General features: G+C 50.9%; 2 protein-coding genes across 3 annotated transcripts in view; one reads left to right on the top strand and one right to left on the bottom strand.

The window, feature by feature from the left end:
* MIXL1 (Mix paired-like homeobox) overlaps nt 1–402 on the bottom strand; it is a 2,173-nt gene extending 1,771 nt beyond the window's left edge. The window contains exon 1 of one of the 2 annotated variants that reach the window (XM_039235866.1): nt 104–402. In XM_039235866.1, coding sequence (XP_039091797.1) covers nt 104–402 — 299 coding nt within the window. The remainder of the gene's footprint in view (nt 1–103) is intronic. The other variant, XM_039235867.1, reaches the window with a different exon arrangement.
* Nucleotides 403–25,082: 24,680 nt separating this feature from the next.
* Nucleotides 25,083–57,894, top strand: ACBD3 (acyl-CoA binding domain containing 3). The gene is made up of 8 exons (XM_039235806.1): nt 25,083–25,419; nt 41,171–41,312; nt 41,971–42,111; nt 44,324–44,482; nt 46,135–46,309; nt 49,334–49,520; nt 52,053–52,337; nt 55,754–57,894. Exons 1-8 carry the CDS (start codon nt 25,134–25,136, stop codon nt 55,963–55,965), a joined length of 1,587 nt encoding a protein of 528 aa, XP_039091737.1. The 5' UTR covers nt 25,083–25,133; the 3' UTR covers nt 55,966–57,894.
* The last annotated feature ends 11,587 nt before the right edge of the window (nt 57,895–69,481 follow it).

Below are 69,481 nucleotides of genomic sequence, written 5' to 3'. Positions count from 1 at the left end.
TTCCGTCCGCTTCGAGCGGCCCCCAGTGTACTTGACGCCTCCGAGAGGACGCTCCGCCCCACGACCGCCCCGGCCGGCCGCCCCCCACCCGCCAGCCCCGCTCACCTGGATCCTGGACTCGGGGAGCAGCGTGAGGGCGGCCAGGCGCTCGCGCAGGTGGATGTCGGGGTACATGGTCCGGCGGAACACGAGCTCCAGCGTCTGCAACTGCTCGGCGCTGAACGACGTGCGCTTGCGGCGCTGCGACGGGGCGGGCGGCGCGGGCGGCGCGGGGCCCCCGCCCGGGAAGCCCGCGCAGGGGCCAGCGCGCGGGGGTGGCGGGGCGGCGGCGGGGCCGGGCGGGGCCGCGGGGAACGCCGAGCCCACCCCGAAGCCGAGCTGCTGCGACCCCGCCGCGGCCATCGCTGCGCCAGCCTGTGCGCCGCCGGGCGGCGCGGGCCGCGGTTATAGGGCGGGGGCCGAGGGAGGGGCGGCGGCGGCCTCAAAGGGCCCGGCTCGCGAAGGCCCGTGTCCCCCCGGGGGGTCGGCCCGCCACCCCCACCCCCGGCCCTGCCAGACGCCGTGGGAACTGCCGCTTCCGCCGCTGCGCGCTGGGGGAGGGGAGGCGCGAACTTGGGCCGGGACTCCCCCCTACGCCCAGCGACCCCCGCCCGCACCCCTGAGACCCCTCGCCCGCCGACCCCCCCTCTACCCCGGAGACCCCCGCCCGCCTTCCGGCCCGCCGGCCCTACCCCAGCCCACCCGCCAGCTCCCCCCAAACCCGGCGACCCCCTCTCCCCTAACCGCCGGATCCCCCAACCCCGGCGCCCCGCCCGCCCTCTGGCATGCCCCCCCAAACCTGCGACCCCACCCCGCCGCACCCCCCGCTCCCCACCCCGCCGCACCCCCCGCTCCCCACCCCGCCGCACCCCCCGCTCCCCACCCCGCTTCCCTGCCGCAATCCACATTCCCTAGGCGGGCCTCCCGCTCGGCGGCGGGCCCTGAGGTCGGCCTCCCTCCCACCCTGCGATGCGGGAGCAGCGACCCTTGCCCGCCGTCTGGCTCGCGGCCTGGGATGTATTTATTTACCTCCCCCCACCCCCGCGACGTGCGAGACCCAGTGCCAGGTGGGCCGCACAGTCCAGCCCTGCGCTTGGCGCGCCGTCCCCCCCACCCCCCGCCCGACGCGCCCTGCATGAGAAGGGGGCGCCGATTAGGGGGCCGCGCGCTTACCCTCTGGGCGGCCAGGGAGCCAGGGGCGCTGGTGGACGCGTGACCCCTCCTTTCCGGAGGTGCCCGCGGTGTCCTCGCGGGAGGCAGGAGGCGGGGGCTGTGTGGGGCTGCCTCCGCCGGGTGGGCCCCGTTTGAAGTTCCCGCTTTGCGGGGATTCGCGCTGCGGTGGGGGGGTTGTGTGCTGCCTTGCCTCTGGGGCTGCGAGGCCCCGGGGCGCAGGACCCCGCAGGGCCCCCGAGTTGGCTCCGCGCAACGGGCCGGGCCGGTGCCAGGCCCTCCGCCAACTCCATTCCCTGCGTGGGAAGGGAAAGGCGTGGGCCCCGAAGACGGCCCCGCGCGGCCCGGGCTGCCTGCCGCTGCCACCCGAGCCCTGATCGCACCAGGACGGCTTTGTGTTGCGAGGGACCTTCAGGGCCCTGTCACACCACCCAGAAGACCCTGGGCGGGCTTTCTAGCTGTCCTGGTGGAAAGACGGAAGGCTGGGGACAGGAGCCCTGTGCAGGGGCCAGGTCTCAAACCCCTGCGCTCTCCCCGGCAGCCTGCTCCTGCACCTGCCCGCCGCACCCCTACTCTCCCTGCCTCCTTCCCCCTCCCTTCCTCACCCTTCCTTTCTTTTGAGTCTTCAGGCCAGGGCAAGTGGGTCGCCAGGTCACACCCTCCATCTTAACTGTGCTCGGTCATTCTTTCATTCAGGAAGCCTCCCGTGGGAGGCTGTGCTGTACTGAGTCCCTACGCCTGGTTTACAGATCAGGAACTTCCACAATCCAGAGAGACCCCCAGGACTCCAGGGCCAGTGTGGAGGCCGGCAGTTAGATGAGACTCAGTGCTCCCTGGTCAGCTCCCCTGCACCTTCCACGGGAGGCCACACTCCTGTCCCCTCCAGTCCCTGGGGTCACCTTTCAGGCCCCTTGGGCTCATTAGGTCCCCAGTCTCAGGCAGGGGTGACGGGGCCAGAACCCTGCAGCCCCAAGCTCCGTGGCTGTGGTTACAGGGACCCCGAGGCCAGCCTCCGAGGAAGGCTGAGGTTTGCTGGCCCTGTGGCCGCCAGGTGAGGTTTAACATTGGAGGGAGGGGGCAGAAACTCTGCCCAGGGTCAGGAGTCATGGGGATCCCGGGCTGTGTGGACACCCCCGCTGTCCTGTGTCGCAGCCTGGTCCTCTGTGACTCCCTCTCCCTGTGCGGCGGGAAGACAGATGCACCCAGGGGCGAGAGGTGCCTGCCTGCGGGCAGAACTGACCCCGATTTCAGGTACCAGCCCACACATGCTTTTTGAACCTGCAGTAAGAAATGCCCACATTCGGGCCGCCTGGGGGGCTGCGTCAGCTGAGCATCCGACTTTGGCTTAGGTCACGATCTCACAGTTGGTGGGTTCGAGCCCCCCTGTCTGTCTGGGGGCCTGGAGCCTGCTCCGGATTCTTTCTGCCCCTCCCCCATTTGTGCACCTGCGCACCCACGCACGCTCTCTCTCCCCCCTCCATCTCTCTCTCTCAAGAATAAATAAATAATGAAAAAAAAAAAGATATGCAGATATGCCAGCATTCAGCATTCAGTTTGTGGCCTGCACACCGACTAAACAATCATTTTCCTCCATGGCTTTTCTTGAGAGCTTGTGGTAGGATAATCCTCTGTGTTGAAATAAGATTGCAGCCTCTCCCCTTCTCTCCTCTTTTTGCTCTAAATGAGGTTCCGATTGTGTGTGCTGGTGTACACCTGAGAAATATCCTCTGCGGGGATGCGGTGGAGACCCAGGGCTGCGAGTGGGAACGGGCGGGGGGGGCGGTTTGGAGGCGGAGGCCACATGTTACAGCTGCTGGTATTGCTCTGATATTATTTTTGAATCGAGCATATATTGTTGTTGTAAGTATATTTTTAAAACCTAGTTTTGTGTTAAGGTGTGTTTTTTTTTTTCAAATGTCTTATTTCTGAGAGAGCACAAGCGGGGGAGGGGCAGAGAGAGTGAGGGACAGAGGATCCAAAGAGGGTCTGTGCCAGCGGCAGCGAGCCTGATGTGGGGCTTGACTCACGAATCGCGAGATCAAGACCTGAGCTGAAGTCAGACACTCAACCCACTGAGCCACCCAGGTGCCCCCAAACCAAGTTTTCAATAACCAACTACAATGTGGTTTTCTGGGTTGGATTTTTTTTTTTTTTTAAAGTAAAGTCTACACCTGGGACACCTGAGTGGCTTAGTTAAGCATCTGACTTCGGCTCAGGTCATGCTCTTGTGGTGTATGGGTTTGAGCCCACATCGAGCTCTGTGCTGACAGCTAAGAACCTGGAGCCTGCTTCGGATTCTGTCTCTGTCTCTGCCCTTCCCCCGCCCATGCTCTGTCTCTGTCTCTGTCTCTCTATCTCAATGATAAATAAACATTAGCCCACACCCAGCGGGGCTGGAGCTCACAACCTGAGATCAAGAGTCTCAGGCTCCGCCGACTGAGCCAGCCGGACACCCTGGGTTGGATCCTTAGAAAGGAGAAATGAACATTAGTGGGAAAACTGGAAAAATCTGAATGGTTGTATAACACCGTTCTAACACAGAAGCAGAGGATGCATGTGATGTCTCTGGAGAGAGATACTCCTTCCCCGTGGCCACAGATTTCCCAGTTCTGCGATCTGCACTGACCAGCGTTCAGAAGCTAGAAGTTCTACAGCTCTCCTCATCTGACGTGGATCCATTCGCTCAAAATTACAGGTACTTTCCGCTCCCTGTTTGCGTGCCAGACACCTGGAAAATCCTGAGGTGGCCCCAAGTTCAGGATCCCTTACTCAGCTGCTCTGTCGCAGGCATACGCTGGTGTTTAATTGCTCCCCAAATGGAAAACGGCAAGAGCCCCACCCTTGGCAATATCTTAGAAAATCATTCTGGCAAGTTACTTTCTGAAGGCTCCATCAGGCGCTTTCCGCTACCGAAGGCGTCCACCTGCCAGTTCCAGAATGTCAGCCCTGAGGTTCACGGTTACCCCAAGGCCCGGGTCACCGAGATCGGGGGTCAGATTCCCCCTCATCTGCACCTGGGCTCGCTCGCTCACTCCCTGGCTTGCTCAGGGCTCGGGCCCTTATTTGCATTTGGTGTGTGGGTCACATCAGTTGAAACAGGTAGAAAGGGACAGCGAGGTGAAACAGAAGACAGTTTGCAGAGACACATCCGGTAAATAGAAGCGAAGATCGAAGAGAAAAGCAATGAGCTTAAAAAAAAAAAAAAAAAAAGTATCGGGGCGCCTGGGTGGCTTAGTCAGTTAAGCGTCCGACTTTCGCTTGGGTCATGATCTCGCGGTTCGTGGGTTCGAGCCCCGCGTCGGGCTCTGTGCTGACTGCCCGCTCAGAGCCTGGAGCCTGTTTCAGTCTGTGACTCCCTCTCTCTCTGACCCTCCCCTGCTCGCGCTGTCTCTCTCTCTCTCCCTCCTAGAAATAAATAAAACAAAACAAAACAAAAGTCTCGTTATTTGCAGCAGCCCCGGTGACAGATGGGAGCCACCCTGGGGGACCATCCTGCTCTGTGCCCTCAACCTTTCCCACCAGGGCTCCTGTCCCAGCCCCTCCTAGGAGCTGGTGTTTACTGAATGGAGAGCCAGGGAAAGAAGGGTCAATAGCTTCTGATTCCACCCTGAGCCCCTTTGATCCTGGCCTTGCTTTGATTTCCTCTCCTCTGGCTGCCCTGCCCGCCCTCTTGAGTTCCTGAAGTGTATTCTAGAAGCAGGGTTTACAAGAGATTGAGAGACCCCCTCCCCCCCCCCCAAAAAAAGGTATTAATGCTCCAGGAAAGCGATAAAAGGTTAAGGAGCCTCTTTTGTTGTTTGGTGAGCACCAAACACATTCCAGTCGCAAACACAAATGCGCTTTTGAACCGAAGTTGCGGGTTTTTTTTGTTGTTTTTTTTAAAGGATGATGCCTTTTCTTTCGATTGTTTCTACCCGAATCCTCTGGGCAGTGTCTTTCTCCACCCAGACTCACATAATCCAGTGAAGTTAAAAAGAACATCTCTGGGGGCGCCTGGGTGGCTTAGTCGGTTGAGCGTCTGACTTTCGCTTAGGTCATGATCTCGCGGTTCGTGGGTTCGAGCCCCGCGTCGGGCTCTGTGCTGACTGCCGGCTCAGAGCCTGGAGCCTGTTTCTGTCTGTGACTCCCTCTCTCTCTGACCCTCCCCTGCTCACGCGGTCTCTCTCTCTCTCTCCTAGAAATAAATAAAGTATTAAAAAAAAAAAAAAAGAAAGAAAAGACCATCTCTACTCCGGAGAGAGAAAACCAGAGATTTTCCAGGTTTGTGTCCACACACTCGATACAAAGAACAGAAGCGTCCGCAGGAGATTTGGCCCCCACACCTGACATTTGTCTCCGTCTCCCTCTGCAGAGTAAAAAAAGACTGTGAACAGTCTTCATTTTTTTTTTCATCGTTTATTTATTTTTTTAGGAGGGGAGAGAGACAGAGCCGGGGCAGGGGAGGAGCGGAGAGAGAGAGACACACACACACAGAATCTACCCCCCCGAATAATTTATGAAGTCATTGGCAGATTCCCAGACGGCCAGCTCTGGCCTTGGCACCCTGGCCAGCGAGTTGTGGGCGTGTGTTCCCCAAATCCTTGCTTTTACTGGATATTTTTGCATCTGATAGATGAGAGCATCGCACAAGGCCAAGTTGGTCCGATCAGACATGGGCCCCTGTGGGTGGGGGAGACACGCCGCCCGCAGACGGGGGCCCCTCCACTTCTGCTGGGACCAGGAGTTGTGGTTTCAAATGACCCGTTCCGCTCGCAGGAACGTGAACTTCACACACTCTGTCCACGGGAGAGGCAGCGACACCGGCCCCTTCTTTCGGAGAGTGAGCAACCCCACACTGGGCACCGTGCTCCCGGAGGGAGTCCTCACCCCTGGGCCCCCGGTTAGCAGCCTGGGGCGGCCGAGTTAATCCTGCACTGATAAAGCCCAGCCAGGGCAACCGACCCAGTGCCAACGGACCCTGGGGAGCGGGCGGTAGAGACGCAGCCCCGCCCCCTCATAATGCCCCAAATATGCTTTCGCTTTGGGCGTTCACTTGAACGAAGACCCCGCAGAGGGAGACCCTGCTTTTAACGTGGTTGATTACGCCGGGATTGTTTAAACTCCTTCTCACGCAGACTGTGGTCCCTGCACACCGTCTCCCGTGCTCTGTTGGGAAACGGCACGTTCCCGAGTCTGGAATATGTAGTTGTATCTGCAGGGGACAAATCTATTACATGCTACTGAGGTATCTCTCAGGAGATAAGTGGAAGAGGCCCCCACCAGTCAATCAGGACAAATGGAGTGAGCGCCGATAAGATAATAAAAGCAATAGGTGGCAACTCCTCCAACATATTAAAATCTATTATGTTATGGGGCGCCTGGGTGGCTCCGTCAGTTACGCGTCTGACTTCGGCTCAGGTCATGATCTCACGGTTCATGGGTTCGAGCCCTGCGTCGGGCTCTGTGCTGACAGCTCAGAGCCTGTAGCCTGTCTTCGGATTCTGTGTCTCCCTCTCTCTCTGACCCTCCCCTGCTCACGCTGTCTCTCTTTCTCTCTCAAAAATAAATAAAAGACATTAAAAAAATTTTTTTTAATCTATTATTTTGTGATGGTCATAAAAACAAAACTGATCACGTTTGGCTGGTTCTAGGAACAAACCCTTTATCCTAAGAGCTGGTAAACAGGGGCGCCTGGGGGGCTCGGTCGGTTAAGTGGCCGACTTCAACCCAGGTCATGATCTCATGGTTCATGAGTTCAAGTCCTACGTCTGGCTCTGTGCAACAGCTCAGAGCCTGGAGCTGCTTGGAATTCTGTGTCTCCCTCTCTCTCTCTGCCCCTCCCTCACTCATGCTCTGTCTCCTTCTCTCTCAAAAATAAATAAAACATTAAAAAAATTAAAAACAACAAAAAACCTGGTAAACAAAGTATTTATTCTGCCTTTTCTGTATGACCATAGCTTAAGGCGCACAAACTATTACTATTAATAAAGAAAAGGTTGTCTAACCAGAGAAGGAATGACAGAGGTAGAATGGCCTCATTCTGCAACCTTTAATGAAGGCGTGAGCCTGACATCTTCGCGGCTGCTAACTCTCCTTCCCTGTAGACATACACACCACCACCTCTGAGTGAGTCACTGTCCCTGAAATAGAGACCCAGAATGTAAGCCAGCTATCGGAGCTCACCAGCAGGTCAACAGAAGAACAGGGAACAGTAACAGGTCACAAACCGCAGCGAGGACACAGTCAACAAAGCCCAGACTGTGGGAGATTCAGGACAATCGTCAGGCTTGTTATCAAATACATTGGAGAGAGAGAAAGAGAGAGAGGGAGAGAGAGAACCATCTATAGACCAAAAGGGACCAAAGAGCCCTGTGAACTCATGCAGTGTTTGGGTCCTAATGTGAACAAACCCTGTGTGAAAAGTCACTTCTGGGGCGCCTGGCCGGCTCAGTCGAAAGAGCATGTGACTCTGGGTCTCTGTGGGGTTTGAGCCCCACATTGGGCACAGACGGCTTTAGAAAAATGTTCCTTTCCGAGACAAGTTTAGACATTTAAACATTAGCTATAAGAACATATTAGGAAATTGGGGTTAACTTTTTTTTTTTGTTATACTGATTTTGCGTCATTTTTATTGTCTTTTAGAGATAGGTAGAGATATTGGCAGATTGGGGCACCTGGACGGCTCAGTCGGTTAAGCGTCCGACTTCGGCTCAGGTCATGATCTCACGGTTCATGGGTTCGAGCCCCGCGTTGAGCTCTGTGCTGACAGCCAGCTCAGAGCCTGGAGCCTGCTTCAGATTCTGTATCTCCCTCTCTCTCTCTGACCCTCCCCTGCTCACACTGTTTCTCTCTCTCTCTCTCAGAAATAAAACATTAAAAAAAAAAGAAATACTGACAGATGAAATTAACAAAACATTTGGGATTTCCTCCAAAATAATCTAGTTTGGGGGTGCCTGAGTGGCTCCATTGGTTAAGCAGCTGACTTCAGCTCAGGTCATAATCTTGCAGTTCATGGGTTCGAGCCTGGAGCCTGCCTTGGATTCTGTGTCTCTCTCTCTCTCTCTCTGCCCCTCCACTGCTCATGCTCTCTCTCTCTCTCTCTCTCCAAAATTAAATAAACATTTTTAAAAATTAACAAAACAAAATAATCTAGTTTGGGGGGGAGGGGGAAGAGTGGGGAGATACAGAAGCAAGATTGGCTAGGAATTGGTTAACAGCTGAGGCTGGGGCGTGATCACTGACTAGACCATTCTCTCTAACTTTGTGTATGTTCAAGATTTTTCCAGAATGAAAGTTAAAAGAGAAAAAAAAGCAATAGTCGGTGTCCTTGAAAGACGGGAGATGCCGACCAGCCAGACAGGAGCCCCGCCCTGGGGTGTTGGCTCTGCTGGCTTTGGGAACCGAGGAAGAGGGAGCGGCCCCCTCGCTGGGTTTGGGGCGGGGGCTGGAGGAGGCAGCGTGCTCCCGGGCTCTGGGGCACTCGCTGGACAAGGGGCAGAGGCAGGGTGTGGGTGGGTGGCTGGAGTCGAAGCCTTGGGGACACGGCACAAATGCAGGAATCTTCCAGGACTACAGAGGCCGAGGCAGTGGCCAGGCTGGGCACAGCGAAGGGTGGGTGCTGACGGGCACCTCACCCCCTAGCATCCTGGGTGCCCACCCCATCTGTGCCTTTGGCCCTGGGCGTCTGGACCCACAAGCGGTGAGGGGCGTCTCCCAGCCATGGGGGGCTGAGGAGCCCACCCCTGGGACTTTCTGGAAGAGGTGAGGCCACTCTTGGTTGGCAGGGACAGGGGAACTGTTGTGGTCTGTGCACGTCACCTCCCAGTCCTGATGGGTGTTTACCAGGACCTCGCTGCCCGGCCTGGAGATCCTTCCCCAGACTCGGTGGGCTGAAGGCCGGGGGGGGGGGGGGGGGGGGGGGGGGGGGGGGGGGGGGGGGGGGGGGCGGGGAGGGGGGGGAGGGAGACAGGCCCGGAGCCTGAGGGCGTCCTGCACCCCTGCGCCTGCCTGAGCCCTCCCTCCCCGCCTGCCTCTCACCCGCACTCGCTCCTGCCCCCGGGTCCTGGTCCTGCCCCAGGGCAACTGGATTCCTTCTCGGAGTCTCAGGCTCCTTCCAAATCCTGCTCGCAGGCCGGTCAAGCCTTCCTTCCTGGGACCCAGTCTCCCTGGGGCCTGCCCTCTGCCGCCCGGCCCACCCTTTGCTGGCGTGAGTCCCACTTCCCGAGGAAATCAAATACAACCACAGAAAAAAGGAGAGACCCGTAAATAAATCTACCTGGGGCAGCCACTCTCAGCCCTTTCGTGTAAGACCTCTTCCATGTGTGTGTGTGTGTGTGTGTGTGTGTGTACACGCGTTTGCATGCGGGCACAACATACATACATGTAAGTATACAGGAAAACTATACACCCATGGTTTTTACGCAGAAAAGTCTTATTTACCTAGCTGGAAAATAATTCTTTTTAATGTCTATTTATTTTTGAGAGAGACAGAGCACGAGCAGGGCAAGGGCAGAGAGAGGGAAACACAGCATCTAAAGCAGGTTCCACAGAGCCGGACGCAGGGTTTGAACTCACGAACCGAGAGATCATGCTGTGAGCTGAAGTTGATGCCTAACAACTGAGCCCCCACGGGCCCCGTACAGCAGTTAAAGTCCTGTAAGGGTGCATGGGTTCTAGGCTTCAGAGGGCCGGACACGCCCCGGGTGGCCCAGGGCACCCCCCAGAGGCTCCCATTCTGGGCAAACCCTGCTGGACTGGAACCAGCCTACGTTGAAAGCACCCGAGGGGGGCGGGGCGGGAGGCGAGAGGAGGTTGAGTAGAGGGCTTGCCTGGATCAGAGTTCACTTCTCTCCCTTGGGGTCCAGGAGCTCACTTGGGGTCCAGGAGGCATCTCGGATCTGAGGCCTGGGGGTGGAGTCCAGGATAGGACGGCGGGGTGGGGGGGGGACAGGTCTCAGACTTGAAAAGGCCTCTGTTCCGGCCCCAGTGCTGTTTCTCAAAGCCGGGCTTGTGCAGGACCAGCACTGGGCCGAGCCCTGTGTCGTTGGGGAGCCCGGAGCCGGGAAGGGCAGCCTCCTCCGCACACGGCCTCGTCCGAGTGGCACCCCTCCTCCCACGCAGCTGCCCCAGCTCCAGGCCTGGGGGGCACGGCTTGGGGCTCTGTCCCCACGGAGTGTGGGTGTGACCACCCAGAAGGAGACCGGCTCGGGGGCTTCTGTGAGGCCCTCCCGGCCCTCCTGGCTGTGTGCCCACCGCACCTGACCCGGATCATGGGCACCTGCCCCCCTCCACACACACACACTCAGTAGCTGGGTCTGGATGGTTCCCCGCCCAGTTATTGGAACTCGCAGAGGCTGAGGGCTCGTTTCATCATGAATAAAGTTGGAGGTCCCCAGTGTCCCCGGTGGGCTCGGGCAGCTCCTGCCGTCTCGGGGTCAAGGAACTCCGACCCAGGAAGGGCGCAGATTCTCAGACTTGTCTTTACTCAGTCCCTTATCACTTGTCAGATGTGGGGCAGCCCCCCCCGCCACCTCTCCGAGCTTTGCTTTTCTCATCCGCAGTGTGTCTCGTCTCCGGGAGCAGAGGGGCTTGCTTCCCCAAGAGAGGGCTCCCTCAGCCGGAAGTGCGGGCCAAGTGCAAGAGAGGGCTGTCCAAGCCGGAAGTGCGGGCCAAGTGCGGGCCAAGTGCGGGCCAAGCGCGGGCCGCGACTGACCTGGCGGTAATGAACACGCTCCAGAACACGGCGTGGGGCTCCCGATGATCCCGACTTCCAGACTGTGGTAAGGAGGGGCCCTGTGCTCTCTCCGGCTCTGCCCAGGCCACCCCCCCCCCCCCACCGTCTGTCACCTCTCACGCGCTGCCTTGCAGTGTTTCCTCAGGTGTGTTCATCTGGGCGCCCATCTGGCCTGTGAGCTCCCGGCGGGCAGGGCCCCAGGTCTGCGAAGGTGGGGGGGGGGAGCTGGAGGGCCTTGAGCCCCCAAGGGTGCAGGGGTAAGTAAGGAACGGGAGACACAGGACGGGGGCGGGGGGGGGGGCAGGGTTCATGCAAGAGCAACTGTGGGGTTCACCGTCTCTTTCTGGAAGGCTGAAAGACTCCGTAGGATTTCTATCAGCCCCTGTCAGCCCCTGCACATCTATCTCGAGAGGAGCTGATGAGGGGGGAGGGGGGCGGGGGCGGGGGGGGGGGACTCAGCAGGGGTGACTGACAGCTGCCCCCGGAGCTTCAGTGTTGCCAGCAGGGAAATGGGTGAGGTGGTACCGCCTCCCGCCTTCTTCCTGGAGGTTCTCTGATGCTGGAAGCTTCTGGGGACACTTTAAAAGGCTCAGATGAAAGGCACTGGTGGGATGGAAGGTTCTTGGGGCCATTTGAAGATTCTCCGCGGGTGCAGGAAGTGGTCAGCTGACGGGTACTTGTGAAGCCCCGAGGCCCATGCCGGTGGTGAATTAGCAAACCAATCAGCCACACCTAGGGCGAGAGGGGCCCTTATCTGGGATGAAAATCTGTCATTTCCCTGCAGAGGGAGGCCTGGGGTCAGTTCCGAGGCCACTGGCGGAGGCCAGAGAGGCAGGGCCTTGGACAGGCCTTCCCCTCCCCCTCCTGGGGGCCTCAGGTGCCCTCCTGGGGTGGAGGAGGGGCTGCACCTCACCCTCACCTAGGATGACAGGATGACGCTAAAATCCTGACTGCAGGCTGCCCCCGCCCCCGCCCAGGACGCCACCACCGCCCAGGACAGGCTTGGAGGGGTCTCTCTGGCTCCCACCAGGGTCCTGGACCTGCCCCAGGACCTTGCCAGGCCTACGAGGATTCTTTGCTTGGCCATCCTGTAGTCTGGCCCCTGCACCTTCGCCCAGGCCCATCTGGACACTTCTGTATGAAACCCAGTTTTAGAAAGGACCCTGCTGGGTCAGTCTGGCAGGAAGAGCCCCCCCCCATATCTGATCCAGTATCTCCACTGCCCCCAGGTGACCTCTGACCCCCTTGCCGGGCCTCAGCAGGGACCCTGTCCCCATGTAATTGAATGTAATTTTAGTAATGACCTTTTAGAATCTTCCCTGCACTGCCCCCCCCTTGTTGCCTGTCACCCCCACTTGCCTGTGCCGTGTTCCCAGATGAAACCAATCTCTGCCCCCCCCCCCCCCCGCAAAGTTCTGTTGTATCACGGTTGTCCTGAATGAAGTCTGCCTTTCCACTCTTCACAAGGGTCCTGCTTCATTTTTTCTTTAACACAGAGAGTCCGGCCCCTTGCGGCGCGCCTTGCAGGGGCCTCCTGACCCAGAGCGACCCTCAGGCCGTCTGTCCCTGCAGCTGTGCCAGCCTCGAGCCCTTGGAGGACCAAAGAGAGAAAGTCGTGGCCACCACGGGCCAAACGTTCTGACTGAGAGGAAAGAGAAGAGAAACAGATCAAGTGATTGGTAACATGAAAATTGAGCCCGGAGGTACTCACATCCATGTGAGGGGAGCTCCAAACAAGTGGGAAGGGGGGGCGGTGGGCGGAGCTGCCGCTCGTGAACGCAGGGACAGGGGCCTCCCGGAGAAGGCCACACTGGAATAACAACCCCCATGTGATGGCTGTGGGCACCTGGGCAGGGACAGCCCTCCGGAGGCCCCGGGGACAGCAGGCCCCGAGTGGGAGGTGAGAGGTGGCTGGAAGACAGGTCAGGAGAGGTGACAGTGGGTGGGTCACCCTGGGAGGTGATCTGTAACAGGAGCCACTGATGGCGCTCCCCTTGTGCTCAGCTCTGTCCTCACTGTGGTCCCTTCTGGAACATTCTCTACCTGAATCCCCAAAGCAGCCAGGGTGGTGAATCCTTTCATAGTCACCATGTACTGCACTGCTTTTGTGTAGGTGATATTCACACAGCATAAAATCAACCACTTCAGAGGGTCCGATACAGTGACGCTTTGTAGATGTGCAGCCGTGTGCTGTCACCTGGACACACAGTGTCCTTGGCCCCGAGGGCGACCCCGGTGCCCACTCCCCAGTCGCCGCTCTTTCCCCTCCACCAGCCTCTCACAACCGTCCATTGTCTCGCTCTACCCCAATTGTGGATATTTCCTGTCATAGGTGACCTTGTGGGACTGGCCCCCTTCACTCCGTGTAATGCTTTCAAGGCTCACTCCCTTTTATGGCTGGATAATATCCAATTTTGTGGACATCACCACTTATTTTATGGATAAAGAAATTGGGGCTTTGGGGATGAGACTGAATCACTAACTCAAGCCTGGCTCACCCACGCTGCCTCCTGGCCGAGGCTGGACTTGAACCCAGATCTCCCGACGCTGCCGCCTCACCTCCTCACAAAGACAAGGCTCCACCTCTCCCCTTTCTCAACCCTTGCACGTTTCTATCCACCCGGCATGACCACACTTGGTCTCCTGTCATTTCTGGTCTGTGTTCGCAGATGGTCAGCTTCCTGAGGACATTTCTGCCCTTACTCAGAACAGGTGCGCACGCAGGAAATACGTGCTGGCTGGTCACTTGACCACCCCCCCTCCCCTGGCTATAAACCAGCACCAGGACAATTATTGGGCGAATTACGGTACATTCATAAGATAGAATATTATGGGGCGCCTGGGTGGCTCAGTCAGTTAAACGTCCAATTTTGGCTCAGGTCATGATCTCACAGTTCGTGGGTTTGAGCCCCGCGTCGGGCTCTGTGCTGACAGCTCAGAGCCTGGAGCCTGTTTCAGATTCTGTGTCTCCCTCTCTCTCTGACCCTCCCCTGCTCATACTGTCTCTATCTCTCTCTCAAAAATAAATAAAACATTTAAAAAAAAAGAAAGAAAAACCAAAAAACCCCAAAACCAAAACAAAAAAAGTTCCTTTAGAACAGAGATTTTATTTGATCATCACCTTGACGTCTGCCCTGGTTGGGATCCTGCTGTCTGCCACCTGGAAGGGAGACCCCTGGTCCCTGTTGGGGAGGGGGGGTTGCTCACCACATTTCCCGGGTGTCAGGACTTCCTGCTGTTTGAAGATATGCAGCGACAGGCATCTCTGTTTTTCTCAGCCTCGGGGACAACCATCCAGGTGTCTCTTGGGCGAGGCCAGGCCACTAGGAAGCCCCCACCAGGCTCCCATCACTTCCTGTTGCTGGATGGTCGTGGAGACAAGGAGCCCATCCTCCGAGCACAGGACCTGAATCTGACATGTAAACATGGGGGGGGGGGGCATTTCCACGGTTTGAACGCACAGGAAGATTTCCGGGCCAGCATCTACATCTAAACTATTTTTTTTAGAGTTGTTCACAACTTCACGTTCTTCTCACCGACTGCACCTCTGCGATCCGTCTGCACGCGGAGCAGATGCCGACGATCAGACATACACATACACAGTTTTGTTACCAGTAGCTTTGCCTGCCTTTCTGTTTTCGATAACATTCAACACCTTGCAAAAAATGATTGTGTAGCTACGTCTTTTCTCTATGGATTTTTTTTTTTTGTAGATAGTAAAAGGGATACCAAAAATGATCCATTTTATGAAAACACGTTGGGTCTCGTAAGGTTGAGATTGAGGGCACTCGGACCTCAAGGTCCATCAGAGGAGGACCACGTCTTTCTTGCATACCCCATTGGCTTCCGCACCTGAAAAACTTGCAAGTATTCAATAAATACTTGTTGAATGAATAATTTAACTCTGAAAATACTTTGGGGAATTGACATCAGCCTCTTGTGCTGTCCCGTGCATGCAGTAAGTGACCAATGAATGTCTCTCAGATGAATGTGTGAAAATGGCTGAATTTGGGGCAGAAGAGGAAGGCTGTGCAGCTGACGTGTAAGACAACCTTGTTACTGAACCTGCGCTTCAGAGATCTTGGGGGGAGGGGGTTGAGGGGCTGAGCTCTACAGAGCTGGGAATTTAATTCAGGAAAAGTTCTCTGAAGGGAAACAGATCAGAAAGAAATGCTTTGAACCTATTCACCAGATGTCTCATTCATGGATTAAGTGTTTACTAAGTGTCTACTTTGTGCTGGGCGCCTGCGGGGGTGGGGGGGGGTCATGGTACCGAAGCAGCTGTCACCTCAGAAATTCCTACAATATGCTTTGAAAAAAGGATTAATTTTTGAGATATTTTAAAGGATTATTATTTTTTTAGTGTTTACTTTGAGAGAGAGAGCATGAGTGGGGAAGGAGCAGAGAGAGATGGAGACACAGAATCCGAAGCAGGCTGCAGGCTCTGAGCTGTCAGCACAGAGCCCGACATGGGGCTTGAACCCATGAGCTGTGAGATCATGACCTGAGCCGAAGTTGGAAGCTTAACCGGCTGAGCCCCCCAGGCACCCCAGCTATGTGAATATTTTAACCCAGAAAAACTGTATTATAAACATGACTCTCCACCTTGCCTCTGTAAGTACTATATTTTAGAGCTTTTTTCATATACGGTATCTTTATTTTTTTTAAGATTTTATTTTTAAGTACTCTCTACACACAACGTGGGGCTCAAACTTCCAACTATTACAATATTGTTATAAAAAGCATTCCTGAGCCTGTATCTTGGCATCCCCTTGAGACACTCTCTGTACCCGTGGCCAAGAGACCAGAATCAAATGTTGTCCTCACAGGGCACCTGGGGGGCTCAGTTCGTTGAGCATCCGACTTCGGCTCAGGTCATGAACTCACGGTTTGTGGGTTCGAGCCCCGTGTCGGGCTCTGTGCTGACAGCCAGCTCAGAGCCTGGAGCCTGTTTCAGATTCTGTATCTCCCTCTCTCTCTGACCGTCCCTTGCTCACGCTGTCTCTCTCTCTCTCTCTCTCTCTCTCAGAAATAAATAAAACATTAAAAAAAAGATCTACTAAAAAAAAAAAAAGTCATCCTCACCTGGCTAGCCCCAGGCCAAGCCATTGGAATGGGGGACCGTGGCGGGGGCTTTGTCTCAAGTAGCAGTCTCTGCTGGGCCAGGCCAGGAGAGCGCATGGTCAGGAAACAATGCCCACGTACGAAGAGAACCTGTGTCCACAGCGGCGATCTGGGAGGCAGAATTCTGCCTGATGGCTTTTCTTTAGGACTCTGAGAGGATTCTATAAAAACAGTGATCATAAGGGGCGCCTGGGGGGCTCTGTCGGTTAAGCATCTGGCTCTTGATTTCAGCTCAGGTCATGATCTCATGGTTCGTGAGTTCAAGCCCCGCATGGGGTCCTGTGATGACAGCTCAGAGCCAGCTTGAGATTCTCTCTCTCTGTCTGAAAGTAAATAAATAAACATTTTTTAAAAAGTGATAATACGGGCTTAGTTGGTTAAGCGTCCGACTTTCGCTTGGGTCATGATCTCGCGGTTCGTGGGTTCAAGCCCCGCATCGGGCTCTGTGCTGACTGCCAGCTCAGAGCCTGGAGCCTGTTTCAGTCTGTGACTCCCTCTCTCTCTGACCCTCCCCTGCTCACGCTGTCTCTCTCTCTCTCTCCTAGAAATAAATAAAACATTAAAAAAAAAAAACTTTAAAAAAAAGTGATAATAAAAGAGCAGACATTTATAGAGAATGTATTGTGACAGTTGCTACTCTAAGTGTGGTTATGTGTGTCACATATTCTGGGGAAGTACTATTATTATTATTTTGCAGCTGTGGCCACTGAGGCACAGAGTGGTTATTTAACGTGCTCAAAATCACACAGCTACGATGGTGGGTGAATGGGCTCCAGAACTCCATAGACCGGCTCTAGAGCCTAGTGTGCCTAGTACTATACTCTCTCACCTTTCCGTCAAATAATGTTCTATGATTCTAGATCTCCCTGGCCCTCTGTTTCCTCTTCTGTAAAATGGGTTCATAATACCTACTTCCTGAGGTTTAGAAAAATAAATGAGATAAAGCACGTGAATTGCCTGGGGTATGGTGTGTGTGAAATAAATTAACTGAACATCGTGAATATGGGGGGGGGGTGGTTTACCCGGGGGAGGGTCCCAGAAGTGGGTTGTCTATGGACAGCGAAGGCCTTGCAAGGACACATCCCCACGATCTGCTCTGCGGAGGGGGAGGGATGGCTTGTGGTGCCTTGGGCTCCATGGCTGCGACGTCCGGAGCCCTGGGAAGCTGTGTTAGTAGTGCCGGCAGCACAGGCCGAGTGCAGGGGCCCCACAGCTGCCAAGGCCCCGGGGGACAGGCCCGGCAGGGCTGGGGTGCTGTTAGCCCTTCAGGGTGAGGAGTCGGACAGACCTGACCGCACCCGGAAGGTCGTCCACAAGCTCCGTGACTTAGTTTCCTCATCATATTGATTGATTGATGTAAAATGTTAATTTATGTAAGTAATCCGTACACCCAGCATGGGGCTCAAACTCATGACCCTGAGATCACAAGTCACATGGTCTACGAGTCGAGCCAGCCAGGCATCCCCTAGTTTCCTCATTTTAAAATAGGGACAATGATACTTATTCCAAACAGCCTTTTTTTTTTTTAAGTTTATTTAATTATTTAAAAAAATTTTTTAACATTTTATTTATTTCTGAGAGAGAGAGAGAGCGTGAGCAGGGGAGGGTCAGAGAGAGAAGGAGACACAGAATCTGAAACAGGCTCCAGGCTCTGAGCTGTCAGCACAGAGCCCGATGCGGGGCTGGAACCCATGAACTGTGAGATCATGACCTGAGCCGAAGTCAGATGCTTAACCGACTGAGCCACCCAGGCGCCCCTAGTTTATTTAATTATTTTGAGAGAGAGAGAGAGAGAGAGGGAGAGCGGGTGAAAGGCAGAGAGAGCCCAACTTGGGGCTTGAGGTCATGACCTGAGCTGAAATCAAGAGCCACACTCAATGGACTGAACCACACAGGCGCCCCTCAAATAGTTTTTGTGAGGCTTAAATAAGACACTGTGTATGAAGGCCCTGGCCCAGTTCTTTGCACCTACATGTTCATTAGCTAGTCTTGGCCTCTTTCAGTGATCAGTTCAAATTTTAGAAAGTTCTTTCTCTTAGTGAGTTGATATCAGTCTCCTATAATTTCCTTGCATTGCTTTGACGTGTGCATGCTCTTTCAGTCATTCAGCAAACCTAGACTGGGCATCTTCTGTGTGCCAGGGCCAGGGCCAGGTCTGTGAGCACATCCAGAGTTCATGGGGCTTGAAGTTTATTCAATTATAGGAGGAAGGGGAGTTTGTTTTTTTGTTTTTTTTAAGTTTATTTATTTATTTTTGAGAGGGAGAAAGAGAGCAGGGGAAGGGCAGAGAGAGGGAGAGAGAGAATCCCAAGCAGTCTCCATGCTGTCAGCACAGAGCCGGACACATGGCTCGAACTCACGAACTGAGAGACCATGACCTGAGCTGAAACCAAGTCAGATGCTTAACCGAATGAGCCCCCCAGGTGCCCCTGTAGGGGAGTCCTTTAAGACAAAGAATAGACCATTAGGTACAGAAAAGAGTGTTTATTTAGAAAGAGAAATGAAGGGGTGCCTGGGTGGCTCAGTCAGTTGGGCGTCCAACTTCAGCTCAGGTCATGATCTCACGGTTTGTGGATTCGAGCCCCACCTCGGGCTCTGTGCTGACAGCTCAGAGCCTGGAGCCTGTTTCTGATTCTGTGTCTCCCCCTCTCTCTCTGACCCTCCCCTGCTCACGCTGTCTCTCTCTCTCTCAGAAATAAATAAAACATTAAAAAATTTAAAAAAAAAAAGAAAGAGAAATGAAACCCCGATGAATCGCAAATGTTAAAAAAATGTTTAAAAAATGTTAAAATAATGAGTAGTAGGACAAAATTCAAATGACACGGTAATAATAGGATTATTCGTATTACCTGACTTCTTGACACATCTCTAGGCTTATTTTTCTTCCTACATTTTTTGGGGCTGCATATCCCTTGTTCTCCATGCGATAACACTCTTCTACTGAGAGACTGGAAAGATGATTCAGGCTTTCCTCCAGGACGGCTGATGGACTTTTGGGTTCTACATCCTTCGTTCAGAGAAGTGTCCTCTGCACAGTGTCTTGCCCCCTCCCTCCCCCGCCCCCGCGCGCGGAGCCGCTGCCTTTATTCTGAGCAGAGCCACAGAGGCCGTTCCCCACACCGATCCCCCCAAACCCCTGGCCCACCTAGGAGGCGGCCACAGGGCCGACAGGCTGGGGCCGCAGGGGTGAGTGCGCAGAGGAGAGGAGCCCAGGGAGTCTACCTTCGGCAGCGCTACCACATTCGGCCAGCAGGTGGGGCTGAGGGGCCCTGAAGCTTAGGCGTTAGTCTCTGAGCATATTTTTTAAAAAAATGTTTATTTTTTAAAAAAAAAATTTTAAGCTTTATTTATTTCTGACAGAGAGACAGCACGAACAGGGGAGGGTCAGAGAGAGAGGGAGACACAGAATCCGAAACAGGCTCCAGGCTCTGAGCTGTCAGCACAGAGCCCGATGAGGGGCTCGAACCCATGAACCGAGAGATCATGACCTGAGCCGAAGTCGGTCGCTTAACCGACTGAGCCACCAGGTGCCCCTAATGTTTATTTATTATTGAGACAGAGAGAAACAGAACATGAGTGGGGCAGGGGCAGAGAGAGAGGGAGACACAGAATCTGAAGCAGGCTCCAGGCTCTGAGCTGTCAGCACAGAGTCCGACGCAGGGCTCGAACCCACGAACCGAGAGATCATGACCTGAGGCAAAGTCAGATGTTCAACTGACTCAGCCATCCAGGCACCCCTAAAAACACATACTTTTATAAACCTTTGATTAGACCGATTTAAAAATCGGTAAACTTTTGAACCTAAGCAAATATACATAACTTCATAATAGACATTGCCCTTAAGAGTGTTTTGGCTGTGAAAGCCAGAAAGGAATGGTAATGGCAGGGACACAAATCAGATCTCACCTGTCCAGGTATTTAAAACAGGGTCACAGGGGCGCCCGGGTGGCTCAGTTGGTTAAGCGTCCGACTTTGGCTCAGGTCAGGATCTCACAGTTTGTGAGTTTGAACCCCTGCATGGGGCTCTGTGCTGACAGCTCAGAGGCTGGAGCCTGTTTCTGATTCTGTGTCTCCCTCTCTCTTTGACCCTCTCCTGCTCACGCTGCCTCTCTCTCTCTCTCTGAAATAAATAAAACATTAAAAAAAAATTTTAAAACAGGGTCACAGGGCGCCTGGAGGGCTCAGTCGGTTAGGCATCAAATTTCGGCTCAGGTTATGATCTCAGGGTTTGTGGGTTCAAGCCCCGCATCGGGCTCTGTGCTGACAGCTCAGAGCCTGGAACCTGCTTCGGATTCTGTGCCTCCCTCTCTCTGCCCCTCCCCTGCTTGCGCTCAGTTCCTCAAAAATAAATAAACAAACAAACACACACTTTAAAACGTTTATTTCTTTATTTTGAGAGAGCGAGTGGACAAGGGAGGAGCAGAGAGAGAGAGAGAGAGACAGAATCCCAAGCAGGCCCCATGCTGCCAGTGCAGAGCCCCATGCGGGGCTTGAACTCATGAACTGTGAGATCATGACCAGAGCCGAAGTCCAATGTTCAACCGGCTGAGCCCCCCGGGCGCCCCCAGAAACAATTTTGACTTTCCAGAGAAAGAGACAGAGGTCCAGAAAGTGGGTCTAAGGTCACAATATATAAAACGTGACAGATCGAGTCACTTTCCGTTCCCTCCCCTGGCAGGTGCCTGAGCCTCTGGCCCCTGCCTACATCCTCAGGCTCACCCTCTGCCACCCCTCCCCCTTGCACCTTCTGCCCCGGCCAAGGCCACCCAAACATGCCTGCTTCTCTTACCCCACAGGCTGTCAGCAAACGGCACCCCCTCTCTGCAGAATGTCGTCTCTCCATCCTTCAACTGTAAACGTGCACAATGATAACCGGAATGATCTCTTCAGACCTTCCGGGCAGGATGCCATTCTTTCTTCTGTCGTAGGGCCTTACCAGCCCGAATAAATGCCTAATGCGGCCGCGCACACACGGTAAATAGAGCTGGCGTACAGTGATCAGTCGCACCAGGCGCAGGCCCGTGAGACACAGCACGGAGGGGGTCCGTCACGATGGGCTGCGGAGACTGTTGCCAACTTCGGGCATTTGTCCCTCCTCAAGGAGGCAGCCTCTAGGTCACGGTCGTCTGACTCCAGTGCCAGGCCTGGATCTGAAAACGCTAACGACCAATTCAAGTGTAAAGCCCAACCTTGCAAGCCTCTCAAAAGACATTGAGTCGGGAGCTTTGTCCTGTGAGCCTCCGGTGTGCAGCCTTTCTGCGTCGTGATGGAAAATACAGACCAGTGGCCCGAATTTATGGAAGGCACACTGTATGCCCGAGGGTCCCTTTCCTAGTGCCTTCGTGTATTCACACATCCGGGCTTCTCAACAGCCTAAGACGTGGGTGCTATTATTACCCCCAATGTATTTATTTATTTAAAATAATTTTTTAACGTTTATTCATTTTTTTGAGAGAGAGAGAGAGAGAGACAGAGTGTGAGCAGGGGAGGGGCAGAGAGAGGGAGACACAGAATCGGAAGCAGGCCCCAGGCTCTGAGCACAGAGCCTGACATGGGGCTCGACACACCGTGAGATCATGACCTGAGCCGCAGTCTGACGCTTAACCAACTGAGCCACCTCGGCTCCCAGGGTTTACCATGAACTAACGAAGCCCATTTCCAAGCCCTTCCGAGGCCGTTGCAGTGTTTTCGCCTGGTCCAACGTTCCTGTCAAAGTTTCTAAAACAAGATGTGTAAGTTCACGGTCTCTTTGCATCCTGACTTCCTTCCGTCACTCCTCTGTGTTAGATGGCTCAGGAAGGGAGCTTTGGGGGGGGATCTGTTGAGGGGACAATGACTGAGGAAGGGCTACATTGAATTGGAGCTTAGCGGCATGCATTTATGTGACTGGCAGTCATTTCTGAATCCTGTTAAATCATTGCTCACAGCGGGTAGAGGAATGGCTTTCTGAAATACACCTACGGCTCGCAGTGCCTACTCAGCCGGCGCTATGTCACAAAGGTGCAGGGCCCGGGGGGGCAAAGGAGCTCTGTGACACCTGGCACAGAAAATACACGGGCCGGGGGGGGGGAGGGGGGACAAGATGTGAAAGGAAATGAGAAGCTGGTCCATAGAGAATCCTTGCAACCACCCAGAGAAAAAAATTGTCCGCAGAAGAATCAAGTGTCTCAATGGCTAATCTAAAATGCCTAACCAGGGCGCCTGGGGGGCTTGGTCAGTTGAGCGTCCAACTCCTGGTGTCAGCTCAGGTTGTGATTTCACGGTTCATGGGTTCCAGCCCCGAGATCGGCTCTTCACCGAATGTTGAGTCGGCCTGAGATTCTCTCTCTTTCTCTATGCCTCTCCCCTGCTTGCACTCAATCTCTCTCTCAAAATAAGAAACATTAAAAAGAAATAATAATAAGGGGCGCCTGGGTGGTTCAGTTGGTTAAGTGTCCAACTTTGGCTCAGGTCATGATCTTGCAGTTTGTGGGTTCGAGCCCCATGTCTGGCTCTGTGCTGACAGCTCAGAGCTTGGAGCCTGCTTCCGATTCTGTGTCTCCCTCTCTCTGCCCCTCCCCTGCTCATACTGTCTCTCTCTCTCTCAAAAACACATAAAACATTAAAAAAGAAAAAAGAAGCCTAGGGGCGCCTGGGTGGCTCAGTCGGTTAAGCGTCCGACTTCGGCTAAGGTCATGATCTCGCGGTTCATGGGTTCGAGCCCCGCGTCGGGCTCTGTGCTGACTGCCACCTCAGAGCCTGGAGCCTGTTTCAGAGTCTGTGACTCCCTCTCTCTCTGACCCTCCCCTGTTCATGCTGTCTCTCTCTCTCTCTCTCTCTCTCTCAGAAATAAATAAAACATAAAAAAAAAAGATATATATTAAAAAAAGCCTAATCTAAAATGGACATTGTCAGTCATCAGGAATCTAAGTAATGTCATATATGCAATTATAAGCGCACCATATTTATTTTTGTTTTTATGAGAATCACGCAAAAGGGCCAACATATTAGAACTCTTGCGTTTATGAGACATAAACTTGTACTCTTACTACAGCGAATCTATCTGAAGTTAAAGTCACATGTTTTATTTATCATAATGGATCAGATAAATCAGATCCTGTTTTAACAGACAAATCTTGTTCTGAAGAACACTGGGAATTCACCGAAAACCATACACCAAATGGCCATTCAAGCCGACAAACAGCCCTGAAATATTATAGCTCAGATGTGAGAGAAACTCGATACAGGTTTTCCCAAAACTTGACAATAATCTTTCAAAAAATACACGCTACTAACAGTAATGACTTGGGAAACTAAAACATAAATGATAATACATTTATTTATTTTTCATTCTCAAGTTAGTTGCCATACAGTGTACTCTTGGCTTCAGGAGTAGAATCCGGGGACTCATCACATATGACACCTAGTTTTTATCCCAACAAGTGCCCTCCTCAATGCCCATCGCCCATTTTCCCCGCCCCATCGGCTCTCAGTTTGTTCTGTTTTTAAGAGTCTCTCTCTTATGGTTTGTCTCCCTCTCTGTTCTGACTTTTCCTTCCCTCCCAATGAAAGTTTTTGATCACCATGCTGAGAAAAAGACTGACTTTTCTATTTTCTTTACAGCAATAGAAACTATTACAAAATGTCATAGGAAAAGGTGATTGAAAGTACGCAGCCTGAATATGTGGGGAAAATGATCATACATGGTGCCCATAAAGTCTAGACAGAGAGCTAAATACATGTAATGCTGCCAAGGGCATTTTCAATCTTTAAAAAAAAAAGCAATTGTATTTCTGAACTTTTGGACACCCTGTAGAAGTGTGTCAGGAAGTTAATAAATATTTTATGGTTGTGTGTGATGTTTCTGGCTTTTTACGACTTTTCAAAATGTCATTTGTGATTTCTTTTTTTTAATATTTTTTTAACGTTTATTTATTTTTGAGAGAAAGAGAGTGAGCAGGGAAGGGGCAGTGAGAGAGGGAGACACAGAATCCGAAGCAGGCTCCAGGCTCTGAGCTGTCAACACAGAGCCTGATGCGGGGCTCGAACCCACTGACCGCGAGATCAGATCTGAGCCGAAGTCGAAAGCTTGACCAACTGAGCCACCCAGGCGCCCGTGTGATTTCTCTTTCTAAACATATTCACCTGCATAATTTTAGACATCTTTTAAAGGAGTTTGCTGTTCTTTCTTTTAAAGTTTACTTACTTTGAGACCGAGTGAGAGAGTGAGACAGAGGGAATGAGCCGGAGGAGGGATGGAGGGTGAGGGAGAAAGAGAATCCCAAGCAGGGTCCATACTGCCAGCCAGCACAGAGCGGGAGGCTCGAACTCACCAGCTAGGAGATCGTGACCTGAGCCAAAACCAAGAGTCGATGCTTAATCAACGGAGTCCCCCAGGAGCCCCTTGGGTATTTTTTTCTTAATAGGGGCCCCACAAATTGTCCGAGCTCCCGTTCCTGCAGAACGCGCGTCTACCAATTTACTACAACCTCACAGAAGCCCATGAATTTCTCTGCAGCCTCAGTTTCCTCTTTAAAAACAGGGAATTTGCCCAGCACTTCCTTAGGTTTGCGGAGAGACCAAGGTGGAGTGGGGGGCGGTTCTGGGAAGCACGCGACCCCGCATACGGGAAGAGGCTTGACCGGGAGGTCGGGCGACTGCCCGCGGTCACCCCCGCTCGCGAGTCTGTGACTCCGGCCCGTGAGGCCCCGCCCCTTGGCCCCGCCCCTCCACGACCCCAGCCCCGTAGGCCCCGCCCCTCCACGACCTCCACCACCACCTCCGACCCGAGCCCCGCGGACCCCGCTGGCCCCGCCGTCCCCGGCCACCGCACCCCGCGGGTCCCTGACCGCCCCGCGGGAGCACCCGCGGGAGGACGACGCGGGCGGGCGGACGCGGGCCGGGGAAGGGGCGGGGCCGACGCCGGACGGGGCGGGGCCGCCGGGGCCCCGGGGGTCGCGGAGGGGCGGGGCGCGGGACTCAGCCCCCCTCGCGGAGCCGGAGATCCTTCTCAGCGGCGGAAGTTCCGGCGTCGCTGAGGGTCAGAGGTCAGCAGGAAGTCGATACGTGGCCGCCGCCTGTCCCCGCCGAGGAGGCGCAGCAGCCGGAGATGGCGGCGGTGCTGAACGCAGAGCGACTCGAGGTCTCGGTCGACGGCCTCACGCTGAGCCCGGACCCGGAGGAGCGGCCCGGCGCGGAGGGCGCCCCGTTGCTGCCGCCGCCGCTGCCGCCGCCGTCTCCCCCCGGGGCGGGCCGGGGGCCGGGCGCCGCAGGGCAGCAGCCGGAGCCCGGGGAGGCGGCGGCCGGGGGCGCGGCGGAGGAGGCGCGGCGGCTGGAGCAGCGCTGGGGCTTCGGCCTGGAGGAGCTGTACGGCCTGGCGCTGCGCTTCTTCAAAGGTGAGCCGGCCCGGCCTCACCCCTGCCTCGGCCGCCGCGCGGAGTCCGGCCGGGGCCCGAGCGTGACGGGGCCGCGGCGACCCGAGCAGGCTGCGTCCTTGGCGGAGGGGGGGGTGGTCCCCGAAGTTTGTCCCCGCCCGCTGGGCCGCTGGGTCATACAGCTCCGACGGGCCTGGAGCCTGGCTTCTGCGGTCCTGGTCCTGCCTCCCCGGGGTGACTGGGGCGTTTTACCGAATTTAGCTTCTCGGGTTTCCACGGGCCGGGGTGGAAGAATGAGCCCTTTCTCTCCTAGAGGATACGGTCCTCGGATGGCTTTTTGTTTGCGGTGGTTTTTTTGTTTTTGTTTTTTAATGGTCGTATTCCTTTTCTTGCTTCCTGTGGCTTGGCACATCAGGTTCCCCCGATTTTTACCCGTGTTCCGGGGAGGAGGAAATCTTTCCGTCGGTTCCGTACATTCCCTGTCCAGTCGTTCTGGGGAACCATCACGTCGAAGAGGACTGGCTCCCTTGGCGGTTCTCATGTGGCCAGAGGAGGAAGCCTTAAGCTGATAACCCTTAAGTCCCTCCTGCTAGTCCTCCTCTAAAGGGAAGGGGTGCCCATGATGTTCTAGTAACTTCTAGATGGTTAAAAGTGTACCTTGGAAGCCGTGTGCAAAAGTTCTCCGTTAAGGCCTACAAGTACCCTCTGTTTCTCACACAACCGATTGTAAGATGTCTCTGGCTTTAGAACGGTATTGTGGTGTGTGGGGTTTTTTTTTTTCCTCTATTGGGTGATTCACTGGTATGATACCAATCACATGATCTTTTCAGTGGGAAAGACTGATGAAACGCTTGCTAGTTGGACTCTTAGAGATATTTAGACCTTGTGGGGCGGGTCCTGGGCAGAATGCAACTTTAAAAGTGGTTGCTAGGTTTCGCATACATTCCAGAACAGCGTATTTATGACACTGTTCCCAGAGGGAGTTCCTTGGGGAGGACCCTGCATGCTTGAGTAGCTGAAGTTGTGAAGTTCGGTGGAGGGATGCATTCCGAAGTTGTTTGCTTTCGCTCAGCAAAACTTTGTGCAAACTAATGGAAGTCCAGGACATTTCCAGGACATTTGGTTATTCTACACTCATTGCATTTTTAAAATTATTATTATTTAAAAGTTTACCCTTGAAATATTCATTGTCCTTGCACATGGAGTTCAGCCCTCGATGCACTGCCCCGCTTGGGGAATTGGTAATGGCTAATGGCTTTCAGATCACTTGACCCTTAGGTCACTGGCTTGAATTTAGTGTTTTCTATGGTGGTGACAGATTACCGCTCAGATAAAATCGGGGGTGGGGGTGGGGTTCCTGTACAACTCCTATAACTACGTTTTACTTCAAATTTTTATTCTTGGAACTGACTTTTCCAGTGATTAGTAAGCTTCAAGTATATTGTAGCACAAAGGTATTTAAGAATAGGGAAGGGCCAAATGTTAGTCCTACCTTTCCACATGACTGAAAAAAAAATACATAAAGGTAACTTTATCTTCTGAACCTGTTTTATTTAAAAATCTTAGAAATATTTTCTCTGTAAGTTTAAAACACTATATAACATGCAGTAATTTTAGCATTGCTTTGGGGATCGGGAAGCCCCGGATTCTATTTACCATTATCATTATTATTCTATTAACTTTTCCAGACTCAATTTCTGTGTGTGTGTGTGTGTGTGTGTGTGTGTGTGTGTGTACAGCTGGGTTAGATGAGATTTGACATCTCTGATTTGAGATCTGGTCTAAAGCCAACATTCTTTTAACGGGCTTGTTGAGTGCTAGGCGTCCTGGGGGAATGTGTAATTTGGGGGCATAGTTGTCCGTGACCTTGGAGAAAAAAGCTATAGTATGGTGCATTCAGTTCCTAAGTTAAGCCCTCAACGCATCTTTCAAATACTTAAAGGGAGAAAGCCGTGTGGCTGGTAAAGCTACCTTTCTGCAGAGAGTGTGGCATAGTCAGCAATGATGAGGCTGTTGGGGTAGGAGACACCTGGTGGGGGGCATCTGAAAGTCAGAATTATGAGTGAGTTAAGTGTTGCTGCCTCTGTTTTGATGGGTAAAACTTTCCAGCGCGCGGTGCTTGGCATTTTTATCAGTTTTGCAAGATTTTCTATAAATAACTTTTTTTTTTTAATGTTTGTTTAATTTTGAGAGGGAGAGGGTGAGTCGGGGAGGGGCAGAGAGGGAGGGAGACAGAGGATCCACAGCAGGCTCTGCACGGACAGCTGAGAGCCTGATGTCAGGACTCGAACTCACAAACCGGGAGACCATGACCTGAGCCAAAGTCAGACACTTCAACCTACTGAGCCACTCAGATGCCCTGCACCGCTTTCTAATAGATTGCTATTTTGTGGTTTTGTGCCAGAATCTCAACAAGAATTAGAAATGACGGTCCATTTTGTCTTGCGCTGCGGAATAAGTAGGATATCCTTGAGAGCACAGATATAACTTGGATTGGGAATCGCAGACCCTGTTTCTCATTCCATCCTTGTCATTGTGGTCATAGCTTGGTAACTGGACCCATTATGTCAACTACCTACTGTCTTAATTTTATGCAGGTGAAAATAAAATCATAGATGAAAATACAGGCAAATATAAGTCAGTATCTTCCCATCTAAACTTGAGATCTTGTCGGGGAGCCCGGCTGGCTCAGTTGGTGGAACCTGTGTTTCTTGATAATGGGATTGTGAGTTCGAGCCCCACACTGGGTGTCAAGATTACTTAAATAAGCTTAGAAATAAATAATTAAATAAACAAACTTAAGACAGTGTTAAATCCTTATCACAGATTAAGTTATATGTTAGGTCACTGCTGTAAACGAGCAGTAGGTTCACTTTTGCTGTTAAGGAACTTAGGGTCCAAAGGAGGAGTTAAAGACCCCACCCAGGACATTCCAAAGCAGTGGGAAGGAAGAGGGGAGCAGACGCCATTCCAGAAAGGAGGGAAGGCTGAGAGCCCTGACTGGACAAGGCGTGTGACGGGAAGTGTACATAGGAAGTGGGTCGGATGGCCCCAGAGCTGAAAAGGCCCGTTGGTGTCAGACCCGTGGAAGGACCCGGATGCCATTGTGAATAGCCTTTCTGTTGGCGGACAGTGAGGAACCATTGAAGGTTTTCACTGGGTAGAGCAAAGTTGCCCTGTAACAACTTGGCAGCATTTAGCTGGTACCCGTGGCACTTTGGGGAAGCACCATACTGGTGGCTCTGTTGTAGCCTTTATGCTCCTTGGATGGAGCTAACCCAGGAGTTGTGGTTTGGTTTCTAGAGTATTGGGGGGTGAGTTGTTCCTTCTTGAACACTTCATTGCCTCCTTGCACGAAGCTGGTAGATGGTTGCGTCAATTTAAAATGGCCGAGTAATCATTACCACCAGTTACTGAGCCGGTGTTCGCTTGTACTTCAGGTGCCGTTTTGAGAACTGTATGTGTACGTTATTTTGTTGAACCGTCCGCAGACCTTTGGGTGAGGATATCATCTGGCTTCCTAGTTGAGGAACTTGGCCCAGGCCTCTCAGGTGTTAGGGGCCGGGCTGGCTACACCCTGTTTTTTCTGAGGGTGCGCTGAGGACAATACTCAGAATTACCTACCTTGTTACCTCATCACATTTTGTGAACTTTTTAAATATATATGCCTGGAGATATTTAGGGCTAATATAAAGACCGATACGGCTTTTCTACATGTGACCAGTTCATGGGGTCTCTCTGGGTACCTGGAGGGGTGACATGCGAGAGAGCCATGTACTGGGAGCTCCTACAGAACGCTGCCGTCGGGTTTGGGATTTTGAGTGTAACGGGGCAAAAATTGCCTCCAAAGGACAGAAGTAAATGTGCTCATAAGAATATTGACGTGCTAAGTCCCATTGCCACTAATACAGGATCGGATCTTCTGGGAGGCGGGCACTTAGCTAATGTGATGGTCTTTTTTTTTATGTTATTATTATTATTATTATTTTTACAAATAGTTTATTGTCAAATTAGTTTCCACATAACACCCAGTGCTCATCCCCACGAGTGCCCTCCTCCATCCCCATCCCCCCTCCCCCCCACATCCATCAGTCCTTAGTTTTTATCAGCATTCAAGAGTCTCTCATGGTTTGCCTCTCTCCCTTTCCCCCACCATTTCCCCCCTTCTTCTCCCCCTTGTTCCTCAGTTAAGTTTCTCCTAATCCTCCTATATGTGCAAACTTATGATATTTGTCCTTCTCTGCCTGACTTATTTCGCTCAGCATAACACCCTCTAGGTCCATCCATGTTGCTACACATGGCCAGATTTCATTGTTTCTCATTGCCATGGAGTATTCCATGGTATAGATAAACCACATCTTCTTGATCCATTCGTCCGTTGATGGACACTTAGGCTCTTCCCATGTTTTAGCTATTGTGGAGAGTGCTGCTGTGAACATTGGGGTCCATGTGCTCCTATGCATCAGCATTTCTGTATCCCTTGGGTAAATTCCTAGCAGTGCTATTGCTGGGTCATAGGGGAGTTCTATTGTTAGTTTCCTGAGGTACGTCCACACTGTTTTCCAGAAGGGCTGCACCAGTTTACATTTCCACCCACAGTGTAGGAGGGTGCCCGTTTCTCCACATCCTTGCCAACATCTAGAGTTCTCTGATTTGCTCATTTTAGCCACTCTGACTGGTGTGAAGTGGTATCTCAGTGTGGTTTTGATTTGTATTTCCCTGATGAGTAGGGATGCTGAACATCGTTTCATGTGTCTGTTGGCCATCTGGATGTCCTCTTTGGAGAAGTGTCTGTTCATATCTTCTGCCCATTTCTTCACTGGGTTGTTTGGTCTTTTTAAACTCTTGTAAGTCACAAATGGATGTGTTAATTGATTAGGGATTGGAATGTCTGATTTTCCTCATATGCTATTCGGTTTGGAGCACAAATTCAAATAGGAAAGGAAACATGCATCTTTCCCTCTATTAACTTTCAGAATAATGGGTTCTTCCTCTAGCAGCCTCAACACGTGACACTTTTTTTGATGTCATCATGCACTCATGCTTTTCAACATATTTGATTTATTTTTTTCAAGCTCTTATCAACGCTCACTACTGTCCTTAGCAAGCGGGAGCCTTGTCAAGTTGGCTTGTAAGTTCCTTTGACATGATTAGTAGTTTTTCACAGCTTCCCTGCTCTCTGGTGTGGTGAGACATTCCAGATTATTCGTACACACTTCCTGCCTCACCGGGAGTTAGCCACTTGTCCGAGGGGACGAGGTTCCTGTTAGTGGGAAACAGCCTTCGAAGAGCTGTCATCAGGGTGCTGGGAGTGGGTGCTCTCTGCTACCGGATTGGCCATTTTTCTAGGCCTTTTCAGTAGACAGACCTAGGAATCGAGGGGTGTGGGTGTGAGCGAGCGAGTGTGGCAGGCGTGTTTTTGAGGGGACGATATGTAAGAGCTGTCATTGAACTTGGAAGAACTTGCCGCAGTCTTGGGCCCGGCGGCCGTGGAGGCGTTACTGCGTTCCCGCTAGCGCCGCTGGGGAGGGGGCTCCTGACCTGCTCTGACCGTCCCGCTCCCAGACAGCCAGTCGCCTGGAGGGGCTGAGAGGTTCCGTCTCCTTTTGTTGTCTTTAAACACAGACGTTGCCAACAACTCGTACGAAGAGCCCCATTACGGGTTTACAGTGATGTACGGCTGTCATTCATCCTTTGGTGGCCCGTGTAATTAGTGTACGCCTCCTGGATGTAAGTGGCCTAGCCTCAGATAATTGAAGTTTTGTTTTTTTTTTTTTTTAAAGATTTTTATTTATTTCTTGGAGAGAGAGAGAAAGCGTGAGCAGGGGAGAGTCAGAGAGAGAGGGAGTCACAGGCTGAAACAGGCTCCAGGCTCTGAGCTGGCAGTCAGCACAGAGCCTGACGCGGGGCTCGAACCCACGAACCGCAAGATCGTGACCTAAGCGAAAGTCGGACGCCCAACCGACTAAGCCACCCAGGCGCCCCGATAATTGAAGTTTTAATTAGGACTATGGAACGTCTATTCCATTTTGAGTTTATATTTCCTACTTTCTTTATTGTCTTTGCCTTTGGATACAAGTGTGTAATAGTGTGAGAGAACGCACAGAACTATGAGACAGTTGTGAGAAAGGAGCGACGGCCACCAAGAACAGTGATACCTCTCACGCGTCTGGTTTTCTTTGCCAGTTCCTGTAAAATTTGAGCCAAGCTGAAATCTTCACTTGAAGACAGATCAAGGGTACGTTTATGCGTGTATGTGCGTTTAACGTAATTGATTCAGCGTTCGCCGGAGGCCACCCCTTTATTCACTAACATTCAGGGCAGCACACAGCTCGTAAGTGTGTCACGTGATGAGCTCCCACCGAGTGTGCCCCCTGGACTCACCGGTGGTCCCCGCCGTGCCGGTCAGCTGCTGTCCGGGAGTAGGTGATCTTCCTGACGCAGCGTCAGGAGGTCGTGGTAGCCTTGATGCCGCGTCGCCGCGTCCCCGCTCCCATGTCAGTGACCCCACGTCACCTCATGCCTCGCATGCACGTTTAGTCGTCTCCCGTCACCACGGGTGAGTACGGGCCAGTTGGGTATTTTAGACCATGTTCACATCGCTTTTATTACGGTGTCTTGTTAGAATTGTTTTATTATTCTTTTTTTCTTTTAATGTTTTATTTATTTCTGAGAGAGAGACAGTGTGAGCAGGGGAGGGTCAGAGAGAGAGGGAGACACAGAATCTGAAATAGGCTCCAGGCTCCGAGCTGTCAGCACAGAGCCCGACGCGGGGCCCGAACCCATGAACTGTGAGATCACAACCTGAGCCGAAGTCGGACGCTTAACCAACTGAGCCACCCAGGCGCCCCCCTTATTTTATTATTCTTTTGTTTTCTTTCCGTGTCTAATTTGATAAGTTAAGTTTTATGACAGATGTCTCTGTATAGGAAAAAGCATACTGTATATAGAGTCCAGTCGTCTCCGTGGTTCCAGGCATCCGCAGCGGGGTCTGCAAGCGTGTCCCCTGCAGAGAAGGGAGGGCTACTGTACTGTTATCTGGTCACTGCATGAGGGCTTCTGTGACTTACTATGAAGAGAGTCGAGCTCTGGGTCAGCACTGTTGAGGGTACTTTTTCTTGTTCTGCCCCTCGGTTTTTTAAACCCTGTTCCTTCAGAGAGGTGTTGGGGCGCCTGGGGGGCTCAGTCAGTTGAGCGTCCGACCTCGGCTCAGGTTGTGATCTCATGGTTCGTGGGTTTGAGCCCCGCGTTGGGCTCTGTGCTGACAGCTCCAGAGCCTGGAGCCTGCTTCAGAGTCTGTCTCTCCATCTCTGCCCCTCCCTCTTTCTCAAAAATAAACATGAAAGAAAATTTAAACTTTTTTTTTAAATGTTTTATTTATTTCTAGGAGAGAGAGAGACAGCGTGAGCAGGGGAGGGTCAGAGAGAGAGGGAGTCACAGGCTGAAACAGGCTCCAGGCTCTGAGCTGGCAGTCAGCACAGAGCCCGATGCGGGGCTCGAACCCACGAACCGCGAGATCATGACCTAAGTGAAAGTCGGACGCTTAACCGACTAAGCCACCCAGGCGCCCCAACATGAAAGAAAATTTAAAAACCACACAGCGTTGCTGTGGAAATCATAGGGAATTATGTACATGAATTCTTAGCTGAGTACCTGGTGGCTGGTATTCGGTGGCTGCTTATGTTGAAGAGGAAGGATGAGCAAGAATTGACCACGGAATGTTGGGTTAACTGCGGGGGAGGAGTCAGGTTCGGTCACGCACTTGGTACCTTCCAGGCACTTGCCAGAGTGTTTTGTATTCGTTGACCCAGAAGTACTGCATGCAGTTACACTTCTTGTAAGTAGCTTAGGAACTTCTCAATCAGGGTTTTCTCAGTCTGACATGAGGAGATGTAGTTTTAACTTCAATATTTCTTAAAGGTGAATTTTACTCAGAGTATATTCTTGGGGAAGCAGCCGTGTGATAGGGCCGAGAAAGCAAGCAGTTGTGATCTCGGGCTGGTTTGGTGCAAGTACGGTATCTAGGGAGGCGCAAGAGAGAGGTCCTGCTCTCTCCTGCACAGATCTGACGGTCCCTGGATGACGCTTTTTGTTTGGGGCGTCGTCTGTTAGGGTTCCAGACAAATGGGGCTCTTTCAGAGGAAAGCAGCTTGTACAAATGTGGGAAGTCACATCCCTGCCGTTATTACCTTGATGGCTGCTGTCTGCGTTTGCTGTGTGCAGGCACTCCACCAGCACACGGGAACACACGGTTTCCAACCCTCGCAAGAACCCCAAGGAGAAGTCACTCCATTTTGTTGATAACAATACTGAGGCTCAGAAAGGTTTAGTAACTTGTCCCTATTGTGTACTTCACAGAGCTGGGATATAAAATGTAGATCTTTAGGAAGCGTGGGGGAATTAGCTACAGATGTTTCGCCCAGAGTGAAGAGAACTGCGGGCAAACTGGCTGTTTTGTGTTTTTTTTGAAAGGTCTTATCTGTTAAGTGTGTTTTCTTTAATGCTGAGAACTGCAGCTAGACCCTATGGATAGAAATTTGAGAGATCGAGGCGCCTGGGTGGCTCCTACAGTTAGGCTTCCTCCTCGATCTCAGCTCACGGGATGATCTCACGGCAGGCTCTGCACTGACAGCACGGAACCTGCTTGGGATTCTCTCTCTCTCTCTCTCTCTCTCTCTCTCTCTCTTTCTCTCTCTTTCTGCCCCTCCCCTGGTCGCACACACTTGGTTGCTCTCTCTCGAAATAAATAAAACAAAAGAAATGTGAGGGATCAACTCAGTGAAGAACTAAGGATCCCAGGTATGCAGCGATGGCATCAAGCGCCCTGGGACAGAGGATTCCCATCGCCTGGACCTGCTCAAGCAGAAGGTAGCGCTTGCTGAGTGGATGTGCCCTGAGTCCCCTTTCTTAATCTTTGGTGTGCCTGCTGCAGGTTTTCTCTTTGCGGTGACCGGGAGACTTCCATAAAATAGTTGGTAGTTTTATTAGTTTAAGCTGGTAACTTCTGATGCAGAAGGGAGCTGCAGTTCTCCTTCCCTCACTTCAGGTCATTGCTGCTGTCTGTTGTGTATATTGTGTATCCGGTGACACGTGGTTGTGGGCCGAGGGGTTTTGAGCTTTGGTTGTGCAATTCAGTCACTGATCCTTAATATCCTTTCCAGCTCATAGATTGTATGGTTTCAGTTCATCGATAAACGCTAGAAGGGGCATTGAAATAATTTGTTACATTGCGCTACCTATACTGCCACAGAACAGAGAAAAGTAGGACGCCTGGGGGGCTCAGTCGGTTAAGTGACTGAGTTTGGCTCAGGTCATGATCTCACAGTTCGTGAGTTTGAACCCTGCGTCGGTCTCTGCGCTGACAGCTCAGAGCCTGGAGCCTGTTCCAGATTCTGTGTCTCCCTCTCTCTCTGACCCTCCCCTACTTATGCTGTCTCTCTCTCTCTCTCTCTCTCTCAAAAATAAAAAACATTTAAAAAATTAAAAAAAAAGATAACTGGATCTTCTGAATTGAACTTCTAATTCTCTTATCTTTTCCATTTCTGTCTTTTAGGAGATATTCCCAACTCTGTTTTCCAGCCTATGAAATTAAAAAAAAAATTTTTAATGTTTATTTTTGAGAGAGTGTGTGTAAGCAGGGGAGGAAGAAGAGAAAGAAGGAAACATAGAATCCAAAGTAGACTCCAGGCTATGAGCTGTCAGCACAGAGCCCGATGGGGCTCGAACTCCTCACCTGCAAGATCATGACCTGAGCCAAAGTTGGATGCCTAACCGACTGAGCCACCCAGGCTCCCCAGAAGATTTTTTTAAAATTTGTTTTTACATTTTCTATTTCCAAGGCTTTAGAAAAATTTTTTTTAAATGTTTTCTTTATTTCTGAGAGAGAGGGACAGACACAGCGTGAGCAGGGGAGGGTCAGAGAGAGAGGGAAACACAGAATCCGAAACAGCCTCCAGGCTGTGAGCTAGCTGTCAGCACGGAGCCTGATGCGGGGCTCGAACCCACGAACCACGAGATCATGACCTGAGCTGAAGCCAGGTCAAGTCCGCTTTACCGACTGAGCCTCCCAGGCGCCCCTGTTTCCAAGACTTTTTATTCTCTAAATTGTCGTTCTTTGTGGTACCTTGTTTTGTTTATTGGACACATTAGCTTCTGTCTCTGAGGATATTAAAGTTTAGGGGTGTGTGTGCGTGTGTGCGTGTGCGCGTGTGCGCGCGAGTGTGTGTGTTTTCCCATGTTGGAAGCTTCCCCAAATGTCTGGTGATCTTAGTCATTCCTGTTGAACACTTAATAATCATAGCCGTGAGTGCAGCCGTTATTTAGGGTGTTGAGGCCAATGTTTCATGGGCGCCCTCACACGGCAGGATCTTTCCAATTAGGAATCGTAGGTTTTCTCTTTGGAGCCGGTTTTTCCTGCAGATTCTCCTGTCTCCTTCCTGGGATGTAGGAACTTCACTGTCAGCATTCAGGAAGTGGGCAGGAGAAGGGACGGTGGGTGGGAGTTGTTCGCCATTGAGGAGGGCAGCTCGTCTGTTTTTAGTTCTTCAGTTCACCCCCAGCCTGGGGGCCCCCATCTGGAGCGCATGTGGTTCGGGGTCTCCAGTAAAGGTCAGCCGTCTGCTGAAGTAGGGGTCGGGTAGTTACCTGCCTGCTGGGGTTGTCCGACACCGTGGGAGGGAGGGGCGCCTCCTGCTTACTCCCCCTGAGCAGCATTGCTGTTTCCGTCTGGACTCCAGCTTCTCAGGAACCTGGAGCCTTCGGCTCCTGAACCCTCCTCGGGTTCTCTAAATTGCCTGCCTTATTTCTTTTCATTGTGGGTTTTCATTGAGGATCAGAGCTAATGGTGTGTGTTTAATCCATCATGTTTAGCTTGAAGTTTATAAGTATATTCTCTCTCCTTTTAGTTACAGTGGAATTTAAAAATTATATCCGGAGGGGCGCCTGGGTGGCTTAGTCGGTTAAGCGTCCGACTTTCGCTTAGGTCATGATCTCGCAGTTCGTGGGTTCGAGCCCCGCGTCGGGCTCTGTGCTGACTGCCAGCTCAGAGCCTGGAGCCTGTTTCACTCTGTGACTCCCTGTCTCTCTGACCCTCCCCTGCTCACGCAGTCTCTCTCCCCCCTAGAAATAAATAAAACATTTAAAAAAAAAAACCTGGAAATCATTTGCCTTCTGAGTTTACTTCTTCCTCCAGTCAGGAGTCAGCAGACTTTCCCTATAAAATGGCTAGATATGGGGCGTCCCGGGGGCTCAGTCAGTTAAGTGTCCGACTGCGGCTCAGGTCATGATCTCACGGTTCATATGTTTGAGCCCAGCATCCGGCTCTGTGCTGACAGCTTGGAGCCTGGAGTCTACTTCTGATTCTGTGTCCCCCTCTCTGTTTGCCTCTCCCCTGCTCACATAATGTCTTGTCTGTCTGTCTCTCTCAATAAATAAACATAAAAAAAATGCTAAAGGTTCAGATAGTATTTTAGGCTTTAATGGCCACATATGGTCTGTGTTCATATCCTTTGTTTTTTTGTTTTTCTATTTTTGCTTTTTTTGTTGTTGCTTTACAACTCTTAAAAAAACATAAAAGCCAGGGGCACCTGGCCAGCTCAGTCGGTAGAGACGTAACTCTTGATCTCAGGGTCATGAGTTCAAGCCCCACGTTGGGCATAGAACTTACTTCAAACCATAGAACTTACCAAAGCCATTCTTAGCTCCCAGCTCTTACAAAAACAGCTGTGGGCGTGGTTCTTCCAATTTGCCAGGCCCTGCTTTCGACTCCTTGAGGTAAAACAGATTTTTCAGCTTTTACTGATCTTCAGTTTTATAGAAAATCAACTTTTTAGAATAGTGGTTGCTGGACAGATGCCAACAGGCCATCTCTTTCAGTCCTTTCAGTCGAGGGCTCGCTCAGCGGCCACGCCCCCTCGGGCGATGGAGGTGGCCGTGGTCTGCTGCGCTTTATGCGTTTGTACCCAAGGAGTAGCTCTGCAGGTTCTCTCTAAGCGTATTTATGTTTGTTTTCTGGTTGCCGTAGAAAGCAGAGTTCCAGAATTGAATAGAACTGGGTAATAATTACCTGTGTGACTGCAGGAGCCTCGGATCATGGCTGTGTTATTCCGTTCTGGGAGGACTGAACCAGGGCTTTCCTTTAGGGCTGTGGTCCTCGTTAGAGATCTTTGCGCTTCATCAAGGTTTGTTCTCTGTAGTTAATGGTAGTTATAGCTTTCCTGTTAAGCGTCTTTAACGACTGTAGAACCAAAAGTGGTGAAAATTATTCTCCTCTGTCTTGGAAAACTAAATAAATCTTAATTTGAGAGCAGAGCACCACGTGGGTGCCCTGCTGGGTTATTTGCACATCCTCCTGGGTGTTGGCTCTTCCTCAGGGGAGAATAATAGATCTGTTTACCTTGTCCCAAAGGCTGAAAGAGAAGTTGCCTGGATTTTTACAAATGTTTGTTAAAAAAGAAAAAAGCATCCATGTATGTGATATGAAAATACATTATGCATATTGAAGAAAATTTGGGAAAATAAAAGACGAATAAAGAAAAAATCTGTAAGCCAATCTTTCAGAAGGATGACATTTCTATGTGTTTCCTTTTGTTTGTTTGTTTTGGTGAGATTTTTTTAAGTGATCTCTACAACCAGCCTGGGGCTCAAACTCACAAACCAGAGATCGAGAGCCCTTTGCTTCTCCACTTGAGCCAGGCAGGTGTAAAAAGGGCGGGTGTTAAAACAACGTTCAGAAATCCCGAAACTCACCCTGCCTGTGGATGAGTCACTTTTCAGGGAAGGAGGTTAGCCTAACAACTTGCTAAGTAATTATTGCAGTTTCCTTGTTTACTTATCCTCTCCCTCCTTTCCCGGCTCCTAATTTGCCCTGCTGAGTCTTTGAAATAAAGGAGTAAACTCATTACCTGGTAAGAAATGGACCCTCCCTCCACTGGAATAACTGAGTAGTAGTCATAGGCTAGAAAAAACGGTTTTGATATCTCCTAGACTGTTAGTTTCAAATCCTCTCCCTGTAGCAAGTGAGAGAGAGAGTGTGTGTGTATATGTGTGTTTGAAAATTACTATATTACATGACTAATCGGAAAAGTGTTTGGCTTTCTAGTGGATAAAGTTTCCATCTGATTTTATCTTTATTTACATTTATTTGGTCAAAGCAACCACTTCTGTAGAATTCAGGCTCCCTGCTGTTCTCAGGCTCACTGCACCTTGAGTCACCAGCACATCATTTCTTCTTATAAGGCTCAAAATGGTATAGTTAGATTAGTTCCTTTTTGGTTTTAAAAAACAAACCTTCTATTTATTTAGAGAGAGAGAGAGAGAGAGAGAGAGAGAACGCTCACAAGTCAGGGAGGGGCAGAGAGAATCCCAAGCAGGCTCTGCACTGTCAGCAAAGAGCCTGATGCAGGGCTTGAACCCATGAATCCTGAGATCATGACCGGAGCTGAAACCAAGTCAGATACTTAACCAGCTGAGCTTCCCAGGCGCCCTGAAATAGCATTCTGAGAGATTTTTAGGTGGGAATTGTTAGTTGGTGAATATGTAACTCCGATAATCTGGTTCAGAAAGCGTTAGAGGAAGTTACTCCTTGGTACTGATTGTCTAGCGATACTGTTTCCTCAGCAGCAAAGACAGGTGGCAGCCCGCGGGCTACTGGAGTGGTTTTGATTTTTATTAAATAAATGAGATTGGTGTCGCAGTTTTGTCTTCTCTTAATATTTATTTTTTCCAAGTATTGCAGGAGTTTGTTCTTGCTGAAAAAAAATTTGGGTACATACAAGTATCTAGAAGAGGGAAACTCCTCTTAACAGTTAAGAGCTTATTCTTCCGCACATTTTCCTTTGATTTGAAAGAATCAGAGATTGCAAGTAAGGCTTCAGTTCTCTGAGGCTCCGGTAGTTTCCTTTAATGTGACTTCTGAAGTTTTTATTATTTTTAAAAATTTTTTTATTTGCACTTACAGTCGCGTAAACGCACCTGTAGGATGTGTGTGGGTGTGTTCACATGCTGTATTGTGTCGATTCTAAGATTTTTTCCCCCACGTTTTTCAAAAGTTAGTTTACTTTTGAGAGAGAGAGAGAGAGAGAGAGAGAGAACGCATACATGGGAGGAGCAGGGAGAGAAAGAGGAGGAGACACAGAATTCCAAGCAGGCTGTGTACTGTCAGTGCAGGGTTTGACGTGGGACTCGAACTCCACTTGTGAAATCATGACCTGAGCTGAGATTCTGAGTCCTATGTTCCATGGGGCCACACAGCCGCCCCGTTTTTATTTTCTTTTTAAGACTCACGATTACCTTACATACTATTGAGAAAGAAAAACTACTTATTTTATCTATAAAATGTCAGATTGTAAAACCAAATCTGATTTCAGAGATGTTCAAGTGTGTGGTCGCGAGCGGGGGGTGCTTAGAATCAGTGAAATGCAGCGTGCACCCTGCCTGCCTGTCGCTTTCTGCCACTTGCTTTTTACACTCACTGTTTCCTGTAGTTGCTTCATAGATGCCGCAGTCCGAGTAGATTACGTTATTTAGCTGTTTCTTTCTTGCGGAACTTTAGGTTGTTTAGGAGGGCAGGAAAACCGCGGCGGTGGATATCCCTGCAGCTCCTCTGTCTGTGTATTCCGGTCAGTATCAAGGGGAGAGAACAAGAATTGCAAGTACTGGACCGTAGGGGGCGCACCTTTATGATTTTGAAATCTGTTGCTAAGTTGTCTTCCCAAATAACTGGGACAGCGTGGACTTAACAGCATTTGTGTGTGAGCGTGGGTCCCTCTGTCCCGTTCTTACCAACTCTTGATGTCACTTAACTTTTTTTGGCCATATGATGGCAGGAATTTTGGTTATGGTTTGGTATTTCCATTCGATTTCCATTTCCTTGACTAGTTGATTAAATATGTTGGGATGCTTATTGGCCACTTCTACTTTTTTTCCTCCTGAGGTTCCTGTTCATAACCTTTAACCCACATTCTTCTCTCATCAGTGATTTGATTTTGGTGACTACTACATATGTGGATAAAATTTGTAGGCAATTTATACTACTTTCGACTTTTTTTTAATTTTTAAAAATTTTCTCTAAGTCTATTTAGAGAGAGTGGGAAAGAGAGAGAGCCTGCAGGGTGAGGGGGAGAAGCAGAGAGTGAATCCCAAAGAGGCTCCCCAGGGTGGAGCCTGGTGAGGGGCTGGAACTCCTGAACTATGAGATCATGACCTGAGCCAAAACGAAGAGTTGGACGCTTAACCGACTGAGCCACCCGGGCTCCCCAAGTGTCTGACTCTTGATTTTGGCTCAGGTCATGATCCTGGGTTGTGGGATCAAGCCCTGCATTGGACTCTACACTGAGCGTGGAACCTGCATGGGGTTCTCTCTCCCTCTCTTTCTCTCTCCCTCCCCTGCCCCTCTCCCCTGCTTCCGTGCTCTCTCTCTCTGAAATAAAATAAAATTAAATAACCATAAAAATGATTGTTGCACACGTTTTAATGTGTGTAAATGATGTAAGTGGTACAGTTTGTATGCGCGTGCCTGTCGGCTTGACAGGTTGGCTTCTTCTGTAGAAGTTTTAACATAAATATTGGTGCTTGGCTTCACTAAACAAAACACAAAACTCCACATAAAGGGTGTCTGCTTTTAAAATTTAGTATTTGAAATAAAACTCACTGTAAGGTTCATATCTATCACAGGTAGTTTGTGACATACCTTAGAGAGCGAGACGTCGGCATTGGATACCAAAAGTTCTTTTTTTGCCAATTCTCATTGTTTTCACATTTCTTTCTCTTCCAGAAAAAGATGGCAAAGCCTTTCATCCAACTTATGAAGAAAAACTGAAGCTGGTGGCACTGCATAAGCAGGTTCTTATGGGCCCATATAATCCAGACACTTGTCCTGAGGTTGGATTCTTTGATGTGTTGGGGAATGACAGGAGGTAACGGTGTTTTGTTGTATACCGAACTTAGCGAGAGTTATGTAGAGAAGAGTAGAAAGGGGGTCGGTTAAGATGTAAACAGTGGGCTCCTTAGCACAGAGTGAGACTCAAACCGGCATTTCTGCTCGCAGCTTCTGGGGGTCTTCCCGCGTGTGTCTGCTTTTGGCTTGGAGGGGTTTATGGATAAATCACGCGGAAGAAGTTTACTCCTCTGATTATGAACACGAGACAAGTCAGCTTGACTCCTATCTCCCCAAATAACATGAGAAGCGGCCACGTACGATATTCAGGAGCCGATGTCCTTACTGGGACACGCCCAGAGTCGTGGCAGAAAAAGAATGCGCTGGGAAGTGTGTTCAGTGACAAGTAAAACAAGGTGACAGGAGGAACGTAAAGCTTCGAGACCCCTTTGCTAGCGGGGAAAGGCCCCTTTGCCGGCGGTCAGACCGCGGCTGCGGTAGTGAGCTTGGGTCGCGCGTGGCGTGGCTCATGCTCTGAATCGCACTTTCTGGTTGAAACTGGAGGACTCGAGCCTTGTGCTCCATAGTAGGGTCGCTGTCCGTTTTAGTTGTGGTTGCGAATTGCTCATGTGTAGGTGTACGTGAAGTCACGTTGCCGCTCTGCGGAGAAGGGCTGACCCGTCTCGTCCTCCCTCCAGGAGAGAATGGGCAGCCCTGGGAAACACGACCAAAGAGGACGCCATGGTGGAGTTTGTGAAGCTCCTCAACAGGTGTTGCCGTCTCTTTGCCACGTATGTCGCTTCCCACAAGATCGAGAAGGAGGAGCAAGAAAAGAAAAGGTGACGTTGGAGGGCGCAGCCTGCTCCCTCCCTGTGGCCCTGGCCCGACGCTTCTGCGGCGCGGCGTGTGTGCCCCATCAGGTGCCCGCCCAGGGCAGTGGTGGAACCTCGCTGGTGTGAGCAGTGTTCGTGCTGTGGGTGTGGGGGGCAGGGGCTGCTGTCCAGACGCCCCGCCTCTCTGGCGTGCCCCTCGTCCCGCGTGCCCCTTGTCCTGGGCACGCCCAGGTTCTGAGTGAGCTCCACCATACCCTCAGCCACCCTCCCCACCCTGTGCCCCTTGTCTGACTCGCCCTTCGCTGCCTTTTCCCTCAAGCTTCTAGAACATTCTGCTCCGTGGCGTGGCTGTCACCTGTGCTACTTGGTAGGCCTTATAAGACCTCCATGTCGGCTCTGGCTCCCAGACAGCCTGTCAGGCTTTTCCAGAGGTTGGAGGGGGCGCTGCCGAGTCTGCTGTCAGGTTTGTGGGGTTTTCCGTTGTGGCTGTGAGGACAGCACTGCTGTGAACACGCTTATCTGGAGCTTATACTTCCAGTAACTTGGATTATCTAAAATTCCTGGGTCACGAAGATGACACATAAAACCGATTTTTCCTCGGGTTATACTCGCTTTACAAACAGTTGGTTCTCTGGTTTTCTGCCTTCACGTGAATGGAAATAACAGAAGGGAAACCAGAAAACTAGACACAAGCACTGGCAAAGAATAGCTGACGGGGCCGCTAGACGTGAAGGTGATCGTCTCCGTCACAGCATGCGGACATAGACCGCGCTTGTGTCTGTGGTTACAGCTGCCGGGGCGTCAGGAGACCGCCCGAGGCACAGTGTTCCCGTGTAAGGTGCTAGGAGGTAGTTTAATACGTTCTTGGAAGGTACTTATCCAAAGGAAGATGGTTTTTATCCAAAGGACAGGTTTTGATTTTTTTAAAAAACGTTCATTCATTTATTGATTTTTAAATGTTTGCTTGTTTTTGAGACCAGGCACACAAGCCAGGGAGGGACAGAGAGAAGGTGACGGAGGGTCCCAAGCGGGCCCTGCACTGACGGCAGTGAGCCCGATGCGGGGCCCCAGCTCATGAACCGCGAGATCATGACCTGAGCTGAAGTCGGATGCTCAACCAGGCACCCCTTGTTTTAATTTTAAGTAGGGCCGTGCCCAGCATAGGCCTTGAACTCACAACCTCAAAATGAAGAGTCACATGCTCTACTGGCTAAGCCAGCGGGTATCAGAAAACTTTAAAATTTTTTAAATTCAGAATTTTTAAAATCCAGATCTGTGCTATATAACTGTTTTCTGTTAGTGAGCTCTGGGGCACAGATAAAACCCTCTCTCCCGCTTTGCTTTTTTGTTTTTGTTTTTTTAATGAGCTTTATCTTTTTTTTTTTTTAATGTTTTTTATTTATTTCTAGGAGAGAGAGAGAGAGAGACAGCGTGAGCAGGGGAGGGTCAGAGAGAGAGGGAGTCACAGACTGAAACAGGCTCCACCCTCTGAGCTGGCAGTCAGCACAGAGCCCGACGCGGGGCTCGAACCCACGAACCGTGAGATCATGACCTAAGTGGAAGTCGGACGCTTAACCGACTAAGCCACCCAGGCGCCCCTCTCCCGCTTTGCTTTTGATGCTCTCTCTCCGTACACAGTAAGGGACATGGTTAAGGTGTATCTTTGCAGACTCTCTCCTATGCATTTGCCTGCCCTTCGTGTTACATGAGCGTATCAGACATCAGTACGGAGTTGGAGTTTTATGGCTCTGTGGTGTTTGAGGGGTGTCGTGCATTTCTGGCCTGGTGTCAAGAGCATATTCTTTTGAGCACTGTGCCGGGCTGGGAGATAGGCTGCCCTTGCCCTTGCCGAGCGCATCCTCAGCGGCAGGGCAGGCAGATGGTTGCATGTACTGCGCAGACCCAGCGACGGCCAGGGCGGATGGCGTGATGCTGTGAGCGCAGTTCGGGAAGCCTTCGGCCTGTGGGCATGCAGCGTGTCTTCCCGACGGACACCTTTCTGCCTGTGCAGCAGCCGGTGTCCCTTCCATGGCCCCGTGTGTGGTGACGTGGACTCCGGAGGGGAGAGGTCTCCCGGCAGAGTGCGTGCTGTCTCGGTGTGAGAACAGCATGCCGTCTTGCTCCCAGGGTAGAGCCCGTGCTCCCGGGGAAAGACCTCTTGGGCCGTTCTGAAACGGGCTCCTCGCGCGGCACTCACGGTGTCCGTCCTCCCTCGTAGGAAGGAGGAGGAGGAGCGCAGGCGGCGTGAGGAAGAAGAGCGAGAGCGAGTGCAGAGGGAGGAGGAGAAGCGCAGGAGAGAGGAGGAGGAGCGGCTACGGCGGGAGGAGGAGGAGCGGCGGCGGCTGGAGGAGGAGCGGCTGCGGCTGGAGCAGCAGAAGTAAGCAGGGCCGCCCTCTCCCCTGTGTGCCCCACGCGTGTGTCCGGGCGGCTGTCCTGGGGTGGACCTGAGGGCTCCGCGTGCTCGGGCGGCTGCCGGGCCGGCCGGAGTCCGAGGGCCCGACGACGCAGACCCAGCACAGAGAACCTGCCGGTGCAGCCTGTGGCAGGTGCTGTTCCCAGTATGGGATTTGGGACCAGCAGCCATTTCCTGTGCGGGGTGGTGAGTGCAGCCATCTCCCCAGGGACCGGCTCTGGAGGAGGGAGTTCCGGGTACAGTCAGGAAGGGGTTAACACCGCAACGTGGGGGAAGGTCTGCAGAGACTTTGAGGCCCCACCGTCTCAGAAAGGTGTCAGGTGGGGCACCTGTGGGCCTCAGTTAGTTAAGCATCTGATTTCAGCTCAGGTCATGATCTCATGGCTTGTGAGTTCGAGCCCCATATCTGGCTCTCTGCTGTCAGCACAGAGCCCGCTTGGGATCTTCTGTCTCCCTTCTTCTCTCTCTCTCCTTCTCTCTCTCTCTGCCCCTACCCCATTCTTTCTCTCTCTCAAAAATATACAAACATTTAAAAGATTTTTAAAAAAAGAAAAGAAAGGTGTCAGGCTAGCCCCAGAGCCACCCAGGGCCTCGTTCTGTTCCGTTGGAGAGAGACCAGGAATACGCCCTCTGGGGGCGGCCTGGCGCGGGGCATTGTGGGATTCCGCTTCGTTTTATTTGTCATCCGTCGAGGTCTTTGTTGAGTTGGTCACGTAACCAAGTCAGCACGCGGAGCCTGTCTGGAGGAACGCGACAGGCGTTTACAGGAGCACGTGTGCCCGGATACGGTTTTCCGTGTTCTTCAAGGCAGCCTTCAAGTTTTTTCTTTTAATGTTTAAGAGAGAGAGAGAGAGGACAGAGTGCAAGTGGCGGAGGGGTAGAGAGAGAGGGAGACACAGAATCCGAAGCTGTGCTGACAGCTCAGAGCCTGAGGCAGGAGTGGAACCCACATGCCCCGAGCCAAAGTCAGCCACTTAATGACTGAGTCTCCGGGCGCCCCAAGACACTTTAAATTAAATGCTGAAGACCCTCAGGTGTTCCTTCCCACTGACCAGGGCCCCTGGTGGCCTCTTCCAGCCACTCTCCTGCCCCTCCTGCTGCTCCTCTGTGCAGGTGGAGGAGCCGCGGCCCGCAGTTCAATGTCTCGCCTCTGCCCTGGAGGACAGTCCCCCTCTGACAACGTCCCGGTCAGAGAGGACTGCCCGGACTTGAACCCTGGTCCTGGCCGCTCCGGCAACGTGATCTCGGCCCAGTTCCCGGTCGCTGCACCCCACCGCTCAGCCTTGGGTGCGGGGCGGCCCTGCGCGGGCGTGCTGGGGCCGAAGGGCACGCAGTGGGGGCGCAGCGTCGGTCGTCACGGTGGCGACACGAGGCCGATCCGCCTGCCCCCATCCCCGTCCGTCCCAGATTCTCTTCAAAGCCTCCGTGAAAAACTCGAGGCCAAGTTTACGTGCCGAAACCTTTCCTCCGGGCCCGGGGTCATGCCGGTGGGCCCGCGTCACCCGCTCTGTCACTTTGGAGAGCGGCAGGCGGTCGGAACGAGGAGCTAGGACGCTTCGTTGCGCCGCGAGCGGCCACCCCCGGTCCGACCGGCGCGTGTTCTCTGCGTTCCGCAGGCAGCAGATCATGGCGGCGCTGAACTCGCAGACGGCCGTGCAGTTCCAGCAGTACGCGGCGCAGCAGTACCCGGGCAGCTCGGAGCAGCAGCAGCGCCTGGTCCGCCAGCTGCAGGAGCAGCACTACCAGCAGTACATGCAGCAGCTGTACCAGGTGCAGCTCGCCCAGCAGCAGGTGCGCCGCCCGGCCTCGACGCAGGCGCTGACGCCGCAGCGACAGGAGGAGGGAGCAGGGCCTGCCGCGCCCGCTGTTGTGTCGTCACGGGGTGTCTGGGGGTCGCGTGGGCCCGGAGGCTTCCTGGCGAGTCCGCCCTGGACGCTGAGGGGTGGCATTGGGGGGGGTGGTGCTTGTCCCTGGATGTCCTGCAGTGGGGGGGAAGGGGTGTCACAGATTCGGACCACGTCCGGCGGGGGGACTGTCCCCTGAGGCCGTCGGTTGGTCTCGCAGAGCCAGGCCGGCCGCGGGCGACGGTCCTCCTCCATCCCTGCCCCACGCAGGGGTGGGTGCCTGCGGGGAAAGGGCGTGGGGTGAGGCCTGGCTCTGCCGTCGCCGTGTTCCGCATCAGACTGGTCACCTGCGGTCTGATTTCCCGCCCTTCCTCCCCGTCAGCAGGAAGCAGATAAAAGTCCCGGTGCCTGTCCTGGTCCCCACAGTGTCAGAGGCCTGTGTGAAAGGGTCCCGTACATACGGCAGAGACCCGATTTGACACTCCCGGTTCACGCCCGGCAGAGGCGTGCCTGCCCCGCGGAGGGGGCCCAGCCGGTTCCGCTCCGTTGTTTTCTCTCGGAAAGTGCCGACTGCCGCTCCTCGAGCCTGCGTGAGGGGAACGTGGGACGTGATCGGTGTTCCGTGTCGCTTTGCCAGCCTCTTTGAAAGTTCTTTGAAAACTCACATCCTCATTTAAGATCCCCTTCCCCGGAGTCCTCGGCGTTACCGGGAGCGGGAAAGCGCGGCAGGGGCTGGTCGTCGTGAGGGGACGAGAGCGGCGTCCCGCTAGTTTATTCAGACAACAGGCGGGCATTCCGAGGGGTTTCCGCTCTGTCCTCCGGAGCCTGCCTCTGCTTTCGCACGCCCCCCCCGCCCCTGCTTCCCCGACGGGCCGCGGGGTGGGTTTTCAGCGGGGTGGCTCGCACGCCAGTCCTCTCAGAGGCCGCTGTCATTTACATAAGAGATCCGAGTCACGTAGGGCAAGCCAGGACCCTTGGAAAGAGAAGCAGAGAGAGCTGGAATCCGGAGTTTGCACTGCGGTGCCGCACCTGTGTGGGGTCCTCGGAACGGAGGAGGAGACGGGTTAGGGTCGGCTCGGGGTCCTCAGCCCTCACAGAGTGTAATTTCTTTATAAAGACTGAGCTCAGGCTTGTTCCTGCAGAAGTGTAGTTACGTGGGCCATGGTTCGGTGCCTTCCTGCGCTTAAACTTCCCCAAGTGCAGGTGAGCAAGAACGTAAAGCAAGTCACAAGCTGTCCCGTAGGACCGGTGCGCCCTGCGGGAGGGTGTCAAGCGTGGCCTCCTGCAGACCGAGGCCCGCTGATTGTCAGCACAAGTGTTTTGTTTTTTTTCCCCTTGCTTGTCATTCAGTGACTATTCTGAGTTTGCCCACTTGGTTTAGTTGTCTGCACCTTTTCTGGAAGCTGGTACTCTATCTAGGATACTGATGTGGGAAGACTGAGATTCTAAGCCTCGGAAGAAGGTCTTTTGAGTCTTCCATGTATCGCTAGGCTGCGTTAGCACCAATAGGAAGTGTTGCTGTTCTTTGAAGTCGTAGGTTTGTAGATGATACGTGAAGCATGTGCACAGGTATGCTAAAATGTGTCACGAGCCTAAACCATGTGGTTATAAAGGCCTTTTCCCCCTGTGTTTTCTGTTTCTTTCTTTTCTATTTCCCTAAGCATGCTCATTTATGACTTCTTGTTTTAGTTTGAAGGTATTCAAATGCCCAGGTGCTCGCTAACAGTACAACGGATAGTTTTGTATTTTCACAGTGGAACTCTCTAGCAGTGCACACAAAATACCATTACTTGTGACTCTGTGGATGAACTTTACAAAAATAATGTTTAGTGAAAGAAGCCAGACACAAAAAAGAGTATTGATTATCCGCTTCCATTTGTGTAATGTTGGCACACAGGCAAAGCAGATGTGCAGTGTTCTAAGTGAGAATAGTCGTTACCCTTGCACTGGGAGGGGGAGGGTCTGGAAAGGAGCTTCTGGGAGGCAGATAATGTCTCGATCTGGTGTTGGTTCCAGGGATATGTTTGTTTCAGGAAAAACGGTCAAGCTGTACATTCGTGTACACAAATTTGTACACTTTTCTACATGTATGTTCACCTTCAGGTTGCCCAGAGGTTGCCGAAGTAGTAATTAGGTGTATCTAGTAAGATCTGTCCATCTTGATAGGAGAGTGGAATGGCCCCCAAATTATTGTCTTTTGTGTTGAAGATGTTTTTACTCTTCATTTTGACTCAGGACGTCTTGATTCTGTTTTTACGAATGCACGTATTTTATTCATAATTGTGTGAACAGTGACAAATTTTCATTGAGGAAGTATTTTGATCTCAAACTCCATTTATAAGCCTCTTTAATTCTTAGGTTGTTGGTTTTTATAACATGGTTAACTGTTTTCCATTGTGCTGTGAGGTTTTCTTATGGTGAAGGTTTAATTCATTGGATGCTTTGTTCATTTTAGAATAATTATCTGTATTTGATTTGTCGCCTCCTTTGGGGGCCTGTATCAGATTTTACTAGTGATAGTTTCTGCCTTTGCACATTTTCTTCTGTGATCATTTATTTCTACCAAGTTTAATTTTCCTGATTTAGCTTCTGTGTTTCTGAATCTGATCGAGATTTTCTTCTGTCCATTTTAAGAACAAATGTTACTGGGTTCAGTCTTTGCCTTTAATTGTATTTGGGGTTGATGATTTCTACCTATTTTTTTCCTGGTCAGTTTTTCTAACGATCCTCAGGCCACAAATATGTGACTCTTGTTACAGGTTTTTGCCCATTTTTTGATCATTTTTAGCTCTCACTCTGATATCGTACTGGTAATCTTCATCACAGGGAGGGTAAGACGGATGAAGCGTATTAGTAGTTTCTTGGAGGAGAGCACTTTGGTAGGACACCAGTGCGGGGCTGGAACGTGTGCCGGGATGCACGTGCTCTGCGTTGGCCTGTCAGCGGATCTTCGCTCTCTCCCTACCTGCAGGCGGCGCTCCAGAAGCAGCAGGAAGTAGCAGTTGGGGGGGCTGCTTTGCCTGCATCATCGAAGGTGAACGCAGCTGTGCCGGGTGATAGGACGTCAGTTAACGGACAGGCCAAAACCCACACGGACAACTCTGAGAAAGACCTCGAACCCGAAGCCGCAGAAGAAGCCGTGGAGAATGGACCAAAAGGTATGGTTTGGCCCCTGTGTTGCTCTGTCCAGAGGATGTAATTCCAAGATTTCACGAAAGGCGAGTTGGGGGTCCGGCTAACTAGCATTGAAGAGTAATTAACCTGCTTGTGAGAGTCGGTTGCTTTTTGACCCTTTTAAGTCAGAGTCTGGTGCTTCTGGTGACCCTTAGAACAGCATGGAAGAGCAGGTTGCCTGGGGTTGTGTGTTAGCTATCCGCTGTTGTGTAACAAATTGGACCCAAGTTTGGCAGCGGACGGGTAACAAACGGTCATCGTCTCACATGGCAGGTGAGGGGTTGGGGGGGTTCAGGAGCCGAGGTGCAGCTTAGCTGAGCGGTGGTGGTTCGGGTCCCAGGGGTCAGGATGCTGCCGGGAGGCCCTGCGTCCACAGCGGCTCCTTCACGCGGCTGGCCGGCCGACGCTGGCTCCTGGCCCTGAGAACCCTCCCCTTCGGGCCGAGCGCCCTCTGCGCCGGGGCTGGCTTCCTCCCGGGCGTGGGGTCCAGAGGGACGCAGTGGAGATACAGTGTCTCTTATGTTCTGAGTTTGAAAGTAACACGTCTGCCTCCACCGTATTCTGTTGGTCCCAAGTACCGGCTCTGGGACCCTGCGGGTGGTGACCCCCAGGTGCTGGGGCCCCAGAGGTGAGGCTCATAGCGTGGGGTGCGTCCTGAGGCCGCCTCCCACGTTACAAGGTGGTTTGAGACATAAGTACTGGAAGGTAACTTTGCGTTTTCAAAGGTCTAGCTTCTTACAGGCAGCTCATTCTTTCGTTCAACAACCGACTGAAGAGGTTCTGAGTGCTGGGGGCACGGCGTGAGGCCGAGTAAGACCCGCGGTGGGTGCCGTAGCTGCCGTGAGCGCTTGGGGGGGGGGGCACCTCGTAGGTTGAGAGCATGTGGGTGGGGACTGTGACCTGGTCGCAGAGATGAGCAGAGGCTTCCTGGGGAGGAGACAACTGAGCTGGGAGAGCCCAAGCCCGAGTAGGAGTCCGCTCAGGAGGGAAGAGAAGAGCGTGTCGGGGACAGTGGTCAGGTTGGTGGTGTGGTTCACGAGAAAGTCCATTTTAGACTTGTCTGTTTAGAGTAAGTAACAGAAAACAGCTTTGGAAAAGCCCTTGAAATCCTGTGGTTTAACTCCTCTTCCCTGGTTTTCTTTATAAGTTTATCGGGGTGTTTTTTTTTGTTTGTTTGTTTGTTTTTTAATAATCTCTACATCCAACGTGGGGCTCGAACTCCCAGCCCCAAGATCAAGTGTAGGCTGCTCTACCAACTGAGCCAGTCAGCGCCCAAGTTTGTCAGTGTTTTGAAATGAATCTCTGGTCAAAGGCTCTGGGACCACGTCTGGGAACCTGCCGAGTACTCTGGTGCACATAACGCTGCTCGGCGCTGTACGAGCTTTTCCGTTTCTTTGAGCCCCTTTAGAATTGCCCCTAGAACTTGACCTCAGAGCTCAAGACTTTCTTTTCTTTTCTTTTGACGGAGTGACTGAAGTCAAAGCCCAGTTTTCTTTGTCCAGATCCAAAAGTGAATTTATTCCTAAGTGCAGGTCTCCTTTTTCTTTTCTTTTCTTAAAAATTTATTTAGAGAGAAAGGGACAGCGACAGAGCACATGAGCAGGGGAGGGGCAGAGAGCGAGAATCCCAAGCCCAACATAGGGCTCAAACCCAGGAACCGTAAGATCATGATCTGAGCTGAAAAGCTGGACACTTAACTGACTGAGCCTCCCAGGTGCCCCCAGATCTCCTTTCTTTATTAGAATGTGCCCCTGGGTCCAGCTACAAGTTTTCCATGGTCAGTCTTCAATCCCCATATGTAATCAGTGTTGGGAAAAAATCTTTTTTTTTTAGATTTTTTATTCTTTATTTCTGAGATAGAGAGAGACAACGTGAGCATGGGAGGGTCAGAGAGAGAGGGGAAACACAGAATCTGAAACAGGCTCCAGTCTCTGAGCTGGCTGTCAGCACAGAGCCCGACGCGGGGCTCGAACCCACGAACCGCGAGATCATGACCTGAGCCGAAGTCAGACGCTCAACCGACTGAGCCACGCAGGTGCCCCAAAAATCTTTTTTTTTTTAAATGTTTTTATTTTTGAGAATGAGAGAGAGCATGAGTGGGGAGTGGCACAGAGAGAGACACACACAGAATCCAAAGCAGGCTCCAGGCGCTGAGCTGTCAGCACCTGACCCAGAGTTCAAACTCCTGGACCGTGAGATCATGACCTGGACGGAAGTTGGATGCCCAACTGACTGTGTCCCTCAGGCGCCCCCAGACAAACCACTGCTAAGATTGTGGATTGCATGTATTATTTGAAGTGGTGTGGTGTCCCCCTCTGAGCATCGGGGGACAGTGGCAGACGTAGCCGGTCGGGGGGGAGATGACCACGTGAAGCCTGGATGCTCCCAAGTCCTCGGTCCCAAGGTACCAGGTGGCACTTGAAGCCTGTCCAGGGCCGGATGGGGGTCCTGTGCGAGTTGCTGCCCGCAGGTGACGGCCCGTCCGCTTCAGCGTGTGTAATTCCTGTTGCCTTTAGAATCTCTTCCAGTAATAGCAGCTCCGTCCATGTGGACACGACCCCAGATCAAAGACTTTAAGGAGAAGATCCGGCAGGACGCAGACTCCGTGATTACAGTGGGCCGAGGAGAAGTGGTCACCGTGCGAGTCCCCACCCACGAAGAGGGATCGTATCTCTTTTGGGAATTTGCGACAGACAATTATGACATTGGATTTGGGGTGTACTTTGAATGGACAGACTCTCCAAACACTGCTGTCAGCGTGCACGTCAGCGAGTCCAGTGATGATGACGAGGAGGAGGAAGGTAGAGCCGCCGGGCCCCATTGAGGGTGCTGCGGGGAGGAGGGGGTGGCAAAACTGGCACGGTGCCCGTGTCCCCCTGCTCCATGCTTCCCGGTTAACCCTTGGGGACAGGGACTCATCCCTTCGTTAGTGTGACCTTAGCCGTGAAGGCTAAGGGGCAGGCCAGCCTCCCGGAAGGGACTGGGACCTGAACGTGACATTATTTAATGCTCCGCAGGTCCCCTGGCGGGGAGTTATTTTACTGCCTTCCAAGTAGCGTTTTACTTTGAGCATTTTGTGTCGAAAAGCCAAATGTGTAAGATCGTTCTGAAAAATGTTTAAAGAGTCAGCAAGAAATTCTGCCAACTCTGGAATTGACTTAAATTTACATTTCTGATAATTAGCTTTTCTGGTTTCACTCTAAGATTTTTTTTTTTTTAAAGTTTTTTTTTTTTTTCTAGGAGAGAGAGAGAGAGAGAGACAGCGTGAGCAGGGGAGGGTCAGAGAGAGAGGGAGACACAGACTCTGAAAATAGGCTCCAGGCTCTGAGCTGGCAGTCAGCACAGAGCCCGACACGGGGCTCAAACCCACGAACCGCGAGATCATGACCTAAGCGAAAGTCGGACGCTTAACCGACTAAGCCACCCAGGCGCCCCTAAGATGGTTTTTTAAAAGTAGATGCAGAAGCTCACACCAGAACGTCCTACCTAAAAAATTCCAGCTGTTCTTCCCCATTTCACAAGAACATAATTTTTTAATTTTCTCTAAGTAGACAAAACAGAATGTTTTCAAGAGCAGTGTACACTCCCTGTCTGGGAGATAGGTGAGAAGATACATGCCCACTAACTGAGAAGAAGGACTCGTTGATTTGTTTGTGGGGCAGTGAGAGCCCTGGGCTTGGGCACAGACTAGTAAGCGCTCAGTGGAGGGCGATATGGGAGGAACGCCCTGACTGTGACCGTGGACAGGCGCCTCCCTGTGCTTGCACCCGAGTCAGCCGACTTGTTGACACACTGTTTGTTCCTGCATAGGGTTGGCAGTGTTTCACGGAGATCACGCTGGGATAGATTAAAAGCGGTAGTTGTCGGAGGTCTGTGGAGGGGGGCTAAACGTTCGGCCAGCTTTTGAGGTGGGCATTTGGACCGTGTCGCCACGCAGGCCGCAGGCCAGGGCCTGTGGTCATGTACGGAAGTCCATGGCGGGCCCAGAGTCTGGAGGAGGAGTTTGGTCTTCCTGTGGCATCCTATTTTCCGTGGCCTTGTCTCGGAGGGCGGTAGCAAGAGAAAGCCTTGCCCGTCCACACTGCCGGCTGCGCCAGGGAGCCAGGGACGGGAGCCAGAAGAGGGCAAGCTGGGCAGGGCAGGGTGGGTGCCAGGCCCCCAGAGCAGTTGCAGGACCACGACCAGCCTTTCTGTTGTGTCCTGGGGACTCGGGGGAGTCAGGCTGTTTGCAGGAGCCTGGGCGGGGGCTTATGTGCAGACTGCCAGGGATCTGGAGAGCTTCGCGAGTGACAAGAGGCAGCCCTGGTTCAGCAGCAGCTGGAGGCCGTCGAGGTCTCCGGCCCTGGCTGCTGGTGCCTCTGCAGGCTTCCTGGCGCAAGCCCTCGGCCGAGTGTGGTTTGGGGCTCCTGGTGTTGGGAAGGGTGCTGGGAAACGGGGTGGGGGTGTGTCCGGTGCTTCTCTGGAGGTGGGAGCCAGGGCTTCCCTGATCTGTGCCCTAGTGTTTGCTGTCCCTCAGATGGACATGGCCTTCGTGTCCCTGCACTGCTCCCAGCCTGCGGTGGTTTCCACCTGCAGCTAATCCACTCATCCCTCTGTGTGCGCAGAGGCGGCAGCAAGGGTCTCAGGAGATGTTTGCCAAGAGTGACCTGTTCCCTTTTCGGAGATTAGCTCACAAGCCACGTTTGTCCGTCCTTACCAAGGCCCTGGCCCCGTGTCTCGTCCCTGTGCATTTGATGGGGGTCCTGTGAGCTTGGCTTAAGGGGCAAGGGCAGGCCAGCCTTCCCGTTCCTTGTCTGGGTTTTTCTCCACTCGGTCCTGAAAGCCAGAGCGGTTTGTTTTCTCTGAGTGTGGATGGTCACTCCTCTTGCTCAGACTCGTCACAGGCACGCTGGTTGCCAGGTCCCGAGTCTTTGCTTCACGGACGAAAGGTGCCCTGCTCATCTGTCCCAGCAACCTTCAGCTTTACAGATTTTGAACAAAATCGGGACCCTGGGTTAATGGACCAGTAACCCATTTCATGGGTATCCTCATAGGCAAGAGTTTGCACTCTGAAGGGCTCTGCATTTCCTGTTTGCAAACGAAGTACATTTCAGTATTGCCGTGATAAAGCAAATCAGATTTGGGTCTATTTGATCAGACTGTCATTTGCTCTTCTTTTTTTTAAATTTTAGAACAGTTTTAGGTTTATAGAGAAAAGTTGCAAAGACAGTACAAAGAGTTCCCATATGCCCCACACCCAGCTTCCTGTACAGTTAACATCGGGATTGTCCTGTGGTGCGTTCATCGTCCCGATAACCCATGTGAATCCATTACCACTAGCCGGGGTCCGTGACGTATGCAGCTTTCCCTCGTTTCTGTCTCATGTCCCAGGGCCCCGTCGGGACACCACATTGCAGCCTATTTCCTCCAGTTCCTCGCGCTTGGAGGGTTTCCCGGGCGTGCCCGGTTTAAGTTGCTGACAACAGCGGCCACGGGCAGCCCTCGTGGGGTTCACTGCCGTTGCAGGACTTGCCGGGCCCAGTTAGGGACCTGCGCGTTCCTCGGACCTGCTTTCCCAACGTTGTCCATGTTCAATACGTGAAACAGATTTTAAGCTGCTTCAGCGTTGTTCTGGCTCGTCCTTGTTTCCTAACCTCCTGTCATTACAGTTCAGACACTGTCCCCTGGGGCAAACCTGGAATCAGAGCTCGTGTTTTTTTGCCACTGGGGCCATCCCTGGATTACACGGGTCTGTGGTGACAGTAATGGATTTTCAGAGCATCTCTCGGTGCCTTCCTCTACTGTGGTTTCCTCATTTTACTTTTTACATCTAGGGCAGACAGAAAATACTAGTTCTCACAAGTTCGGTGTCCCCTTCCTAAAATAGGATTTTCACATTGTTGAAGAAGAGAAGGAGAGCTTCACGACAGCGAGATGCCACCTGCCTGGAGGAGGTGGCTAAAGGGGTGCGGACAGGGAGGACTGGGGCTCCGAAGTGGGAGCGGTTGGCAGAATCCGGCGGGAGGGATTGCAACCCCAGATCGCGGTCGCTCAGGTAGAGGCATGAACCTGCAACGAAGGAAGGCGGAAATGAACCTGAGTGTGCTTGCACCCACGGCAGCGGTAGACTGCTCCAGAGAGTTCCTGACCGGTTTCTCACAGAGAGGGTGGGGTTTCGGTGCTGGTGCACACAGGGCTTTCCTGGACCCGACACTGATGTGCCTCCTTCTTCCCCCAGAGAACGTCAGTAGCGAAGAGAAAGCCAAAAAGAACGCCGCCAAGCCTCTGCTGGACGAGATCGTGCCTGTGTACCGGCGGGACTGTCACGAGGAGGTGTACGCCGGCAGCCACCAGTACCCAGGGAGGGGCGTCTACCTCCTCAAGTTCGACAACTCCTACTCTTTGTGGAGGTCAAAGTCAGTCTACTACAGAGTCTATTATACCAGATAAAGACGTGGCCGAGGCTGGCGTGCAGGGTTGGGCAGGAGACGGCATTTAGTTCTGAGTTTCTTTTGACTTTTGTGGAGCGTTGCGGTCAGTGTTTCCCCTTTTGATTTTGGTCTGATGGCTCATGAACTCTCGTTGGGACTCAGGGGGTCCTTGAGACTCTTTAGCATTAATCCTCTGGGCTTAGAGGGAGTCCCTGGGCCCGTCCGGCCCTCGGGTGCTGCCTGGCAGAGTCGCTGGCGGATGCGGAAGTTATGGGAGCTGCGTGTTAAATCTTTAAGGTCTCCGAAATAAAACCTCCCCACGTTGACCCCATCTGGCTGCCGGTGAGTCCATTGCTGCCTCCTTCGTGTGGTTACGGGAGCCCGTAGTCACGGTGACCTCCGATTGGAAGTCCTTGTGTTCCCAGTCTGCCCGAGGTGCAGCTGACTTCGACGAAGGTCATCGTTTTGAGATGAAGGTCATCGTTTTGAAAACGTACAAACTCCAGACCTCACAGGTTATAGTAGAAAAGTTGCCTCAGTTCGATTTTGTTCTGAACGACCCAGATTGTTTTTGCTTTGAGTACAGCTGTCTAGGTCAGAGCCCTGTTACAGAGAACTACTTCCCCAGATAATCTTAAGAACATTCCAGGCTGATTGGTAATTGAACTCTCACAACACCTAGAACAGCTCGGCGGTCCATGTGGTTAGCAAGCCTCTGCAAGCTCGGGCTCCTTTCTCTTCCTCCGGGACCCCCCTGCCAGTGCCACGGCCAAGTTAATTCACTCTGCCTCGATTTGGCTTTATAGAGTATCTCCAATTGAACCTGTTTTCCACACAAGCATACAGTTAGGGGGTTTTGTCAACTCAAATTGGCACCTGCTGAACTAAAATCTATAAAATTGCTTCAGTATAATTGAGCGTGTGGGGAATCCCTTTCCACTACATGGAAATCACTGCCAGAGACAGCCCATTGTCTTCTCCTGTGTTCGTGCTTAGGCATGGACCCTTTGCAGGTCTGGTTTGCACTTGTTCACTGGAGAGAATTGGAAAAGCAGATGCCCGAGCTGAGATCGTTGCACAGCTTTAATCTGCATTATGTCTTTATAGATGGGAAGAGGCACGTCTTTGTTTTCCTTACTGAGAACAGATACGGCCTCAAATTTGTAGGAGCGATTGAGTAGCATAGAGAGAGTCCTGTTTTCAGAAGGGAGCGTGGTATCCATAGAACGTGGCAAAGACAGCAATACGAAAACAGTACTGGATGTTGTTACTGAAAGACTTAGAATTTTAAAACTTCAAGTCCTAAATCACTTCTTGCAGGAGGGTCCCCATCGATTCAGCTGCTTCCTGTACAGTTCACAGCACCGAGGGCCCGGTCGTTGTCTGTGCATTTCTTTCTGGTTTTTAATACCTGGTTTTGTACGTACCTAACTCTCTCCTCTTTTGGTTATTCAGGAACTGGATCGTTTTCTCCTCTGAGTAGAGCGTAATTTGTGTTCTTTAATTTGGATTCACTAGTCGCAGCCCGGAGGCGTCCACGCTGTTCTGTTGCGAACACGTTCAGGCTGCCCATCCGCACTCATGTATATACGGTAGCGGAGCCGTGGGGTTAGGCCCTTCTTGGCTTTTTTTTTTTAATGGAAAATACTGTATTTAAAATGTAAAATAAACTTTTAAAAAGCAGGCACTAATATATATTTCTTCCAGCCTTTTGATTACAGTTTTGTTCTTGCATATGTTAAGGTGACTTACCTTCTGCAAAAACATCGTTCTCGGGAACCGCAGGGACCACCTCACATAGCAGTGGCTCCTGTCGTGCGCTCGCGTCAGAGCAGTTTGGGTTTTAAACTTTTCTATTGCCTCTGGCTGTTGATTAGTACAGTACACGTGCGATTTCAAAAAGATCTTGAAAATAATATATTTAATCAATTAAAATGTTTCTCTGTAATCTGTTGGTGTTTCGTTGATACAGTTACTCTTGAAAATTGTTAGTGTATTGCTTCATTTTAGAAGGACTAGAAGACGGGGGCACCTGGGTGGCTCAATTTGTTAAGGGTCCGACTTCGGCTTGGGTCATGATCTCACAGCTCGTGGGTTCGAGCCCCGTGTCGGGCTCTGTGCTGACAGCTGGCTCAGAGCCTGGAGCGTGTTTCAGATTCTGTGTCTCCCTCTCTCTGACCCTCCCCTGCTCACGCTGTCTCTCTCTCTCTCTCTCAGAAATAAACATTTAAGAAGTTAAAAAAAAAAAAAGACTAGAAGAAATGTCCTAGATGATCTTTTTTGTTTTAAAAAGTTAAACACCTACAACAGACTGTTTCCAACTGATTATTGAGTGTTTGCCGTGAATCACCGCGGTGAGTGAAAATAGATTTTGAACCTTCCAGACTTCCTGATGATGTATAAAGTCGTTTCCCCCACATAAGCACGTGCGTGGCATGGTCCTTGATGGACGTCGCTGGGACCACCGGCTTCCCAGTAGCTCCTGAGGTGTGGGCCCATGAAGCATCCATCCAGGGTGTGTCCCCATCCGTACAATGTGCGACACCAGGAACTCCTCTAAAAATGACCCCGCTGAGAGACAGGGCAGGGCGACTTGGACCTTAAATTCTGTTTGGTCGACACTCAGAGACACAGACGGAGGGGTTCCTTCTGAGCCGTTGCGGTTCCGTGAAGCCAGACCAGAGAGTAGCTAAGAGCTGTCAGTGTGCGAGCACATGTTGGACCACGCTGCAAGCCTTGACCGCCTGCCTCCCAGAGGAAGAGAAGCAGCCAGTTCAGACCAATGAGCGGCTGCTAATAATTCTCTGGGGGCTCGGAGTGCGGCAGTCTAGCCCTCCTGTCTGTGGCCCAAAAGTATGTGCGCGCGAACTACTCGGGGCGGAGCGGATACCAATTTTATTTCCCTTCACTTAGCTCTTCAAAAACATGTCCCCATCAGAGTTGGACTTTGATCCCACATATTATTTGCTAAGGATCCTTTGACTTTCTTATTCAAAGTTTTTGAAGATCAAGTTGATTATTGTCCTTTCGACGCTCTTATTTTGAATTTATTACACAGTTGCTATTTCAGATGCTTCTTGTTTTGCCTGATTTATCGTGTAACGACAGCAGCCTTGGCTACATTCTCATTAGCTGGCGTGGCCCCTTAATAGGTTGTCATTTGATTAGGACACTTAATTTAGTACTGGGAAACCAAGTGGTCGACTTCTCCAGAATTGGCCTTAGCATTTGGACTCAGGCCATATAAGACGTGGTGTGACAGCATACCTGGAGCACTTAACTCCTTTCTTGTACTTCGAATAAGGTCTTAAGCACGATTGCCCAGTTTGGACTGGCGCCGAACTGGTGACTTGCAAGTCCGTGAAAAGAGCAAGTACAAATTTGATTACAAGTGTTTTTTTTTTTTTTTTTTTTTAACCTTTGTACAATTCTCATAGTCTTTACCCTTTGCAAAGATCATTAACTTAAATATCCCCAGTTGAAGGTGAGAACTTTTTCTTCTCTTTGGTGTGGCAAAATAGAGAAACGTAAACCTGTTTTTTGCAAGGCCTACATTTTGCAATTTTTAAAATTCCAGTCTGTGTTCATGGCGGGGGTGTCCGGCTGCCGTGTTCTTGCAGTCTGCTGGTTTCTCCCACAGAATGCTTCTTGGCCAGTGTTCTGTAAATGGAACCTTTCAGGTTACTTCTGAGTTTTCATTGTAAGTGCTGTTCCGTGAACACTCCTTAATGTCTTTCTGCACATCTGCAGGGCATTTTCAGGAGTAGATACCAAGAAGTGAGAACTAGAATTGCTGGGTCGTGAGTTCTGTGTATTTTTCATTTTAATAGACCCTGCCAAATTGTCCTCCAGAGTGGCTGAACAAATTTCCCCTCCAACTCTGTAGAGCCCGAGAGAATACTGCTTTTTCTATCCCTTGATATCGTCAGACTTCAGTCTCGGTCAATCTGATGGGTGAAAAATGAAGTTTTATTGGGTGTGTCCCCGATAACCAGGAAGGGGAGGCCTCTATCTGTATTGGTCTTCCGAATTTCCCGTAAATGCCTAGTGTGTGCCCTTTGACCCATTTTTCAGCTAAATAATTTTTAAATTGATTTATTGGCATTAAAAATATAGTTGGTATGCTAATCTTTCATTATATCAAAGTATTTTCTCCCACATTCTTGCAGGTCTGTTAATTTTGTTTGTGGTGTTAGGTGTGTTTACCCATGTCTGTGTTTGGTCATAGACGATATAAACTATATTATAATGTCAGTTTTATTCCATTTTTTCCTTTATGACTTCTGTTTCTTTCCATAGGTAGATATAGATATATAAATCTGTACGTATCTGCTTCTGAACTCTGTTTCATTCATCTGACAACTTAATGTGCTAATATTATAAATAACTATAGATTTAAAATATATTTTCATACAAGGCAACTTGCCCCTGGCTTTTTTGGGTGCTTTTTCTTTTCTGTTTTTGAGCCTTATTTCTGTATGAACATTTAATCATTAGCCTGTCCTATGTCATGAAAAACCTTAATGGGATTTACTTTGGAATATTGCATTACCTTCTAGGTTGATCGAGAGAACTTAGATGGCTTTAATAAAAGAACGAGGGGTGCATGGGGGACTCAATCGGTTAAACACCCGACTCTTGATTTTGGCTCAGGTCATGATCTCCAGGGTCATGAGATCGAGCCCTGCATTGGGATATAGTTTAGGCATGGAGCCCACTTAAGGCTCTCTCCCTCCCTCCCTCCCTCCCTCAGTCTCTGCATTTCCTCTGTTTGCACATGCATGCACCATGTGTGCTCTCTTAAAATTAAAAATAAATAAATAAATAAAAGATGGATAGTTCCTTGTCCTTAAGAGGTATCTCCAGTAGCAGAGATGGAAGACGCACCCTGCAGCGGTCTCTCCACCATCATTAGCATTAGCTACGGCGCAGGCGGGCTGATCTGGGACAACAGAGGCTCACATACAAACTAGCTCAAATAAGATCGTCTGACCTCATGAACAGACCATAGGAGGCAGGTGTGGTGCAGGGTGAGTCTGGTCCAGTGTGTAATGAAGTGATTGAGAGCCCCCAGTGTCTTTTAATTTATTTTAGAGAGAGCGGGGGAGAGGGACAGAGACAGATTCTCCTGAGTCCCCCAGGCGCCTCCATCACGTTTCTTTAATTCGGATTCTCCACAGTACCTTCCCCTTGGATGGTGGTGGTTTGTATTCATGGTTAGAAGCAGACTTGCCTGGGGGCACCTGGGTGGCTCAGTCAGTTAAGCATCCAACTTGATCTCGGCTCAGGCCATGATGTCATGGCTCAGTCTGAGGGATTTAGCCCCGTGTCGGGCTCTGTGCTGACAGCGCGAAGCCTGCTTGGGATCCTCCCCCCTCCCCCAACTCCCCTGCTCACGCATGCATACTTGCTTGTGTGCGCGTTCGCTTGTGTGCGCTGTCTCTCAAATTTTTAAAAAAAAGTGTTGCCTGTAACACATTCCCGGTTGGCGGGGGGGTGGGGGGGGACATGCCCACTTTTAAGGAGAGAACCTTTATTTCTCTTTCTTTTCCATGAGCAAGTCCTGAAGTCTGTGGCCCCCTGTGGCTGCGGTGTCTCGTGGCGGACAGTCATGCACCCAGCCATGGCTCAGACACGGCGAGTCTGCTCTGAAAAAGGATTGGGTGCCAGTGGACAGACTGTGTTCGTCAGTTGAGTTGTGACGTATGTAGCTTTCATTATTTTTTTTTTCCCATTACAAGAGTCCTACTCATTTATTGTGGAAAATGTAGGCAGTTCATATAGATGAAAAACATAAAACTATCAACTCACCACTAAGAATAGTTATCATTTGGGGATTTCCTTCTGGTCTTTTTATTTCCCTCAGTGTCAGTTACAGAATCCTAGCGTACAGAAAAGTATACAGTATAGTATGAGACTCATGTTCCCACCACCCACACTAGTCACATTTGCTTTTTTTTTTTTTTGGCCTTTTGTGCTTCAGATCTTGTCTAAGTAAAAAAACATTAATGAAAGAGTTTGATCCCTATGGACCTTTTCCATATTACACTTGCTCTGTCTTCCCAAAGATCATTGTTACCTTGATTTTCATGTTTTAATCCCATACGATGATTATAACAGCATATGTTGCTAGGAAAAGGAGATATTGTGGTTATGCAGAGTGCTTTTGAATATGATATGAGATCCAAGGAGATAAGTACACATTTCTGCATTTTTCCTTAATACACTCCACAGCTTTCTTCACTTGAAAATTATTTTGTGGGGTGCCTGGGTGGCTTAGTCAGTTAAACTTCTGATCCTTGATTTCGATTTGGGTTATGATCTCACGGTTGTGAGATCGAGCCCCATGTCAGGCTTCACATTGAGTGTGGGAATGTTTATTTGAGAGTAAGAGGGAGCCTGTGAATGCAGGAGGGGCAGAGAGAGAGGGAGAATCTCAAGCAAGCTTGAACTCAGGAACCGTGAGATCATGATCTGAGCCGAAATCAAGAGTTGGACGCTTAAACAACTGAGTCACCCAGGCACCCCTACATGCACATTTTTCAAAAAGGAAAAAAAATGGTGGGGGGCGCCTGGCTGGCTCAGTCAGTGAGGCGTGCAGCTCTTGATCTCATGCTAGTGGGTGTCAGCCTCGTGGTGGGTGTAGAGATTACTCAAAACCTTTAAAAATGAAAGAAAACTTATTTTGGTAATCTTCCTACATCAGTGCATAAAAGCTTCACTTGGATTTTTCCCCCTCATTTATTTGATGAAAATCAGACTGTTCACCACCTTCAAGTGTAAGTTCAGTGGCATTCAGTGTCTACAGTGTTGTGCAGCCACACCTCTCATAAAACTTTTTCGTCACCTTTGGGGCACCTGGGTGGCTCAGTCCGTTGAGCGACCAACCTGGGCTCAGGTCATGGTCTCATGGTTTGTGGGTTTGAGCACCGCGTGGGGCTCTGCTGACAGCCTGGAGCCTGCTTCACATTCTGTGTCCCCCTCTCTCTTTCCCTATTCATGCCCTGTCTCTCTGTCTTTCTCAAAAATAAACATAAGGGGCGCCTGGGTGGCTTAGTCTGTTAAGCGTCCGACTTTTGCTTAGGTCATGATCTCACGGTTCGTGGGTTCGAGCCCTGCGTCGGGCTCTGTGCTAACTGCCAGCTCAGAGCCTGGAGCCTGTTTCGGAGTCTGTATCTCCCTCTCTCTCTGACCCTCCCCTGCTCACACTGTCACTCTCTCTCTCTCTCTCCTAGAAATAAATAAAAATATATTAAAAAAAAAAATAAACATAAAAACTTTTTCATCGCCCTGGAACACCATACCCATCAAAAAACTCACTCTCGTTTCCCTGACCCTCATTTCTTGGCACCCTCTTGTGTTGTTTCTCCGGATTTGCTTTCCCTAGATATAAAGAATCAGGCAATACTTCACATCTTGTCTTCTTTGACTTCAGCTGTAATTGTCTCAAGGTTCATCCAGGCTGTAGCTTGTATCATACCAGCACTTTGGTGCTATTTATGTCTGGAGGGATTGTCCATTCTGCGAATAGGCCCCCATTTGTTTATTTGCAGTCGATGGACGTTTGGGTGGTTTCCACTTCTTGAATGCTGTGTGTGAGTAGCGCTGTTACCAGCATTTGTGAACAGGTGTTCGTTTGAATACTTGTTTTCAGTTATTTGAGGTAGGAGTGCAATTGACCATATGCTCATTCGGTGTTGAACTCTGGTTTCCATAGTGGCAGCGCCATTTTACATCCCACCAGCAGCAGAGGTGGGAATGTCTCCATCTTTCTGCAGTGCTTGCTGTTTTCTGTTTTGTTTTCTGTGGAGTTGTGGTGGGTGTGGGACGGTGTCGCGTGGCTTTGATTTGCGTTTCCTTAATAACCACTGATGCCAGATACCTCTTCTTGTGCTCCTTGGCCATTTCTACATCTTCGGAGAGATGAGTGTTCAAGTCCTTTGGCCATTTTTAAGCTGAGTCGTCTTTTCTCACTTAGTTTTAAGTCTTCTTTATGTATTCTGAATATTAAACCACTATCGGATACATCATTTGAAAATATATTCCCCCATTCTGTAAGCTATCTTTTTACATTATTTTTTTTTTAATTTTTAATTTTATTTATTTTGAGAGAGAGAGAGAGAACAAGCAGGGGAGATCCAGAGAGGAGGAGAGACAGAGTCCCAGGCAGGTACCACACCATGAGCATGGAGCCTGATGCGGGGCTCAATCCCGTGAACTGTGAGATCGTGGCCTGAGCTGAGATCAAGAGTCGGACACTTAACTGACTGTGCCCGCAGGCACCCCTGGCTGTTTACATTCCTGATAATGGCCCTTGATGCACCAAAGTTTTTCTTTTTTACGAAATGCTTCTGGTGCCAAATCGAGGAATCCAGCACCAGAACGAAAGCCGTGAAGATCCCTTCTGTGTTTGTGTCTCACAGGTAGCCTTTATAGCTTTCGGTCTTCTGTGAGGTCCTGGATCCACGTGGGGTGAACGTTTGGAATGGGGTCGGGCGCCAGCATGTCTGTGGCATGCGACTCCTGGGCTGTGTGGGGACCCGTTTGGTAAGGAGACTGTTCTTGCCCATGGCCTGGTCTTGGAATCCTTGTAAAAATTGGCCATAGGTATTATTTTAGTTCTTTTTTTTTTTTGCCGCTAAAAATTTGCAGTGATTGATCATGTACCGATATCATTTTGCACATGTTATCTTAGTGTACTTTTTTTTTTTAAGAGAGAGAGAGAGCAGGAGCAGTGGATGTTGGGGGGGTTGCAGGGAGAGAGAGAGAATCACGGGGCCCAACCCCAAGAACGGTGAGGTCATGGTTGAGCCAAGATTGAGAGTCAGATGCTTAACCCACTGAGCCCCCCAGGCACCCCTTTCTCAATGTACTTTCATCTTTAAATCTCTGATACTTTTTATTGCTGTTATAGGTCATCTTTTTATTTTTTTTATTATTATTTTTTTAATTTATTTCTAGGGGAGAGAGAGAGACAGTGTGAGCAGGGGAGGGTCAGAGAGAGAGGGAGTCACAGACTGAAACAGGCTCCAGGCTCCGAGCTGGCAGTCAGCACAGAGCCCAACGCGGGGCTCGAACCCACGAACCGTGAGATTATGACCTAAGCGAAAGTCGGACGCTTAACCGACTAAGCCACTCAGGCGCCCCATAGGTCATCTTTTTAAAATACTAGATTTATGTCGAGGTTTATTGAGATAAATTACATACAGTAAAAATGCACCTTTTTATTTTCCTGCTAGATGTCCTGACACCATTTTTTGCTTGTCCCATTCGAGTCCACCCCCTTCTGTTGCCTCTCGGCACCCACTGCTCTGCTGTTCGACCCTGTGGAGTTGCCGTTGCTGGAACGTCACACAGGCGTGACCGTGTAGCGTGGAGATTTTCGTGTCTGGCTATTTTTCATTTAGCACGTTTTTCGGAGCCACCATGTTGTTGGCGCATGCGTGGTCCCGTTTCATCGCTGGGAAGCGGTCCCTTGCATGGACGCCATGCTTCATCCATTCACCTGTCCGGACGTGGGTTTTCCAGGCTTGGGTGATCGGGGGCAAAGCCGCTGTGGACCTTCATGTGTCTGCGGGGACGCAGGTCCTCATCAGGTTCATGTCGAGGAGTCAGGTTACTGTAAGTATGTGTTTAGTGTTTCTTTCTTTTCACAAAGTGCCCAACTGATTTCCAAAGTAGCCGTGCCGTTTTAAAATCCCCACCAACACTCTTCGGGAGTTCTAGTGGCTTCATATCCTCATTAGCACTTTCTGTGTTCGTTTTCACAATTTTAGCCACTTAATAGGTGGTATTTCAGCACAGTTTTATATTTTAATTCTTTTTATCTTTAAAGATAAAGGTTTTATATGTAAGTAATCTCTGCACTCATTGTGTGGCTTGAACTCGCCACCCTGAGATCAGCAGCCCCGCACACCACTGACCAAGCTGGCCCGGCCTCCTATCTCGTGGTTTTAATTTGTAGTTCCCTAATGACTAATGTGTTCAGCATCTGTTCATTCACTTATTTGCCACTCATCTATCATCTGATGGGGCATTTTCAGATCTTTTGCCCTTTTTTGACTGGGCTGTTTTCTTACTATTTACTTCTCAAAGTTCCTTATATTTCGGATTACAAGCCCCTGATCCGGAATGTGCTTTGCAAGTATCTTCTCCCTTTTTTGGTTTGCCTTTTCCATTTTCTATTTTCTTGTTTTTTAGAGACAGTGTGTGTGACCAGGGGAGAGGGGCAGAGAGAGAGAGAGACCGAGAGAGAGAGAATGAATCTTAAGTAGGCTCCATGTTCAGCGCCGAGCCTGATGTGGGGCTTAATCTCACAACCCTGGGATCATGACCTGAGCTGAAATCAAGAGTCCGGACACTCAACCGACTGAGCCACCCAGGCGCCCCTAGGAATTTTATTGTTTACGTTTTACATTTTAGCTTTGTATTCCATTTTAAGTTGATTTTGTTTATAATGTGAGGTCACAGTAGTTTTCCGTGTGGATATGGATGCCTACTTGTTCTGCCTCCATTTAATTAACAAACGATCTTTACTCTTTTGAATTCCCTTGGCATCTTTGTCAAAAATGAGTTGCTCTTGGGGTGCCTGGGTGGCACAGTTAAGTGTCTGACTTTGGCTCAGGTCATGATCTCGCGGTTGTGGGAGTTCGAGCCCCGTGTCAGGCTCTGTGCTGTCAGTGTGAAGTCTGCTTCAGATCCTCTGTCTCCCTCTCTCTACCCTTCTCCCACTGGCACATGTGCTGTCTCTCAAAAATAAACATTAAAAAACAGACTGTCTGTAGAAGATGATGTTCTCCATAAAGATAGTTCTTTCTTTCCAGTCTGTATGGCTTTTATTTCTTGTTCTTGCCTATTATACTGGGTAGGAGCTCAGGTGTGATGTTTAAAAAAAAAAAAAGTAGGAAGAGATGTCCTTTCTTCATCCCATCTTAAAGGGAAGACCTTCAATCTTGACCTATTAAGCATGATAAGTGCTATAGGTTTTTCTTTATCAGGTTGAGGCAGTTCTTATCTACTGAGAGTTCTTATTTGCTGAGAATTTTTATTATATGTTGAATATTGCCAAATGCGTTTTCGGCATCTCCAGAGATAAGATCGTGTGACTTTATTAGCCTGTTGATGTGGTAAATCACACTGATTTCTTTTCAGATGTTGGACCAACGCCATATTTCTAGGATAAACCCCACTTGGTAATGATCCTGTTTAAATATCCCTGGAGTCAGTTTGTTAATACCTGTTACGGATTTTTATGCCTGTGTTCATGAAGGATATTAAAATGTAGTTTTGTTTTCTGGTAATGTCTTGGTCTGCTTTTGGTATCAGTAATGAAGGCCTCATAAAATGAATTAGGAAGTACACTCTTCTGTTTGCTGGCAGAGTTATTATTTCTTATCTAAAATTTGGCAGAAATCTCCAGAGAAGCTATAGGCCTGGAGTTTTCTTTATTCTTTCTCCCTCCCTCCCTCCCTCCCTCCCTCCCTCCCTTCCTTCCTTCTCTTTCTTCTCTTTCTTCTTTCTTTCTTTTTTTCTTTTTCTTTCTTAATAAACTGTGAATTCCTTTTCTTTGATACATATATTTGGATTATCTGTTTCTTCTTGAATGAGCCACTTCAGTCCCTTTCAAGGAATTTTTGCATTTTATCAACTATCATTTATATGCATTAATTTTTTATTTCCTGTGTACAGTTTCATGGCATTAAGTACATTCACGTTGTCGTGACTGTCCCCACCGCCATCCTTCTCTAGGACTCTGTCATCTTCCCGAACTGTCGCCTTAAACAGGGACTTCTCTTCCTCTTCCACGCTGCCTCTGATAACCAGTGTCCTACACTCTATCACTGTGAACTTGACCGTTCTGGGTACCTCCTATAAAAGGAACCATAAAATACTGGTCCTTTTTGTTTCTGGCTTTTTGCAGCAAACATAATATCTCAAAACTCATCCGTGTCGTGGCAGGCATCAGAGTCTCGCTTCTTTTTAAGGCTGAATAATATTCTGCTGTGCAGATGCACCACCTTTTATCTGTCTCTTCTTCCATCGACTTGGAGATCTGGGTGGTTTCCGGCTCTTGCCTCCTGTGAATCATGTTGCTGGGACCACGGCTGTGCAGCCCTCTCTTTGAGCCGCTACTTTCAGATCTTTGGGGCTCGTGCCCAGAGTCGGGTGGCCAGACCACATGGCGTTCTAGTCCGAATGGTCTGAGAATTGCCACACCACTTCCCCAGTGGTCGCACCAGTTACGTCTCTTCCAGCAACACACAGGAGGTCCAGTGACTGGGCGTCCGGCTGGCTCAGTGGGTGGAGCATGCGACTCTTTATCTTGGGGTCGTGGGTTCGAGACCCATGTTGGCTGTAGAGCTTGCTTTAAAAACAAAAACAGTTCCAGTTTCTCTGCAATACTTGAGATGCGTGTGTGTGTGTGTGTGTGTGTGTGTGTGTGTGTGTGTGTGTGAGAGAGAGAGAGAGAGAGAGAGAGAGAGAGAGAGAAACAGCCGTCCCAGTGGATGTGAAATGTATCACAATAGGGTTTAGATTTGTGTTTCCCTGATGAGTACTTTTGAGCACCTTTTTGTCTGCCTCTGGGCTGTTTGTGCGCTCCAGGGAAACACCTCTTCAAGTCCTTTGCCGGTTTTTAAACTGGGTTGTTTCGTTGTTGAGCTGTAGAGCCGTTCTCTCTATCCTGGATAGCAGTCCCTTAACAGATCTGCCAGGAGCACGTATTTCCCCCCGCGCTGTGGGTTGGGCAGATTAATTTTTGGAAGGCTGTTGCTTTTGGACCACACGGCACGAGTCGGATTGCTAAACCGTTTAAACCACAGCACAGAGGATGGAGAGTGGGTGGTACGCTGCCCCCACCCGCTGGACTTCAGAGTCCCCGTCCGGTGGGACAGCTTTGTCGTAGCTGGCAGCCCGTCACCCTTCGAGGATGGCGCTCAGTAAGCATTTCCTTGCCATCTCAGAGACTTATCTGACTGACCACTCTCTTCGAGGGGTTTCTGCGAGGCACGGCCCGTACTCCCCCCACAGTGGTTGTTAGGGCCTCCTCAGAGCTGAGCCGCTTCTAAAAAATACACAACCAGCAGTGGCCTGGAGCCTCAGTTTATTGGGGGGCGGTGGCAGGGAGGGCCCCATCCCCATCCCCAGAAGCCATTCCTGGTGAGCTGGCTGGGAGAACGGGGTCGAATCTCTCCTGGAACAGATTCACTTAGCTCCTCCGTATAATTAAATCCCTCAAAGGATTAGGAATCCTGTGGCAAACATTTCACGTCCCATTTATCAATGTTTTGTGCATGCTGCCTCTGCCCACGGGGCTGTCTGTGGTCTTTATGTCACACAAGCCAGCCTTGAGTGTGCACACATCAGCCAGTCCTATACGCTCATATACGCTCAAAGTGAGGATTTTTGTTTCTTTTGGCCTACGAGTGGTGTGCTGGAGTCTGGGGGGTACTTTCTGGCTTCATGGACTAGTTGCTCACATCTGAACGGGCTGTGTCTTTCCTCAGTTTCCCCGTCTTCACCTTCACCCAGCGTGA

This window comes from Hyaena hyaena, unplaced genomic scaffold, assembly GCF_003009895.1.
Source record: "Hyaena hyaena isolate Hyena2069 unplaced genomic scaffold, ASM300989v1 scaffold_103, whole genome shotgun sequence".
NCBI lineage: Eukaryota > Metazoa > Chordata > Mammalia > Carnivora > Hyaenidae > Hyaena > Hyaena hyaena.
Note: the sequence above shows the minus strand (reverse complement) of the source record. Positions and strands in the feature narration are given on the sequence as shown.

What these genes read in the sequence shown, in the direction of transcription:
- ACBD3 (XM_039235806.1), top strand. Translation starts at nt 25,134, where the DNA reads ATGGCGGCGGTGCTGAACGCAGAGCGACTCGAGGTCTCGGTCGACGGC. An exon ending in GAGGAGCAAGAAAAGAAAAG is followed by an intron (nt 42,112 to 44,323) that starts GTGACGTTGGAG and finishes CCTCCCTCGTAG; the next exon opens with GAAGGAGGAGGAGGAGCGCA. An exon ending in TGATGACGAGGAGGAGGAAG is followed by an intron (nt 52,338 to 55,753) that starts GTAGAGCCGCCG and finishes TTCTTCCCCCAG; the next exon opens with AGAACGTCAGTAGCGAAGAG.